Source organism: Protopterus annectens, chromosome 5.part0 (genome assembly GCF_019279795.1).
Source record: "Protopterus annectens isolate FY-2018-M chromosome 5.part0, PAN1.0, whole genome shotgun sequence".
NCBI classification, from domain to species: domain Eukaryota; kingdom Metazoa; phylum Chordata; order Ceratodontiformes; family Protopteridae; genus Protopterus; species Protopterus annectens.
In genome coordinates this window covers 960,167,906-960,239,994 of record NC_056735.1, presented here as the reverse complement: position 1 = coordinate 960,239,994, position 72,089 = coordinate 960,167,906, and positions in this window count along the sequence as shown.

The following is a 72,089-nucleotide window of genomic DNA, read 5'->3' as shown; positions in this document are numbered from 1 at the left end:
GTATGGGACATAGAGTGGGGAATGGTAAGATCAGGCCAGAACCTGCCATAGTGGAAGCCATTTGGATGTGGCCTGCCCCAGTTACCAAAAAGCAGGTGAGGGCATTATTAGGGACAGAGGTGTACTATAGAAATGTTGTCCTCAGTTATAGTACAATAGCTGCTCCCCCTACAGACCTGACAAGGAAAAGAGACCAGAGAAGGTATTGTGGACCCCAGTATGTGAGCAGGCATTCCAGAAGCTTAAAGGAGCTTTGGAAGGACCCCCGTGTTAGCCAGTCCAGATTACAGCAAATAATTTGCTGTGCAGGTGGATGCTTCAAACCATGGGATGGGGGCTGTACTTAGCCATGTTTCCTAAGAGGGAGAAGAGCACTCAGTGGTATATCTCAACCGTAGACTCCAACCCATGGAGGAATGTTGTGCCGCTGTAGAAAAGGAATGTCTAGCCATAGTTTGCGCACTGCAGAAACTTCAGCCTTATCTGTATGGAAGAAAATTAATTGTAGTTACAGACCACAATGCCTTAACATGGGTACATAGAGCCAGCCAGCAAAATGCCAAGTTATTAAGGTGGAGCTTAGAATTGCAGGCATACGATGTGACAGTACAACATCATAGTGGGGTCGGTAATGCCGATCTAGATGGGCTCTCAAGACAAGGAATAGGGAAACATATTTCCAGATAGGCTTATTTCTCTCAAGCCACATTTCTCAAGGGTCATTTGAAAAACTAGATTGAGTCTTCGAAGGGGGGAGAAATATGATGATATGGGTTAGTGGCAGCATAGCCAGCTGGAGTTCTATAAGGAGTGATATGTCCTTTGAATATCAAACTAATTTATACAAGATGGTTGTGTTACAAATGTATTAGAACTGTATGTATATATGTTAGCAAAGGACTGGAGGAGAAGTGGTTAAACTCAGTCCAGTTAGTTTTGGAAAATCCTTGCAATTAAATTAGCTGTTAAGCCATACACACTGCACCCCACTGTGCTGAATAGGAATAGAGGCAGTAGGTCTGGAAGAATCTATTGTTCATTAGCTCAGTAAAAAGAGATGAAGCCCCAGAGACTGCCATAAACATTTAGATGTGATGTTCGTCATGTTTCACTGTTGCAGTCATTACATTTGGGTTATCTGCCTGCAGGTAGCCCTCAGCGGGCATGAATACCAGAGTCTTGGATTCCTGCGTCGGATGCTGTCTCTTCTTCCATGACATAAGGTCATCAGGGGTATAAAACATGCAGCCGACGCCATTACATCAGTCTTTCTTGCCGTGTGGTGCCTAAAGCAAAAGCAGTTCGCAAGTGCCGGTCGGCCGACTCCTGAAATTTTCATTTTCAAGTTTCAGAACCGAAGTCTTCAAAAAAGCTATGTACCCCATTGGGGATCCTTTTTCTTGCTCTTAACCGGTCATTAAAAGTTAACAATTGTCTTACCTGTGGAAAGCAAATACCTCATAAAGATTTTCATTTGTACTGCATTCCTTGCTTAGGCCCAGACCACGATGTCCCTCGCTGTCGGTTTTGTGCCTTATTCAACCCCCGAGCTATTTGTCATCGGTCTATTTTTGCAGCAAATTATTTTGATACTCAGTATAACTATCCAGAAATGGCTTCGGGAAGCCATCTGACTACCGATATTCCAAAAAAAAAAAACGTAAGGATAAAGACAGAGACAGACCGCATAGGTCCAAAACTCCCGATGATGCTTCCGTTAAGCTAAGTCGCCAGTTCACCGGTACTCATTGAGGCACTTTCACAGCCCCTGATACCCGCTACTTCAGATTCACAGGCCTCTACTGAGACTCATTCAGAGATTCAGAGTATGTCACGAGATGCTTCTTCGCCTATGGAACCTGTGGATGTCTCTACCTTGGATGGGTCTGGAGCCACTGTGCAGGCACCAGCTTCTGAGGGTGTATTCAGGCCTACAGACATGCATTTTAAACCGATGTCATCTTCTTCATCCAGGCGTAAAACTCGACCCATGCCTAGAAAACCAACATCCAAACCACATGGTCAGGCCCATATGCCTAAAAACAAATGCTTAGAATGGCTAAAGACCTTATTACTTTAATTAGGGGAAGCCAGCCTTCCCCGTCTGAGACCTAGAACTGATTTTCCTTCTGATTCTTCTGATCAGGATTCTGATATTTCTGCTTCTTCTGATTACCAGGATTTGCCCTTATCTACCTATGATGATTCTGATGCAGAGGATTCCATTCCCTCTGCTTCCCCTCCAGAAGATTTTTCTTTTGGTGAAACCTTGCACAGTCTTGGGGAGCATTTCCACTGGGAAAGCCAGGATTACTCTGACTCCAAAAAGAGGCTTAGGGAATTCTTACTCCTTCCTCAACACAGGCCTTTAGCTATCCCTCCTGTTCTGGACATTGTAGATGATGCTTTCTTGAAATCTAGCCTGTCCCCAGACACTTTACCTCCATCTCCCAGAAAACCTGACAGGTATTACAGAGTACCGGACTCTAACAAGTTCCTTTTCAAGAATCCTACTGTGGATCCAGAGACCATTTCCCAAGGTCCAAAGGGCATTAAGGCTACTGCTGCCAAAAATCCTACCCCTTCTGATAGAGATTCTAGAGCCTTGGACAGATGGGGTAAGAAGGTATACACTTCTGCTACTTTGGCCATTAGGGCTTTAAATTGCCAGTTTCATATGGTAAAGTACCAGCAGCATATTATTGGGACTACTTAAACAGAAAATGATGTTGATTCCTGACTGTGCTGAACACAAAGAATTACAGGATTTAATGCATTCTGCTGAACAAGTTGGTAAACATACTTTGCAATGTGGTTTTGATTCTTTAGAAGCATCTTGCAGGGCTGCTGTCATTGGGTCTGTACTTAGAAGGCATGCTTGGCTTAAGGAGCAAAACTTGCCAGATCATGTTAAAGCTAAATTACTTGATGCTCTCTTAAACCAAGACCACATGTTTGGCAATAAAGTAGAAGAAGTCCTCAAAAAGATGGAGGAAAAAGCTAAATCTATGCAAACTGTTAAAGATTTCCTGCAAGTACAGCCTACCAGATTTAGTAGGCATCGGCCTTCAGAGAATTGGTCCTTTCCAGTCTCTTCCAGGCCTTCTCAGTCCAAACCCAGGAACAGCAGACCACCTAGGTTACAGTCTCAGGCTACACACAGGCCTAAGCAGTGGGGAGCTCCCACTTACAAAGCAGGAAGCAGTAAGACACCCCCCTACGGAAGAATGTCACAATGACTTAACCTTAACCCTTTCAAGTCTTGCTCAACTGCCTGCTCCCTTAGGAGGAAAGCTCGCCCTGCATGCAGTAAACTGGAAACTCATAACTCAGGGCAAATGGGTTTTAATTATAGCTTTCCAAGGATACAGATTCCACTTCCACACCCTACCAACCCTAAACAGTTGGCCGGACCTAACCCCAAATCAGTGGGCAGAGGCTCAACAGCAGGTTATCTCTCTTCTAAGTATCAGGGCTATTCAACCTGTCCCAGCAGAAGAAAGGGGACAAGGTTTTTATTCAAGACTTTTCCTGGTACACAGAAAAGACAACTCCTCGCATCCTATCCTGGACCTCTCTATTCAAAATACCTTTTTGGTAATCCCAAAATTCAAAATGCTAACACTTTAACAGCTGCTTTCTATGCTAGGAAAAGATGCCTGGTTGGCAACCTTAGACTTAAAGGAAGCTTACCTGCACATTCCATTAAGGTAATCTTGCAGAAAATACCTATGTTTCAGGGCAGGCTCCATGCATCAGTTCTCTGCACTTCCCTTTGTCTTATCTACTGCGCCCAGGGTATTCACAATGTGTCTAGCTCCAGCCATTGCATTTTGCAGTCAGAGAAATATTCAAATATACCCATACCAGGATGATTGTCTGATTCAGGCAGAAAGCCAGGACTTGCTATTAAAACATCTGGCATTTGTAAAGAAGCTTCTAACCTCACTGGGGTACACCATAAATGAAAATAAATCTCACCTAGTACCCTGCCAACAGATTGTATTCCTGGGAACAAGCTTGAACACAACTTTCCAGATGGCTTTCCTCACTCCAGAGAAACAAGTTTATTTGACAGCCTACTTCAAACTACTGGCTACAAAGACCCAGCTATCTACTAGGAAAATTCTGCAAGCCCTTGGGTTCATGACCTCTTGCATTCTACTAATTTCATATGCAAGACTGCATATGAGGAAACTACAATGGTATCTAAAAAGCCTATGGTGTCAACATTCTCAGGACCTGGAATAAATGATTTCTATCATTCATTGTATAAAGACAGAGTTCCTTTGGTGGGCAGAGGCCTGCTACCACAACAAGGGGCTCCCTTTCACTCTACCCCCTGCCACCCAAACCCTAACAACAGATGCATCAGGCTATGCATGGGGGGCTCACTTGGCAGGGCAGTGCATTCAGGGCAAATGGAACCCGAGTCAGACGCACCTGCATATCAACCAAAAAGAAATGTTAGCTGTACAGAATTCCCTGACAGCCTTCAAAGACCATATCCTTCCAGGACAATTATTGGTAAAGACAGACAACACCACAGTTATGTGGTACATAAACAAGCAGGGGGGAACTTACTCATACCCCCTCTGCACACTAGTCGTGGCTCTGTGGAATACAGCCTTGAGCTACCAAGTGCAGCTACAAGCTCATTTCCTGCCAGGCAAGCTAAATTCACTGGCAGACGACTTAAGCAAAAATCTCATGGACCCACATGAATGGAAACGGGAATCAAAAATATTCAACCTCTTGAGGAACAAACTGGGGATTCCAGAGATAGACCTGTTTGCCTCACCTCAAAACTACCAATTGAACAAATTCTGCACAAGGACTCCCCCCAGTCAAGCTTGGAAAGGGGATGTTCTGTCCTTTACCTGGGAGAGCCTCTCCATTTATGCCTTTCCTCCTCTGCCTCTCCTCTCGAAGGTTCTGCTAAAGATCAAACCGGACAAGCCAAGGACAATACTGATTGCACCAGACTGGCCACGCCAGCATTGGAACTCCCTCTTGCACAGTATGATACTGCTGGAACCATGGCACCTACCTCAGACAACTTCCCTGCTGTCCCAGCAGGTGGGCCAGATTCTGCACCCTCAGCTTCAAACCCTGAACCTTGCAGCCTGGCTAATTCCTTGAGCTCCCCAATAGCATTCCTCAGTAAGCAGGTGCTAGATGTCATTCTGGAAGCAAGGAGGCCTAGTACTAGAAAATATTATACTGGAAAGTGGAAAAGATACTGTTCCTGGAGCCAGACTCAGGGGATGGGCACAGCAATGCCCAGCTTACCTCATATTATTCAGTACTTAACAGAAATTCTCCACAAGGGCCTATACTTCTCATCAATTAAAATTCATGCCTCTGCCATTTCAGCACATTATAATACTGAACCACCCCTCTTCTCTCACCCCCTGCTAAAGCAATTCCTCAGAGGGGCTAAAGCTGCAACTGCAGAGTTTAATTTCCTTTCTTGGAAAATAGCCTTCCATCTAGCCATCACTTCAGCAAGAAAAGTGTCTGAATTACAGGCCCTCATGGCAGTGGAGCCCTTCATTATCTTCCATGCAGACAGGGTGTCCCTCAGGACCAATCCTTCCTTTATGCCCAAGGTGGTGTCTAGTATGGCCCTAAATCAGTCCATTCATTTGCCTACCTTTTTCCTGAATCCACAAAACAAAGGTGAATGAATACTGCACTCTTTGGACGTGCACAGACAACTTAGATTTTATTTGGACAGGACTAAGCCTGTCAGAAAATCTGAACAGCTGCTAGTTGGCTTTGCTGCAGGGGCAGAGGGGAAGGCCATTTCAAAGCAAACCATTTCTAAATGGATAGCCCATTGCATTCATTTCTGCTATAAGCACCATGGAAACATTAACCGACAGGGGATAAGATCACATTCCACCAGGGCTGCATCTACCTCTACAGCCTTCCTCAGAGGGGTCCCTACCAGGGACATCCTAGAAGCTGCTACCTGGAGCTCTGTACATATCTTCACCAAGCATTACCACATGCCTATTTTTTTCTAAATCCAGAGCTGGTTTTGCCTCTGCAGTCTTGCAGGGCTTATTAGCTGGTCCTAATGCTCTCTGACTTCCTCCTCCCTCCCTTAGCTTTGGGAATCAACCCAAATGTAATGACTGCAACAGTGAAACATGAAGAACATAGTACAATTGTGTACACTTACCATAAATGCAGCTGTTCGAGTGTATTCACTGTTGCAGTCCTGGTTACCCTCCCTCCAGCTCCCTAACTTCTCTTGGCTCTACCTTTCTTTCTTGTTTGGTGTATTTAAGCTTTCTAGTGTATTTGCTTTTTGATGGAGGTGTAACATAACATATAATTGCTTCCCATTATGGGGGCACCTGACATCTGGGGCAAGAAAAACTGATGTAATGACATCGGCTGCATGTTTTATACCCCTGACGACCTGACATCATGGAAGAAGAGACAGCATCTGATGCAGGAATCCAAGACTCTGGTATTCAGGCCAGCTGAGGACTACCTGCAGGCAGATAACCCAAATGTAATGACTGCAACAGTGAATACACTCGAACATCTACATTTATGGTAAGTGTACACAACTGTACTTTTTGTCACTGTCTATGCTAAATCCCTGTCTCAGCTTCAAAGGGGGATACTGTGAGAACCTAGAGTCAGGTGACCAGATGAGCTCATTCTGCCAGACTTCTTGGAAATTATGTTTTAGATATTACAGTGGGAAATCTCTCAGTACTGAGCATTCTGTCTTGGGACTGACAAGAAGGACTATTCAATATATCATTTGCCTTGCTGTATTAAGTAGTGGATAGTAGTTCTCCTAGATTCAGTCATGAAAATATAGTGAAGCTTTGTTTAGATATTGATTTTCTTTATTTGTATGAGTCTGTCCATCAATGTTATTTTTAATATTTCCTGTGATTTGAACTCTGTGGTTTACTGTAAATATATAGTCAGTATTTTCGTGTTCTTTTATTATTTATTATTAAATATATTTAAAACTTTTATTGTGGCTGGTCCCTTTTAAAAAATATTTAACCTTTGAGAGTTTGTTTGTCTTGTTCGGCTTTTCCTGGTTAGGGGTCGCCACAGCAGACCTCCGGTCTGCTAATGATTGGCAGTAGATTTTTATGGTGGCGAGTTGCCAGCCCAATGCCCAACCTTCAGCGAAGGCATGCCCATTCACGCATGTCCGGAGGCCACTTGACCGCAGGGAGGACATGCAGACTCCACACAGAAGGTGATCCAGCCGAGAATCAAACAGGAGAACCTCTTGCTGTGAGGCAACAACACTACCACTGTACCACCACGGCTTGATTTTAACCTTTGAGAGTGCTTATATTTATTTGACGACACTGTGTTGGTCACTACAGAAGGTCTAGCTGTTTTGTTCAACTACTACCATTTGTATTGGCATTAATATTACACAGCATAATTGGATACCCTTTATTAAGGGCCTTAGAGTAGCTGTTTGTCGAGTGTCTGGTGGCAGTGATAACTTCCTTATACTCTGAACAGGAGGAAGCACAGCAGGTAAATCTGTGCCAGCCTTTCCCAAGTATGTGTGTGTATGTGAAAATTTAAATCTCAGAGTGTGTGTCAGCTACTTTGAGCAGGCAAACAAAGCACTGGTTTTACAGAGAGGATGCTGGAGGACTTGGCTTGGACACTCTGACTGAGGACCTAACCCTACACTAGTGGGGAATTTTATTGGGGACTTGGAGGGAGACAGAGAGATCCAGACTCTGGACTGAATGTGTTCCCTGTGTGCTCTTAAGAGAAATTGTGCTTGATGCAGAGAAGTCTGCATCTGGAAATACTGAGTGTATCCATTTGTATTCCAAGGGAACATCCCTCTCCAGTGTTAGTGGTGAGGAATCAGGCTCATTAATACTGGCCCAGAGAGGGGTCATCGCATATTGGTTGGCAGTGGTGGGACCATCACATATTGGTTGGCAGAGGTGGGACCATCATATGTCACAGTAAGTACCACAGCCTTTTTGGCATTGAAATAAATCAGTACCAGATGCCCTTTGCTACAAAAGCCCCATTTCAGAGTTGAGCCTTTTTTCAGCTTTCTTCTATCCCAACAATTACTAAAGTTGACTGCTGGCTTTGATTGCTTTCTTATTATGAGCTTTGTACCCAGCTGGTTCTATACCAACTCCCCCTCCCCTCCCTCTTCACAGGATAGAGCATGTGTTCTACATCCTAAACGTCAACTTGTTTCTGCACTGATTTCCTACAAAGGATGCTGATGATCCATCCTTCATTCATTTCTGTCCTGTGATCAAATGTCCATACTTAGGTTTTCCAAGGGCCTTCAGCATGGTGTGCTTTACAGTTATCAAATCTTTATCTCCCTCCCTCTCCTGTTCATATGAATCTGATTTATAGATGGATCAAAACTTGTTGCAGTTGCCTCATGTCCATTTTATGTCATGTTATTTGGGGGTGCTACTGTACTTGTCACCTCTGACCCTTCATTGCTATTGGGTAGGCAGAGATTCCTACCAAGGCTTTTCCCAGAATCTGTAACATGACATACTCCATAGCTTTCCAAATTCTCTTACCCTCCTCCTCCTCCTTGTCCTGTTTGAAGGATGGATCTGCTCTGCAAGCACATGGATTCTATTATCAATCTCTCATCACTCTTCTGATGTATTCTACAGTTTGTCCTGTGCTAGATGGAGAGATTCCAGCTGTGTGGCTACATTTATGATTATTATTCTTGCAACGTATACTTGTATATTTATTCACATATTTGCAACTGTTTGTTGTGAATATAGAAGTTCAGCAGGGTGGCAGCTACCAGTGCTGTCAGTTATTCACAGTGGTAATGAACGTTTCTGCTTTTGGTTATTTGATTATTCATGGCTTATCAGTTTATTTCTTTTTGGTTAATGTATGGACACACCAACAGGCATTTCTGTATGGACACACTAATGGGCATTCTTCATAGTCAGACTGGTGCTTAGTTTTATTTTGCTGCATTTGGGTATGAGACGTCTTGCCTAAACTGTTTTTACTTCGGCTTCTCAGCAACAACTACAGAGTCAGTTGCCAGTGTCCCTTTACTAAGATATCTGAGATTACTTCCTTGTCCTTTTATTGTTTTGATCCTTCAAGTACAGCTACAGATTCAGTTGCCATGGTCCCTATACTAAGGTGGTCAATCTAATTCTCTGCCTGTAACATCTGTTATTATCCTTACAGTCCATTCCTTTCAGCCTCAGAATCTGGTTCTATTCCTTTCATGACATACTTTGCAAAACCTGTCTTCCTTCATGCTTCAACAAGACCTCATGATTTGGTCTTCTTTCCTTTCTAAAGAGGGCTAGGCTTATAGTTACTCAGGTCTGGTGTTGTTCGCTCACAATACAGTGCAAGCCTACAGTGCCTTCTATGCATTTAGACCATCAGCCACAGACAGTACTAAAGGTGGAGATGTCTCAATCTACATTAACCACAAGTATAACCTCAAGGTTCATTAAACAGGATGATACCTTAGAGATCCGATGTTGTCTTTTATTGTCTGAATCAATGAGTGGGTTGTCAGATCTAGTATGATCTAACCTTGGCATCTTGTACCAAAACTTTGGATCTCAGAGCTGTAACTCCTCCCTTACCTCCAATTCCCCTGTCCTGTTTGAAATACTTTAGATCTTGTTTGCAACCTGTGTAAACCAGATGCATGGACCGATAGCGTCATAATTATTCATAATAAGAGAATGCTTTTCTTCCTCCTCCTCTGAAATTGTTTTGACATTTGTCATATTAAATGGGGTTAGGACATTTTAGACATATTTTAGTATGTTATTATAGCTTTTCTGATAGTTGTTTGTAGGTGTGTTTGTGAGTGTTTATATAAATCTTGAGTAGTAATGTTTTTTCTTCTTAGAAAAGTTGTTATACTGTTAAATTATCTTCTTTCTGATCTCAACAGCTTTGAAAAAGTGCTCTTTCTATGGACATAAAATACCACTCTGTGACCCACACTCAGTGTGTTTTCTGCTTGGGTCTTCTAATCTACACATCTTGTGCTCTGTCTGTGTTGCTTTTGGCTCCAGAGCTATTCAAGGGCATAAAGAGAATTTAATTTTAAAAGGTCTTCTTCCACCACAGACAGGGTCCTTATTCTGAAAAGAAGAGAGACAAAGAGAGGGAGAAATCCAAAGACAGAGAGAGAGAGAAAGAAAAGGGAAAAGACAAAGAAAAATTGAAAGATAAGCGATCCAAGGATCATTCAGAGATGACTAAGAAAAAGTCTCCTAATCCCACAGTTATAGCGGGTCCAGCATCTAAAGTATCCAGACAATCACGCAAATGTTGCCCGGATCCAGTCTCCAAAGTTTTCCTTTACTCTAGTACAGATAATTCCCAGGCTTCATTCTCCTGTATTACAAAAGGTGCCTTCAAAGCCTGCATCAGTCGTCTCATCCTCTAGAACTGACCGATCAGGTCTATATTAGAACATTGAATGTTTAATAGTTCAAATCACTAAAGTTGACCCCTAATGATCGAACTATTAAAACATCAAATGTTCGTAAAAAAATATTCAAAAAAAAAAAGAAAAAAAGAAAAACTAAACGATGTAGGCAGGGGGGCAAGCACCCCTGCACCCCCCCCACACCTCCTGCTACTTAAATATACCAACTCCGAGACTGCACTACATTGAAGTAAATGGAAATCTCCCCTTATGGAAATTTCCGTTTACACATTCGGTATTCTAAGCGCTCGCTATTGTTGTGTTGACAATATCAGATTTGGTATTGTTGGCTTTCGACAATTAAATATAGACCCGACCGATCTATGAGGAGCCTCACAGAATTTGACATTGACCGAATGGTGATGTGGTTTCAGAAGACACAGATTCAGCTGGGAGTCTTCCCAGCGCCATCCCTGAGGAAAGGTCCAGGTGACCCCCTTCCACCCCGACAGCTCAGTCTTCTCAGCTTCTTATACCTTCTTCATTCCTTGAACTGGTGTATGTCAGATGCAATGTTCCTGCAGTACAAGCTCTGGAGTCAACAGCACTGGAGACTTTGGCTTCAGTATCTTCCCTCACTTACTTGACTCTGAGGTATTCAGGTTGAGTAGAGTCCTGGAGCCAGAGCATCAGTGTGGGAGCTCCAGCAGTGGAGTCGACTCAGAGAATTTTGGAGCTATCACTGCCAATTGGGGCTTCGGCATTCGATAGCTCAGTTCTGAGATCCTCCTCAGAGTCGTCAGCCAGTGGAATTTAGAGGGCTTCTGACATAACTAATATAGGTGGTTCTACAGCTCCAGTGGCTGAGTCAGCTTCTGAGCCTGTGGAGAATAGGACTTGACTGGAGCAACATGACTGGTATGCTCCCAGAGTTGGGATCCACCCAGACTCCCTCCAAAGACTGTAACTTCCTCCTCTCTTTCTGGTAGTCAAAGACAGATGGATCCCTTAGGCTTTGAGATTATTCAGCATTCAAGTTCTATGTCTTATTCCAATGTGTCCCTCCCAGGAGTCGCAAGGCATATTCCCTGGAAGAGGACTTATAAAAGGAAGCATATTGACTCCTTTCTTGAGTATGTCACCAAAGACACCAACTTTGATATGGCAGAAGATTCTTCTGAATTGATGAAACAGTGTGTTTCTCAAAGCCTTTGGTTCTGATCTTTCAACATCCTGGGTGGTTCCCCCTCCTGATGCCTTGATAAACTTTATCACTCCAAAAGCCTCAAAGGAACCTGATGTGGCAGAGCCCTTTCCAAAGAAGCCAGACAGATGTGTAGTTGCCCCTAAAGAAAGGAAGTTCTGGGCCAAGGGTCCCCCTGTAGATGCCATGGTGGTAGCAGCAGCCACCAAAAAAGAACTATCTGTGGAGAGTTTCTCTGTCCTTCTCCCTAAAAGGGAGGCTAGGGCATTAGATAGATTGGGGAAATAGGCATCTGCTTCAACCACTTTCTTTCTCTGTGCACTGAACTATATGGCTCAATTGACGAGCATCCAGAAGGATTTGATAAAGAAACTTTCAAATTCACTGGCAGGTAACTTACTGGTGGATATCCAAAACATGTGGATTCCTAGTTTTCTACCCTACAGTCTTTTGTGAATGTAGCCATGAGACTGCTTTCTAATGCAGCAGATGGTGCAGCCCAAGCAGCCAGTACAGGCATTACGATGCACTGTCATACCTGGATGCAGTTCTATGACTTTGTAGAAAGGTTTAAAACGTACTTCATAAATGCCCCATATGATAACTCCACATTGTTTGGGCTGAAAGTCAAAGACACTCTTACCAGAAGTGAACAGGATAGTAAGACCTTGTCTGTTGTTGGAATCCATTTTTTCAATCTCTCAGAGAACATTCTCCAGGAATGAAAGAGGGGGAAGAAAAATGTGGTTCAAAAAATCTCAAGGTTTTCACCAGGACACTTTGGGGGATAGGCTTCTTAGAGGCAGAGGTGGAGGCAATTCCACTGGCTGTTGCTCAAGAGGCAGAGGTAGAGGCAGTCTGCAAAATCAAGGTTTTCATGGACCTTTCTCAGTGAAACTTTATCAGTGTCCCTAAATACTTCCCTGACTTCTGCACTCTGGAGGCAGCCTGAGGATGCTTCTCCTAGCATCTTCATACCTGGCAAAATATAACACCCAATGCGTGGGTGCTAAGGATCATAAGCAGAAGTTGTGCTATACTCTTTTTTTAACCCCCAACAATAAAACAAAAGATTCCCAACACTCCACCAAATCAGTTGGAATCTGCAGCAACATAGGTTTAAAAATTGCTGGACAAAAGAGTCATCCAACCAGTCCCTGAAGACCAATTAGAATCCTGAGTCCATTCAAGGTTTGTTTTAGTAACAAAAAGATAGAGGACATGAGACTAATTTTAGATCTCAGCAATTTGAATCAATTTGTAAAACAGACAACATTCCGGATGTTCACATACACTCCATTCTACCTGTGCTCAGAAAGGATGACTAGATGTGCTCTGTAGATCTACAGGACATTTAATATTACATAAAGATCCACTGGCAGTCCAGGAGATTCATCCATTTCTCACTGAGAGCCAATCACTATCAATTTAGAGTGCTGCTTTTCAGTCTCACTACAACCCTGATAATGGTAGCTGTGACAGCCTATCTCAGGCTTCAAGGGATCCAAGTATTCCCATATCTCAATGATTGGTTTCCAAATACTACCTGTAGGAATCTGCTTCTAGCATATCACTCATTCTTGTTGCAGCTATCAAACCGCCTGGGCATCTTTATAAGCACCAGCAAGTGCAAACTACAGCCTGCCCAGTCCATAGAGTTCATAGGCTGCCACACAGACACTACATCAGACAGTAAAACTACCCTTGGCACAAGTCAAATAGATCAGATCTGTTGGTCTTGGGTAGTAAATCATCCCAACCCCCATGCTTGACTGATATTATGTCTCCTAGGTCTAATGGCTTCTTCCATTGTGATGGTCCTTTGAGCATTCTACAGTGGACATCAGCAGTACAATGGTTTCAGAAAATTCATCCTCTTCACTACAGATTACATGTCACACAGGTCTGCAGGGACCACATTCAGTGGTGGATTCATCTGACTCAGTTACCCAGGGTGGGCTCTTCCATTCACCGATACCCAAAGCGACAATGACCATGGATGTATACCTTCTTGTGTGAGTGGGGCATTTTGAAAACAGTCCAAAGAATGGGGTCTTTAATACAGGCCAACCTTCATATTAATGTTTTGGAGATGAATGATCCTACTTATGTTGCAAGCATTTCATGACCATCTTCGCAAGGATGTGATTGCCATACATTCAGACCGTATGTCATTGGTATGGTATGGTATGTCAATAAATAAGGCAGAACCCAATCATGTCCTCTTTGTTGAGAAGCCAAGAGAATCTGGCAATGGGAAATGTCTTCCAATCCCTGTCTAATAGCAATGCACATACCTGGGACATCCAACATGCTAATGTACAAACTGAGAACTATACTATTGTCTCATGAGTGGTCTCACAACAAAACAGTGGTAACAGAAATCCACAGCTACTGGCACCAACCCTTCTGTGACCTATTTGGGTCTTATCTAAACAACAACTGCAGATGTTACTTTACCCTCATCCTCCCGTTCCGCTTATCACAAAGTTCATTCAGAAAACAATGGAGTGCAAGACCAGGGTAATTCTCATTGTCCCATTCTGGCTTCGGCATGTATGATTCCCCTATCTTTGGCCTAACTAGTTCAATCACCATGGGTGCTGGATCCATTCCCAGACATCCTCACACCCCCCTCTTGGCTGCCTCCTGGACCTCAAGACCCTAAAAATAACTGCATGATTTCTCCAATTCTAACAATTGCCGGATATTCCAGGCTTTCCTCCCTAATAGTTCAAATCTTGTCTTCCTCACAAGCAACTTCTACAAGACTAAATTTTCAATTTTCAGCACCCCTTCCAAATATTTTAGAATCTCTTTCAGAACTTTTCATGGCTGGGTCAAGTTATTCAACAATTAAAGTACAATTGGCCACCATTTCAACCTCCCACATAGGATTCAACAACACTTCTACTGCTTCCCTTAAAATTTCCCAGTTTTTTCTAAGAGGTACTTTTTTATTGAACCCCCCCCCCCCCCCCTCCCCATTCATGAACCAATTCCTCCATGGGAGGCACCATTTTGCTTCAGTCTTTAACCCAGAAACACTTTGAGCCAGCAACATGCACAAATATTAAATTTCTCTCTCAGAAGACTATATTATATTTCTGCTTGCCATTATTTCTGCCATACGATTATCAGAACTTCATGCACTCTCATGCAAGTCCCCCATCTGTTTTTTTCATAAAGATAAGAGTGTCTGAGAACAAATCCTTCCTTCCTCCCAAAAGTGGCTTCTGAAACAAATTTGAACCAACAAATTGACTTGCCAGTTTTCTTCCCCAACTTTTCCAATAAAGGAGAACATATGTTACATACATTAGATGTGCACAAGCAACTCGTATTCTACCTTCACCACACCAAGACTATCAGAGAATTGAATCAATTCTTGTCCTTTTCCCAAAAAAAGTTGACGCAATCAGCTTCCAAAATAACCTTCTCAAGATGGTTAGCTAATTGCATTTCTTCGGTTATGATTCACTAAGTATGTCTCTACAATCAAAGCCAAAAGAACATTCTACAAGAGCAATGGCAACCTCAACAGCCTTTGCTAAGCAAGTTCCTATAAGTGACATATGTGCAGCAGCAACTTGGTCCTCAAGCCATATTTTTGTGGATCACTACAAATTACATGTGCAGTCCACGATGTGCACACCTTTCAATTCTGCCGCACTCAAGAATATCCTTCCTTGAGTCTCCCCAGGTACATGTTAGGTAGCTTGGGATAATGTCTCACGTGTTGAATCAGACGAAAAAAGACAACATCTGATATGAAAGTTATGAATTTCCTGTTGTCTTCTTTTCTTCTGCTTCAACTCCCCTCCCTCCCTCCTACCCCTCCTTCCAAATTATCATTCTGTCTCTAGGTATTGGCCTGATCTTTTGATCTTTTTGGACCCTGTCTGATCCATTCTAATCATAACACTTACATATATATATATATATATATATATATATATATATATATATATATATATACACACACACACACACACACACACACACACACACACACACACACACACACACACACACACACAGTGACTTTTATGGTCAGTCAGTAAATTTGATCTGATGTAGTTCAGGCAGAAGAGGGGAATTGTGGATAGAGAAGTCAGAGCTCTTGGATCCAAAGCTTTCATACAAGATGCTGAGGTTTGATCTGGCCAGATATGACAACCCACACATTGATCCAGATGAAAAGAAGACAACAAAGATCTATTGTTATGGTAAGTTCATAACTTTAGTTTCATCCATGTGCACATCACCTTTGATAGAAGTCCCTTACTACACCTTAGCAAGCTATAGGTAACCATCTATGTCTCAAGAATCCCACAGCTCTTATCTAGACCCACTAGAGGCACTCTCCATCCAATCTCTCTTTTCACAGGAGACTTTACCCCTCTATAGACTGGGAAATATATACTGTCACCAACTTGGCAGGCATGTTTCCTGGAATTTTTTTAACACAAATGCCCTTGATCAGTCCGTGCTTGTTTCATTCTTAGGTTTAAACATACTAGATCTTTTTCTCACCAATATTGGAGAGCACTGCACCTCCTTCTGTATCACATCCTCACTGGTGAGGTCAGATCACAAAGCTGTCTCATTTGAAATAAAAATCGGCTTGGAAAACCCAGTAAAACCTGTTACAGTTAGTTATTATTCTGAATCAAACTACATCCTATTAAGTGACAGTTTTCCAAAATTCAATCCCCTGTCCACCCCACAGTGTAGAACAGCCTATGCAGAATTATTTACAAAAATACTTCACAAACATATTAGTGGCTGCATAAAGGCTGCTCTACCTACCAGAAGTAAGCTCAAAACAAACCCCCAAAATGAACTACACTGGTGGAATCCTAATCTTAACAGGGTATGTAACTAAAGGAAAAAAGTCATGGACAAAGTCAGAAAGAGCAACTCTCATGATGACAAAAGCTCATTAATGCAACTAAACAGGAAACTAAGAGGACTAATTTGCTCGCTGATAAATTCTGATAAAATATTACCCCTCACCCCCCTGCCACCCCTTGTGAAATCCCTATCAGCATACCCCCCCCCCCCAGCTTTCAGCAGGGAGCAGATCATAGCGTCACTCACCAAAGCTAAAAACACAGCTTCAGTGGGGCCTGACAATGTACCAGGTTACCTCCTAAATAGCCTGAAACTTAACCTGTCAGGGCCGCTTGATCACTTTTCAACTATAACTTAAAAAGTCTACTTACCAAGCAAATGGAGTATGGCAATGGTTACTCCCTCCACAAGGGTGGACCATCAACCAATCCTATAAACTACAGACCCATTAGTCTGACTGGTATAATATGCAAAGCCATGGAATGAGTTATCATGGAGATGATCAACAAAAATATTGACAAACTACAGACACTGGTCCATCTCAGTTTGGTTTTATTAAAGAAAGGTTTTTCCTACTTAATGTAGTAGACATCTTTGAGATGGTAACCAAGGCAATGGATGAAGGGGAAATGGTGTATACCACCTAATCTGGCTAAGGCATTCAACACAATACCCCACTCAGGTATTGTGAATAAATTTACTGAACTAGGCATAAATCCCTGCACAACTCGCTGGATTGCCATCTGGCTCACAGATAGGATCCAAGGAGTCAGGATTGGTGAGAACAACTCTAACAAGAGGCAGGTCACCAGTGGAGTATCACAAACTCTGTGCTGGGCTCACTCTTGTTTGGCATCTAGTTCTTGGAGGTCAAGGCTATTGACTACTACAAATTGGGAGCTGTCATAAATACACTAACATCCTGTGAGAGGGTCTAACACAGACAGATGACTGCTGCCAAAGCCAAGGATTAAACCTCAGTGCAATGCAGTGCATTATAGTGCCTTTTGGAAAAATGACTAGCCTGGCAAATTACTCCATTGATAAGAGACCCCAAAGAGGTGACCCAGTAGTTAGGGATCTAGGAAGATAAGTAGACAGTAATCTGACCTTTGACCAATAATGTAGCCAAGGTAGGAAGAAGATCATTCTATGTCATCTAACTTATAGGTACGTGCATGGCATTCAGGCCCATGGAAGTCATAGTACCACTGTACTCATCCGTTTTCAGACCCATCATTGAGTGCAATGCCCCCTTCAGCATGTACCTGACTAGGCACATGCAGCAGCTGGAATGCTTACAGAGGCTCCTCACCAAGAGAATCCAGGGTATTAACATACTATCCTGTACAGATTGCCTTGAGCCCTGTTTCTATATTCAGTCTCCTACAGGTTATTGAGAGGTGATCTGTATAAAGCAGCCTTAGATCAAGCCCTGATGAAGCATTTGCGCATCCACAAAACGACAAGTACCAGAAACACTACATCCAGGGATTTGAACTTTGCTTGTGACATAAATAGAACATTCAGGTGAGCCAGGTATGTAACTCAAAGGATCCCCATGCGTTACATCCATGAGAAACAGAGTCCACCCCTAACCCTATTCAAATGTAACCTTAACCTTGACCATTGAATTGGAAATTGCATATTTATCCCTGGGCTGGTCCCCATGTCTCTTATAAACAGAGGTTGACAGTAAACATCACCTAACATACCTCCCCCACATAACCTTTTAGCAAACTCCTGACATTCCCCTCCTAACAAACATACCCCGCCCCCTAATTAAGGTGACTAGGCTTCTAAGGTCCCTGGTAGTTATTAGCCTAGTCTTTACCTATGAATACTTTTCCTGGTTCCTTTTTTCTTGGGAGTTTGAACTTATCTCCTCTGAAGTATTTCCCTTTTTAGAGATTGTGGTATCATGGGCGTCCATGATTAAGTCTGATATATACTTTCCTTTCTTCGGTTCTACTTGAGAATGTACACAAGGGATAACTAATTGTTAGATTCTACCTTACTTTGTTATTCCATAGTTGATCCCTGGTCAGGTTCAAACTGTGCTTTATCCTTAGCAGTTTTACTCTTTTGTTCACAACAGCTTGAACTCTGTTATCCTTTTGCAGCATAGCGCTTTTGATGCTTGTAACATCCAGTTCAAAGATATCATCCACTGTATCAGGAATTTCAGTCATATCTGACTAGTTCCTTCCCATAAGTTTTGTATCGAGCTGTGAAGGGGGAATGAGGCTCATTACCAGCAGCTAGGATCCAGCCATGCATTCTTTCCTAATTCCCCATTCTCTAGGCAATACCACCTTTTCCATAAATGTTTACCCTTGTTCTGCTTTGTGGACTATTGTCAGTTATAGACTCTTTCCATATTCTTACCCTTGTTTCTGTTGAGTTTCCCTGGTCTCTGAGTTATATGATGCATCACACCTCTCAGCTGTACAGATATTTGCAGAATGACTAGATTTTTGACTCATATTTTTGCTCCATTTCTCATAAAAGTGTGTTTTTTCTGGCAAATTATTGAGGGTTGAACTCAGAAAATAATGACAGACATTTGAGTTTCAGACTTCATACCCTTCAGAAAATTCATGCTAAAGCAAAACCCATTATTCTATCGTCTGTTTATAAGAGCAATATTTAAAATGTATCCCTATGTTTTGTGCCTTTGTCCCCCCATTATTGATGGCTTTATCCAGATTTCTTGCTCTAAGAGATTGAGAGTTATGTGATTCATTCAGGTGTAGGATACATTTTTTTAAAAATTATTTTACTTCTTTGCTAGTTTTTGGAATGTGTCCTATGCTTGCCCTGCCTTCACCATATTCTCTCTATGGTGTAGCTCTTTTGCTATGGCCATTTCTTTGAAATCATTTTCAAAGAATAATTTGGGGATAACTGCCTGCAGTATGTTTTTTGGAAGCTTTCAGCTGAACAGCAGTCCATTTGATCCCTATTTACACAGGTTTCCATTGATGAATGTCTCAGCTCTTCCTTTGTAGACAACTTAATTTTGTCCTCCTTTTGGGATAATTTACTTCCTTTGCAGTTCTTTCAAACTTTAGATATTGCGTTTATGTTACAAATGTGTCTCTGGCACCTGTCTTCTTCTGGGATTAGGATGATCATCCCTTTACTGACCTTGCTTCTGTCAGGCTGCTAGATCAACTATTGCCCAGTGCTTTTCAGATGTCTTATTCCAAGCTTACAATATTTTATTTAACTAAAGAGTTTTTCTGTTATTAACCTTGCACTTTATTTTGCATTCTGGTTTAGACTGTCTTTGATATCTTCTCTCTAATGCAGTGTTTGTAGCCTAAGGCCTCTTAGCATTCTCTGCTTGATGCCAAGAGTCCCCTTTGTTATTGATGACTCCTGCCACAGGACTAATTATTAGATCACTGATGTAGTAACATAAAACTGTATGGGAAGTCCCCTGCCAAGGATATTGGATTTTCGGCCAGTATACTAAAGCTTTTAGGTGCCTTTCTTATGCACTGTGTGTCTACTGAAGCATGAGAGCATGCAAGAATAAAAAGGACATATAGCTACCAAAATTCAGAACTTTCTTGCCATTGATATGCTTAATCAGACAGTCCATCTTCTCAGCATTTTTAATGTTGACAGTTGGCTTGCATCTAAAGTTTTGTGGGTAGATTAATACCCCCATTGGAGACTGTCCTTACTTTTTTTCTGTGAAATTGTTTTTCGAACAGTAGTTTATGTCTATCAGGAAAGAGAAATGCATGTGTGGTAGGCAGACACCATATAAAAATGTCTGCACACCCTGCATTTTAAGAAGATGAGAACATTTTCAAAAGAGGTTTCTGAAGAGACTCATTTGTCCACCTCTTTTCAATGGTCTGTGACAAATTGTTCTGCTTTGGTAGTTTTGGAGCCTTTTGACCTTCAGTCTGATCTCTGTTGAGATTCCATAGGAGGATGTAAAGGCCCAGTAAATTCATATGTCCTGTCTTACTAAGAAGAGCTTGCACTGTGTTGCTTTGACCAAAGGATAGAAAAGTAGTAACTGGGTTGCTTATGGAAGTCTGGATGTATGATTCTCTTTCAAGACTATCAGACTAAAGACCCCTAAGAAAATGGCTCAAAAGTCTAAGCATTTGCCCCCCAATTCTTCAACTCCTTCCAGTTTGAAAGGATTTCAGGAAGACTGGTACAACTTTGCCTAAGATCTGTTCAAGGTTTTGCAGTCTTTTCAGTTTTCAACCGCTGTGTTTTCCAAGACTACGGAAAAGTTATTTCCATCTTCCTCTGAAGAGGAGGTATCCTCTGACTCGGAGGAGAAAGGTTTTGATTATGCTTCCCAACTCTCTACCCCATTCCCTACAAATCTGAATCGGACCATAATCTATCCTCAGTTGAAGAATTGTTTTTTTTCTAATACTGTAATAACATCTAGGATTGTAGAATACTGGAAATAACTGAGAGGAACTGGAATGAGACTGGAATTAATGTATTTTTTTAATTACAAAGAACTGTGGTAAACAGGTGCTAGTCTCCCCTTTATGTGCCAAATCTTCTTGTATCTTGGAGAATAAAAGTCTGCATACACTAGTATGGTTAAGAATGTTTAATTATGTACAGTGGAGGTAGATGTCAACAATATCCAAATCAAATCGTACTGTCTCTTGTAATGGTACTGATAAACTTAAATGGACTGAATTATTATGTCTGTAGCTTCTGCACTCATATTACTTTCCTCCTGAATAATATTCTGGAATGCTGGATATTTGATCTGACTTCTACACTCACTGTCAGGTATCTGCACCAAACTTCTGAAGACTGCACTACAATCACTTCCTGCATTTCATTCCAAACTAACACTGTCTGAAGTATCTCCTAATAGCATCAAAATACTGTCAATTTCTACATGTCTCTTTAACTCATTCACTCCAATGGAGGTCAGAAAGTTTACACTGTAACTTCCAGTGGGTGGAGCCTAAACTTTTGACAGAATCCCATTATGCCATCACATTTCAAACAAATGGTGATATCATTGGAATGATAGGGTTTATGAAAGAAGTATAAATGGCAAACTCTTCAGTACAAACTATTTTTATAGTGGTATTGTTCTTTAGGTTCTTGGTCACAGTAAACACGGTAACTGTTACATTTGTAATATTTTGTAAAGAAGTTACAATATCTCAGCAACCACTTAAGTTACACACATACTGCCACAACAGCATTTAATTCAAATAGCTGAGAGCATTCATATAAAGCTAAGGAGTTCTATCTGTGTTCCTTGGTTGTTGGGTTATTTAAAAAATGTGAAAATGATATCTGTCGCTCGTTCGTCTCTAGTACATATAATAAGAAGGCTTGGGGTTTCGTTCAGATGCTTTAATACATACAAACACATCAGGATGGATAGCAGCATCATTAAATATGAATGAATAAGTTAAACAGAGATTACATATGTACATGTTCAAATCTCAACAGCTAACTACAAAATGGCAGTCAAACTTGCACGTGTCAGTATTTATACTCTTGTGCAAGCCCTTGGATAGCTTCTTAAAGCTATATACACACATATTGATCTACATCCTACCTCTTAAAAAGATTGCCCTTTATGCAACACAATATGAGAGTTAGGCATACATTACTATGTAAATTAAGAAACAAAACACGGTGTTCATGCCCAAGTTGCTTCATATCTGCTACAGGGTTTGGAAATTCGACCATATCTCGTAACATAACAGTTGGGACCAAATTTAGCAACAGGGATAGTCTGCAGTGCACAACTCATATCAGGATCATCACAGGAACAGGAATGTCCTCTGGAACTTTTTCTGGAATTGAAACACTAGACAACTCACTCTGAGATAGAGTCTTTCTCACAGGCAATCTGATGTGGTATAGGCTTGAACACCAGTCTCAAATGTTTCCAATTCTGCCTAAAAGTTGCTCCTTCTGATTCTATAATGTACAGTCTCGGCTCTGGACAAATATTCTTCACAACACCAATCTGATCATAACCTCTGGACATTTGCATCCTTACTACTTCTCCCTCTCGTAATGTATTAAGCGATTTACTGGTCTTATCATAGTAGGACTTCTGGGATAGGCACTTCTTCAAAAGATTGGCTTTCATTGATCTGTTGTTCTTGACACATGGAACCAACAAGTGACTACTAATTGGTAATGTGGTTCTGGTTTGTCTTGCCAGAAGTTTCTGAGCAGGTGAACCAAGATGTTTATCATGAGAAACATTTCTGAGATTCAAGAGATTTAGGAAAATATCACTATTGTCTCATTTAGACCTCAAATAACTGCTTTGCACTTTGTTCTGCCAAACCATTTGACTGCTGGTACACCAGACTACTTGTGACATGAATAAAATCCCATTCTTCAGCAAATCTTTTGAACTGTTGGCTTGTAGACCGCGTGCCATTGTCAGAAATAACTGTGTGGACTCCCATGAACAGCAAAATGACACTTCATCTTAGTAATGACTGTAATGGATGCTAGGTTGGGAAGCAGGTCAATATCGAACCAATTGGAGTAAGAGTCTACTAACACCAAATAATGCTGAGCATTCCACTCAAAGATGTCAGTGGCTACTGTCGACCAAGGTAGTTCCTGAATCTGGTTAAGGTGAAGTGGATCCTCCTGTTAATGTGGCTTTGTACTATTACACACTGAACAAAATAAAAGTGCTCTCTCAATGTCTTGTGACATAGAAGGCCAAAATACTAGGTCTCTCACCCTTCTCTTGGTAGATTCAGTTAATGGGCGACCACAGTGCAAGATAGTAATGTACTCTGATTGCAAGGACTTTGGAACAATTACTTTTGGAAGTTTTATTATGATACCCTTGTCAGACAACATCTGTGTATGGAAAATAAGGTTGCACTTTTTGAGGTAAACTAGATTGCTTTGACGGCCATCCTTGATTGATAAAGTGGTTGAGCCTCAGTAAAACTGGGTCTGTGGCTGTGTGATTTCTCAGCTCATCATGATGTGTGGACGAAAAAATCCTCACTTCCATGACTTCAAAATTAAGGTTCTCATTCTCATGCTGTTCTGTGGTATTTCTGGGTGATCTGGACAATGTATCAGCAAGATAAAAAAGTTTGCCTTTCTTGTAGACAAGATTGAAGTTGTACTTTTGCAATCTCAGCATCATGCATTGCAGTCTGGCTGGGGTTGAAGGCATAGGCTTTCTCAAGATAATGACTAATGCTTGGTGGTCTGTTTTGATCTGGATATGTCTACCATAAACATAATCATGGAACTTTGAGCATGCAAACACAATTGCCAAAAGCTCTTTCTCAATCTGGGCATACTGCATTTCAGTTTGGGTAAGAGTTCTCGACGTATAGGCAACAGGTTAATCCTCTTGTGAAATGACTGCACCAAGTCCAAATTTTGAAGCATCCCGCAAAGTGTAACTGGTTTGTGAACATCATAGTATCTGAGAGCAGGTGGACTAGTAATTCTCTGTTTCAGAACATCAAATACTCTTTGGTGTTGCTCTAACCAAGACCAGGATACATTTTTACATGTCAGCTCTCTGAGTGGCGCTGAAAGGTGACTAAAGTCTGGAATGAACTTGTCTAGGTAGTTAACCATGCCAAGAAAACTTTGCAGGGCTTCAACATTGTCTGGAACTGGCATCTCGAGAATGGCTGTTTGTTTTGCAGGGTCTGGTCATAAGCCTGTACCTGTAAATAAGTGACCAACATAAGTAACTTCTTGTAGCCTGAATTTTCATTTGTGTGGGTTGAACTTAAGATTCACTTGATGTGCCCTTTCTAGAACTTTTATGAGGTTTCTGTCGTGATGTTCTTTGTGTTTCACTGTTGCAGTCATCACATTTGGGTTATCCCTGCCAGGGTAGCCCTCGGCCAGCCCAAATACCAGAGAATTAGTATTTCTGTGGCGGTTGCTGTTGCTTGAGGACTGACATCAGGTCATCAGTAGTATAACGTAAGGCAGCCGACGCCATTGCATCAGTCTTTCTTGCTGTGGAGCCTGAAGGAGAAGCAGTTTGCATGAGTTTTCATTTCCAAATTGAAGCTGAAGTCTTCTAAAGCTAAGTACCCCATTGGGGATCCTTTTTTCTTGCACTAACCAATGTCAGAAAAAGTTAATAATTGTCTCGCCTGTGGAAAGCAAATACCACACAGAGACTTCCACTCACTGCATCACTTGTCTAGGCCCAGACCATGACGTCCCCTGTTGTCGCTTCTGTGCTTTGTTCAACGCCAGAACTATCCATTGTCGGGCCCTTATTGTATTTATTTTTGTTTACAGTCCTTGAATTCTGATATGGCTTCGGTAAGCCATCCGACAGCAGATCTTCTGAAAAAACATAAATACAAAGACAGACCACACAGGTCCAAACCTACCTTTGATGCTTCTGTTAAGCTACTCGTCAGTTCTCCGGTACTCAGTGAGGCACTTTTGCTGCCCCTGATGCCCGCTTCAGTTGATTTGCAGGTCGCTACCGAGAACCTTTTGGAGTCCGGTATGCCACAAAACTCTTCTTTGTCTAAGGATCCTGTGGTTGTCAATACCTTGGATGGGTCCGGAGCCACTGAGCAGGCACCCGCTTCTGAGGAAGTCCTTCACACCAATAGCACAAGGATACCCTGAAAATATTTGCTCGATTGCACATTGAAAGACTTCATTTGCAGAATTTATCCCAATTGGCATAGTGAAAAATCTGTACCTGCCAAACGGAGTACTGAAAGTAGTGAGCAATGATGATTGTTTTTGTCATGGTGAATTTGCTAAAATAAACTCATTGCATCTAAGACAGAAAAAATAGTGGCATTTGTCATTAAGGCTGTGATTTTTTCAACTGTGCGCATTGGATGATGAGGTCTTTTTAGTGCTTTGTTCAAGTCTTGTGGATCAATACATATTCTGATGTCATCTGACATTTTCTTATCAGCTACCACATGGAAGATACCCATTCAGTTGGAGTTTCAACTGGACAAGTCACATCTTGTCGCACCTTTTTACCTAGCTGGGCTTTGACTCTGTCCTGCATGGCTATTAGAACTTTACATGCTGACCTGACAACTGGACTGACTTCTGGGACTAACTTCATTGAGTACACAACTGGAAGTTTGCCTAGTTTGTCTTGGAACAGGTCAGCATAGGTAGAAGAAAATGTATGGGGCAAAATTAGAGTAGTGGTGTTTATGCTAACATGGTGGACTTCCTTGTTAAATGAAAGCTATCCCATTTTCAAACCATCTCTGAGCCCTAATGGGGTTGGGAGGGTGGCCTAATAGGTTCATAGGCAGGTACTAGGCTATCTGACCTAGGGCATTTATAAGCCTAGCCAGAATGTGTTTTTGCTTTCGCCACCCTTTTAGACTAGATTCCTGAGCCTCTGTCCAGCAGGGCCATAGAAGTGATCCCAGGAGTAAATTTATGATTTCCCATCCACTCATCAAGATTTCTCTTGAAGAGGGTCAGCAAGGGGCTCTGCCTAACATGAACCTGGATTCTATTCCAGAGCGAGGGAAGCCTCTGGGATATGAATCTATCCTTCCAGCATGTCCTATTTATTGTTGTGCTGAGGTTTAAATCCATGGAGCATGTAGCTCTAATGGAGTTGGCTTTCTTGAGGTGGAGCATGTCCATCAATTCCGGGTTAGACATGGCCTTGTATGTCAGGCAGAGATCACCTCTGAGTAGGCAGTAAGCAACTGAGTAGAGCTGGAGTTTCTTTAGTCGAGTAGCATAGGGCATCTGTTTGAGGCCCATGATCCTCTTGGTGAGGTACTTTTGAGGTCTCTCCAGCTGTTGCAGGTGTTGGGTAAGATGCATCCCAAATGGGGCATTGTACTCAATTAATGGCCTGATGAGTGACGAGTAGAGGGGCACAATGACCTCTCTTGATCTAGATGTGAACCCTTTTTTGATTAGGTGAGCTATATAGAAGGTTTTTCTAACCACTTTGGCAATGTGATTGTCAAAGGAGAGGCTACTATCTACTTGGGTCCCCAGATCCCTAATTACTTCTTCCATACTTAGTGGATTACCTTCTATGTGGTAGTTTGTGGGCACTTTGTTTTTCCCAAAAGGGATGACTGTGCACTTCTTGGCATTTAGCTTAAGGCCATGGTTTTGACACCAGGTATCTATCTCTGTAAGACCCTTCTGGAGGATGCTTGTGTCAGCTGGAGAGTTGATTATGGCTCCCAGCTTGCAATCATCTGCGAACTTGGTCAGCCACAGTCCTCCCGTGCTTGCCTGTACCTCAGAGAAGTATATACCAAACAAGAGGGGTCCCAGGACTGAGCCCTGTGGGACGCCACTTGTAACCAGTTTAGAGTCGGACATGGCACCCGCAGCTCTGACCATGTGAGTTCTATCCCTGAGCCAGTTTGCAACCCATCTTGTGACATATGGGTTGATATTTAAGCTGGTAAGCTTATTTATGATGCCAGAATGGGGTATTGTGTCGAAGGCCTTTGCGAGGTCCAGGTAGACTGTGTGGACTACCTTTCCCTCATCTATGGCATTGGTAGCTATTTCAAAAAAGTCAACTAGGTTTAGGAAGCAAGATCTGCCTTTAACAAAGTCGAATTTGGAAGGGTCCAGTGTCTGGAGGTTCCCAATGTCTTTGTTTATGAGATCCATGATGATGCGCTCCATAGCCTTGCAGACCAGGCTAGTCAGGTTTATGGGGTGATAGTTCCTGGGATCCATTGTGGCGCCACCTTTGTTGAGCGGGATAACTGTTGCTGTACACCATTCTTTGGGTACATAACCTGTGGTAAGGCTGAGTTGGAACAGTGAGTTTATGTGAGGGTTTAGTTCTTTTTGGAGCTCGTGTAAGACGCAGCCCAGGATAACATCCAGTCCCATTGATGCTGAGTTTTTTACTTTGGAAAGAACTGCTTTCACCTGTGTGTCTGTGATGACTGGGGGGCTGCATTCTTCTGGGATAGACACAGGCCCTTTTGGAGGGGAAGGGGGGTAAAGTTTGCACTGAACCTGTCTGCCAGGATGTTGGCAATGTCCGTGAGTTCAGTGTATTTTGTGCCATTTTGCACCAGCTCAGATCAGATCTGAGAGTTGCAACCCAGATTCTTGATGTAGCTAAAGAACGCCTTGTGATTATCTTTAGAGTCTTTGGCGATTTTTCTTTCGAAGTTGGCCTTCGATGATTTTATGATTTTATGAAGTTTCTTGCTAATATTGATCAGGGATGCCTTCCCTTTTTGGGATTTTGCCCTATCATGTATGTAATAGTTTCCTCCTTCTGTTGTATAGCTTATTTATGGCTGGGGTCCACCAGACTGGTCTCCTGTTTTTGGAGGAGTGAGTCTTGGTTTTACTTGGGATGGCACGATCCATGCATTCCTGTAGGTGCTCATAGAGTGCATTTGTAAAGGATTTTGCGGTTTGGATAGCATTTTCCATTTGCCCTGGGGCTTTGAAACTTTCCACCTCAATCTTAAGAAATGTGAAGTTTGCTTTTGAGAGATTTTTCACAGTGGTTTCCTTGGCTGGGGGTGGGGTCGGGATGTGGGTGTCCATTGTGATTAGTTTGTGGTCTGATCTTACCAACGAGGGCTTTACCTCTGGTGTGGAACAATGATTCCCCCATGTTGGTAATCACGAGGTCCAATATGTTGTCCCCTCTCGTGGGAGTGGTGACCAGTTGTTCCATGGCGTTTGAGTTTATGAACTCCAGGAACCATTGGGCAAAGGAGTTGGGACTTGAGTAGTTTTCTCAGTCAGTGTTCGGGTAGTTGAAATCCCCCAATATCATGGTGTTTGGTGAGACCTTCATATTCTCAAATGTTCTCAGGAATGCCGAGTGGGGGTCCTGAGACAAGGTGGGTGATCTGTAGCAGGCTACAAACTGAAAAGCAGTTTTGCCCATTGTTAGTTGCACCTGGAGGGTCTCCGATGCCTCCTGCAGTGCCACTAACCTGGAGATGTGGGTATCCTTGATGAAGATGGATACTCCCCCGCCTTTAGTATTTCAGTCCGAGTTCTGGGGCTGAAAAGTATGGTATGAGTTGAATCCTGGTAGTGCTGGGGTGCTCTCTGGAGCCTTGAACCAGGTTTCTGTTACTGCACAGATATTGATTTTCTCCATACTGAGGAGTGCCTTGAGTGCGTGCATCTTGAGGTTTAGACTTCTGGCGTTGAGTAGCATTACCCTTATTTTTTTGTTTCTGGTATTGTCTATGGAGGTGGATTTGTCTTTTGAGCCTTGCCTAAAAAAGGCACTATGGGGGTGGCAAGAGCCTTAGCCAGTATTTGAAAACCCAAGGGTGACAGGTGCAAGCCATCCCTGGTGAAGCAACGTGACTTGTCAAGCATGTCATCCCAGGGTGACAGACACTGGATCCCCTTTAAATGACACCAATAGCTTAGCCAATTGTTAAAATTGATCATTTTGTCTTTGTACTGTGGCATCATTCTTGGTGAGGGCAAGATGCTACTCAGGGTCAGGGTCATACCGGCCTGGGCTACATGATCAGAGAGCTCCTCTATGTCTCTTTTCATGTAGTCCAGGGAGGTATGTCTCAGATCATTCATGCCTACATGGACAATGACAGAGTCATATTTGTACCTGCTGTGGAGTGACCTGAGGGCTTGTGTTATGTGGTGGATCCTGGCACCTGAACAGGCAGTTTACAGTGACCTTCTCCTTGTTCAGACTGGTGAGCGGGACGTCAGTGTGCCTGACAATAGAGTCTCCTATTACTAGTGTATTAGGTGCATTATTTAGCCTTAAGGGCTGCTTCTGTGTAGCACACTGACTTTGTGAAGTATGTGATACGTGAAAGTTGTTGTGGGGTAGTGGTTGCTTGGGTGTCTGCTTTGGGGGTCTCTGCTGCATTGGCAGATTTTTATTTAGAGCCTCCGTGTATGTTTTTGTGAGTTTATGTGTCATGTTTGCTGATGCAATTGATCTATGTGAGACTGGTTGTGTGGTGTGAGTGGTTACTTTCTCCTCCTGACTGACTGTGCCAGTCTTGGTTTGAGAGAGCTCGGCCTCCAGTTTGGCTGTATAGTTGCATCTCTCACATACATTTGAGTTTGTTGGAAGGAGGAGAGGGTTGTCTGTGTACATAAGGCAATTGTAACATTGCCTCAAGATTCCCAAATTCACCAATTGGACTGGAGAGTATACCTGAAACTGCACTTTGGACATACCTGGATAGTGAAAAAACTGATTTATTGATTGTCCAGAATGCACGAACAGGGAGCCTTGTACTTCTGGGTAGTAAAAGGGGATGTAGTGCTATAGTTTGTTAGTGCTTAGTGAGGTATTTGAGCAAGTGCTGGGCTGTGGAAGGGAGGTAGAGTGCTTACTTTAAGAGTTAGACTAGTTCTAAGGGAAAAATTGAAGAGCAGACTTTGTGGAGCCTTGAATAATTTAAAACAGTTTAAACGGCACTGCGTGATATTGCGCGATGCTGCACGGTGCGCATAATCGCGCAAAACCACGCAAATGCGGGTTTTAAGGCAGGGAGATGAAAGAGCTAAGAATTAGCCCACAACGGCCAATAAATAACAAGTTGCTGGGCTGTGACCACTCCTCCAGGGACAGATAGGCTGCTCAAAACTCCCCACTCTCACTGGTGAACAGAGAAACTTCCTCCTATCCAAGTAAGGATATGGGCAACACAGGAACTTATACCACAGTCCTGAATTCAGCTAAACCTGAAAACTGGACTAGACTAGCTTAGGAAAGGCTGGAAACAAGAGTATTTTTTTGTTTTTTTTCTTTTTTGGCAGACAAACAAGGAAATTCAAAAAAACACTTTAAATGCATATATCAGGCTAGTGCACTTTAGTGTGTAGCCTACAGCAGTTAAACAGCACAAAAATGACATTAAAATGATGTATAAAGTGCTAACAGTAACAAAAGAGTTCTTAGTATGCAGCAAGGAGGTTTTAAAGCTCATAGTATCTAGAAATCATTTTTGCCGAGCCAGCAGTCGCAGGAGAAAATGCAGAGAAAAATATACTTAAATCTGTTGAAAGTCACTCTTTTTCCACTCTGCTGCTTGGAGTACTCTGCAGGACAGCACGAGGAGCTTGGCTGAGTATTATACAATCAAAAAAATGCGCAAATGCGGGTTTTAAGGCACGGAGATGAAAGAGCTAAGAATTAGCCCAAACGGCCAATAAATAACAAGTTGCTGGGCTGTGATGACTTCTCCAGGGACAGATAGGCTGCTCAAAGCTCCCCACTCTCACTGGTGAACAGAGAAACTTCCTCCCATCCAAGTAAGGATATGGGCAACACAGGAACTTATACCACAGTCCTGAATTCAGCAAAACCTGAAAACTGGACTAGACTAGCTTAGGAAAGATGGGAAACAAGAGTATTGTTTTTCTTTTTTGGCAGATAAACAAGGAAATTCACAAAAACACTTTAAATGCTTATATCAGGCTAGCGCACTTTAGTGTGTAGCCTACAACAGATAAACAGCACAAAAAATGGCTTTAAAACGACTTATAAATTGATAACAGAAACAAAACAGTTCTTAGTATGCAGCAAGGAGTTTTTAAAGCTCAGAGTAGCTAGAAATCGCTTTTCGGCGAGCCTAGCAGTCGCAGGAGAAAATGCAGAGAAAAATATACTTAAATCTGTTGAAAGTCACTCTTTTTCCACTCTGCTGCTTGTAGTACTCTGCAGGACAGCACGAGGAGCTTGGCTGAGTATTATACAAGCAAAAAAATGCGCAAATGCGGGTTTTAAGGCAGGGAGATGAAAGAGCTAAGAATTAGCCCTAAACAGCCAGTAAATAACAAGTTGCTGGGCTGTGACCACTCCTCCAGGGACAGATAGGCTGCTCAAAGCTCCCCACTCTCACTGGTGAACAGAGAAACTTCCTCCTATCCAAGTAAGGATATGGGCAACACAGGAACTTATACCACAGTCCTGAATTCAGCAAAACCTGAAAACTGGACTAGACTAGCTTAAGAAAGGCAGCAAACGAGTTTTTTTTTTTTTTTGGCAGATAAACAAGGAAATTCAGAAAAACACTTTAAATGCTTATATCAGGCTAGCACACTTTAGTGTGTAGCCTACAACAGTATAACAGCACAAAAAATGACTTTAAAATTACTTATAAAGTGCTAACAGTAAAACAAACAGTTCTTAGTATGCAGCAAGGAGTTTTTAAAGCTCAGAGTAGCTAGAAATCGCTTTTCGATGAGCCTAGCAGTCGCAGGAGAAAATGCATAGAAAATTATACTTAAATCTGTTGAAAGTCACTCTTTTTCTGCTCTGCTGGTTGTAGTACTCTGCAGGACACCACAAGGAGCTTGGCTGAGTATTATACAAGCAACAAACCGCACAAATGCGGGTTTTACGACAGGGAGATGAAAGAGCTAAGAATTAGCTCAAAACGGCCAATAAATAACAAGTTGCTTGGCTGTGACCACTCCTCCAGGGACAGATAGGCTGCTCAAAGCTCCCCACTTTCACTGGTGAACAGAGAAACTTCCTCCTATCCAAGTAAGGGTATGAGCAGCACAGGAACTTATACCACAGTCCTGAATTCAGCAAAACCTGAAAACTGGACTAGACTAGCTTAAGAAAGGTGGGAAACAAGAGTATTTTTTTTTTCTTTTTTGGCAGATAAACAAGGAAATTCACAAAAACACTTTAAATGCTTATATCAGGCTAGTGCACTTTAGTGTGTAGCCTACAACAGTTAAACAGCACAAACACGACTTTAAAACGACTTATAAAGTGCTAACAATAAAAAATCAGTTCTTAGTATGCAGCAAGGAGTTTTTAAAGCTCAGAGTAGCTAGAAATCGCTTTTCAGCAAGCCTAGCAGTCACAGGAGAAAATGCAGAGAAAAATATACTTAAATGATTCATAGGATTCATCTGTTGAAAGTCACTCTTTTTCCACTCTGCTGCTTGTAGTACTCTGCAGGACAGCACGAGGAGCTTGGCTGAGTATTATACAAGCAAAAAAACATGCAAATGCGGGTTTTAAGGCAGGGAGATGAAAGAGTTAAGAATTAGCCCAAAATGGCCAATAAATAAGTTGCTGGGCTGTGACCACTCCTCCAGGGACAGATAGGCTGCTCAAAGCTCCCCACTCTCACTGGTGAACAGAGAAACTTCCTCCTATCCAAGTAAGGATATGGGCAACACAGGAACTTATACCACAGTCCTGAATTCAGCAAAACCTGAAAACTGAACTAGACCAGCTTAGGAAAGGTGGGAAACAAGAGTATTTTTTTCTTTTTTGGCAGATAAACAAGGAAATTCACAAAAACACTTTAAATGCTTATATCAGGCTAGTGCACTTTAGTGTGTAGCCTACAATGATTAAACAGCACAAAACAACTGTAAAATGACTTATAAAGTGCTAACAGTAGAAAAACAGTTCTTAGTATGCAGCAAGGAGTTTTTAAAGCTCAGAGTAGCTAGAAATCGCTTTTTAGTGAGCCTAGCAGTCGCAGGAGAAAATGCAGAGAAAAATACACTTAAATCTATTGAAAGTCACTCGTTTTCTGCTCTGCTGCTTGTAGTACTCTGCAGGACACCACAAGGAGCTTGGCTGAGTATTATATAAGGAAAAAACCACGCAAATGTGGGTTTTAAGGCAGGGAGATGAAAGAGCTAAGAATTAGCCCAAAACGGACAATAAATAACAAGTTGCTTGGCTGTGACCACTCCTCCAGGGACAGATTGGCTGCTCAAAGCTCCCCACTCTCACTGGTGAACAGAGAAACTTCCTCCTATCCAAGTGAGGATATGGCAACACAGGAACTTATACCACAGTCCTGAATTCAGCAAAACCTGAAAACTGGACTAGACTAGCTTAGGAAAGGCGGGAAACAAGAGTATTTTTTTTTCTTTTTTGGCAGATAAACAAGGAAATTCACAAAAACACTTTAAATGCTTATATCAGGCTAGCACACTTTAGTGTGTAGCCTACAACAGTTAAACAGCACAAAAATGGCTTTAAAATGACTTATAAAGTGCTAACAGTAGAAAAAAACAGTTCTTAGTATGCAGCAAGGAGTTTTTAAATCTCAGAGTAGCTAGAAATTGCTTTTCGGCGAGCCTAGCAGTTGCAGGAGAAAATGCAGAGAAAAATATACTTAAATCTGTTGAAAGTCACTCATTTTCCACTCTGCTGCTTATAGTACTCTGCAGTATAGCACGAGGAGTTTGGCTGAGTATTATACAAGCAAAAAACCACGCAATTGCAGGTTTTAAGGCAGGGAGATGAAAGAGCTAAGAATTAGCCCAAAATGGCCAATAAATAACAAGTTGCTGGGCTGTGACCACTCCTCCAGGGACACTAGGCTGCTCAAAGCTCCCCACTCTCACTGGTGAACAGAGAAACTTCCTCCTATCCAAGTAAGGATATGGGCAACACAGGAACTTATACCACAGTCCTCTATTCAGCAAATCCTGAAAACTGGAGTAGGCTAGTTTAGGAAAGGCGGGAAACAAGAGTATTTTTTTTTCTTTTTTGGCAGATAAGGAAATTCACAAAAACATTTTCAATGCTTATATCAGGCTAGTGCACTTTAGTGTGTAGCCTACAACAGTTAAACAGCACAAAAAATGACTTAAAAATGACTTATAAAGTGCTAACAGTAAAAAAAGTTCTTAGTATGCAGCAAGGAGTTTTTAAAGCTCAGAGTAGCTAGAAATCGCTTTTCGGCAAGCCTAGCAGTAGCAGGAGAAAATGCAGAGAAAAATATACTTAAATCTGTTGAAAGTCACTCTTTTTCCGCTCTGCTGCTTGTAGTACTCTGCAGGACACCACGAGGAGCTTGGCTGAGTATGGTTAAGGTGTTTGTCTTACAAACACAAGGTGCAGGGTTTGAGTCTCACAAGGGATAATTAGCTAAGCATAAAATGGCTCGCAAGGGCAGCTAGCTTAGTACTAACCTATGAACCTAATAATGATTGTATATGTCTCTGGACCACATAAAATAACAAGTCGTAGCTTCTTCCAGCAGAGTAACATGAAAGCACTACTGAGCCTTCAGTTTGAATTTCTTCACCTCCTTAAGCAAAAAAGTTTCCCACATATTGCCAAATCAAGCCTTTCACCTTTACATACTCTAGAAAATATCCCAAACAAGACAGCTCATGGATATAGAGCCTCTGCAGAGCACAAAAATATATCCAAAATGAACTGAATAAGGCTCACCACAGCAATAAGAATAAAACCAACGATTGATTAATCTTACAAAATCACAAACTGCAGTAATAAAATAAGTAAGCGCTTTCACGTTACTAGAACGCTTCTTCAGACTTAAAACCACTGCTAACTAAACTCTCATTTTATAATGCAATCCATTCAATTAATTACAAATCAATTAAATCATTAATCAATTTGTTGAAAAAAATAAAAAAAAAAAATTTTTTTAAAAAAGCTTAAAGCAACAACCTCATTTATAACTTAATGTACATTGTATATATATATATATATATATATATATATATATATATTGCAATAAAAACATCAAAAGTCAAATAAATATATATACACATATATAATAAACAATATAATAAATAAAAAATAACAAATATATAAAATATCTATATATGTATATAAATAAATAGATACTAACAAAATATATACTAACAAAATATAAATACTGACAAAATATACATATGTCATAATCTAGTGTGCATAGGGGCTCGCTGCTAAAAATGGTTTAAGAGAAACCTTCTCATTCAAACCATGTCCCCTATGACTCTGCAACCTAATTATCCATCTGTTCTCACGTTCTTCAGTAAAATTCCTTATATCCCCCAATCTATTTGTCTCTTTTATCAACTCAATAACATTAAAATTTAATTTATGTGTTATACCCTTTTCTATTGTATGTTGTGCTAAAGCGTTATGTTCATCTTCCTTACTAATAGCATACAAATGTTCCCTAATACGTTCCTTGAGGCTCCTATTAGTTTTTCCTACATAAAAACTTGTACAAATTTGGCAGACAGCTAAATATATTAAATTCCTAGACTTGCAATCAGCATAAAAATCAAATTTATATTCACGTCCTGTAACAGGATGGATGAAAAGCTTTTTTCCTGACAACTGTATGCAATAGTTACAACTTCTGCATGGAAGTGTGCCCTGTCTATTAGTCTCCAAATCCCTTCTATCACTGTTATTTTCATAACACAATAACCTCTTTAAAGATTTCATATTCTTATAAGAAAAACTGGGTTTATCACCCACTACTTGAGCTATTTTTAAATAACAAGGATAGAAGGTATTTGGAGACTAATAGACAGGGCACACTTCCATGCAGAAGTTGTAACTATTGCATACATTTGTCAGGAAAAAAGCTTTTCATCCATCCTGATACAGGACGTGAATATAAATTTGATTTTTATGCTGATTGCAAGTCTAGGAATTTAATATATTTAGCTGTCTGCCAAATTTGTACAAGTTTTTATGTAGGAAAAACTAATAGGAGCCTCAAGGAACGTATTAGGGAACATTTGTATGCTATTAGTAAGGAAGATGAACATAACGCTTTAGCACGACACAATAGAAAAGGGTATAACACATAAATTCAATTTTAATGTTATTGAGTTGATAAAAGAGACAAATAGATTGGGGAATATAAGGAATTTTACTGAAGAACATGAGAACAGATGGATAATTAGGTTGCAGAGTCATAGGGGACATGGTTTGAATGAGAAGGTTTCTCTTAAACCATTTTTAGCAGCACGCCCCTATGCACACTAGATTATGACATATGTATATTTTGTCAGTATTTATATTTTGTTAGTATATATTTTGTTAGTATCTATTTATTTATATACATATATAGATATTTTATATATTTTTTATTTTTTATTTATTATATTTTTATTATATATGTGTATATATATTTATTTGACTTTTGATGTTTTTATTGCAATATATATATATATATATATATATATATATATACAATGTACATGAAGTTATAAATGAAGTTGTTGCTTTAAGCTTTTTTAAAAAAAATTTAAAAAAAAAATTTTTTCAACAAATTGATTAATGATTTAATTGGTTTGTAATTAATTGAATGGATTGCATTATAAAATGAGAGTTTAGTTAGCAGTGGTTTTAAGTCTGAAGAAGCGTTCTAGTAACATGAAAGTGCTTACTTATTTTATTACTGCAGTTTGTGATTTTGTAAGATTAATAAATCGTTGGTTTTATTCTTATTGCTGTGGTGAGCCTTATTCAGTTCGTTTTGGATATACTCTAGAAAATGTTTCTGCAGACATAGCATTGCCCTTGGAACCTGTATCATCCTTGAGCTCTATGGGTTTGCCATTTATCCAAACAGTGCAAAATACTTAATTTTTTGCCCTTAAATCTACTGCATTGATCGTTTCATGAAGCACTGACACACCATCAACATAAAGAGTAGAACTGCCACTGTCTAAATGATTCAATTCATTTTTTTAAATGTTCCCTTTTAATAAAAGAATGTGGGCCTTTTGATTTACAAAATCTTTTGAAATGATTCCATTTGTGGCATTGTTGGCCAAAAGCTAAACATTTCTCCCTTTTAAGTACATGACTTCCACCACAATTATGTCAGTTGGCAATGAAACTGGGTTGGGGCCCATGCTTTGAGTTTGCTGACTCACTCATATGTCACTGAGACTGTGTAAAGTCTGGAATTTGCTAGAAAGTTCTGGGATTTACCAGTGAGTGCTGCAGGGGTTACAGTTACTGCTATGTGCTTGGACCAGTTTCTTTTAATAATGTGCTGTATACTATCAACATGAGCTTTATCACTGTGCCTTCTACAGCTGTTCTTATTTGTAAGCATATTTGTGTGCTTTTCTGTGACCTCATATATCTGACAAATCTCATTGGCCTTATTCAAAGTTAAATCACTGTCACAAAGTAAAATGTTTCTCAGAACATCATCTTTTATGCCACACACAAGACTGTCTTTTATCAACTCATACCTTAAGTCAACAAACTTACGCGTTTTAGCTTTATTTCTCAGGTCAGTTATATATGCTGCAAAAGTATCACCAGGCTTTTGATCCATTGTGTAAAATAAGTGCCTTTCCATTGTAACATTTGTCTGTGGATTGCACATTTCTCTAAATTTACAGTTTAAGTACAATGGGGCCTCCCTTGACTCAGCCAGGACAAAAATATGACATTTTCCCCTCTCCAGTGTATATATAGCATGTGCATATACAAATGAACACTCCCTTTCTATAGCTTCTGACTCAGCTAAATTAAGCAGAATAAATGCCTTTGTATGGTCATCTTCATCAGAAAATGCAGCCTGTATGTTAATGTTGTACTCTTGCTCAAACACTCTCCAATTCTCAGCAATATTACTGTCAAACACAAGTGCACTGGGTTTTCGAAATCCATCTGCCATGCCCACAAAGTATGCACAAACACACAAAATATGGCCCTTGTAATTATGTATGAACAAACAGTTCTATGAGCTTGTAACAACATTCAAATGCACAATACATTTTTTGAAATACTGCACCTTATGAAATATGCTCTGTAATGGCTGTACTCAGAGAAATGTGCCTTGTAATGGCTGTACTCTGCGAAATAGCTTTACTGTAACACAGCTCAAACATACGAACACTTTGCACACTTCCGATAACTCGAATATCTTTCCTTAATATGAAAATACATGCTTTGCAAAAATGAGGTTGTTACCCCTTATTTTATTCATTTTATACAATTTGGACTTTTATAAGCCGCGGTGGTACAGCGGTAGCATTGTTGCCTCACAGCAAGTAAGTTCTCCTGTTTGATTCTCAGCTGGTTTGCCTTCTGTGTGGAGTCTGCATGTCCTCCCCGTGGTCGAGTGGCCTCCGAAAGACATGTGTGAATGGGTGTGCCTTCACTGAAGGTTGGGCATCGGGCTGGCAACTCGGCACCATAAAAATCTGCTGCCAGTCATTAACGGACCGGAGTTCCGCTGTGGCGACCCCTAACCGGGAAAAGCCGAAAAGTCAAAGAAGATGCAATTCAGACTTTATTTCAAACATTTTCTGCAGTAATTTGAATACTTTTATCAATATTATACATATCAGTTTATGCAAATATTATTCAGAATGTTCTGTTTGCCTTGTTTCATATTATGCAAAAAGAAATAGCGCTGAGCAAGTTTTAATACCTGACATTCGTTTCTGACCTGTTTTGCGAAGTTTGCACATTTTTGGGATGATCCACTCCTGTATATTCCTCCATCATCTAAACAAGTGCCTTAAGTCATTTTAACCAAGCAGTTTCTAACTCCATGCCCCTTTGGTATGCTTCTTCTAACTCCACGTCCTTTTAGACATGCCGCTTCTGACACCATGTCACTCATTCATCTCTAATACACATAACAAGAAGGCTTGGGGTTTCGTTCAGATGCTTTAATACATATAAACACATCAGGATAGATAGTAGCATCATTAAATACAAACAAACTAGTTAACAAACAGAGCTTACATACATACATGCTTGCATCTCAACAGCTAACTACAAAATGGCAGTCAGACTTGCATGTGCTCAGTATTTATACACTTGTGCAAGCTCTTGGATAGCTTCTTAAAGGTATACACACACACAAACACACACACATTGATCTACAATATCTATATAAATTAATATCATAAAAGCAGCTAATATCTATTTACATGCACTAGACAGAGGTAAATTATTAATGCAGTTGAGTTGCCATTGTGTAATCTTTAAGATGAAATATTTTAAAACCTTGTGCATAGCATGCTTTTGGAATTACTGATTCAAATATGAACAAGCAATATTTGACACCTAGAGGCATCAGTAGGAGTTAACTGCAAATGCACCTGGAGGTGTCACCCAGATGTTATTAGTTAACCTTGGTTCCCAAGCCTGTTTGTACTTAACTAACATTCTGTTAGCACATTTTATTCTTATCAGTATACTTGACTGAAGGTTGCCAGAACATTCCTTTATTAGTGAATCTGCATGTAAAATAAAGATATATGTATGTTTTAATATGGCTGTATTTCTAGACTTATGCAAAGAGAATACTGTATTTTTGTCTAATAAACTACATTTAATTGAAACCTGATCTTTCATCATTGGGAAAATTAAAGAGTTCTTCAAATGAGAAGGAAGAGAGGTTTCAGAGGCACAAAAACAATGACTAAACTAGTCCCTGCTATGACAGAAGCTTTTTAATTCAGCTTCTGCTTCCACATATTCACAAACCCCTGTACCTTGGATACCTGGCAGGTTATATAAGTTACCAGATTGCCATGAGTTTTATTTGGGAATCCCATTACAGAAGCAGATTTCTATGGACAAGGATTCAGAATCTAAACCTTTGGTTTCTAACCCTTTTCCCAGTGAGAAAGATAGTAGGGATTTTTGACAGCTATGAGAAGGTGTATGCTTTTTCGACTTTAGCTTTAAGAGAAATAAGCTGCTAGACCCAAATGGTAAAGTATCTACTTTATATATTTTCTTACATGAAGCAGTCTGTAGCTAACCTTCCTGATTCAAGTATAAAAACCTGCTTAGCAAGTCATGAAACACTCAGTTAAATGATTGTGTGATGCAGGAGGTGCTATGTCACAGTCACATGCTGCTGCCCCAGATTCTGGGATGCACAGGAATACCTGGGCTAGACTCTCAAGTTTTCTAAAAGATGTCAACAGACACATTTTAAACCCCCCAGAAGGATTTTGGAATTCCTCAAAAAGTTAGTTGAAGTAGGGAAATAAACCAAGGTGTGAAACAACCTTTTATTTCACCTGTACAAAGAAAACGAAGAAATTACTCTTCAAGTCTGATAACCACCTTTTTGAAACCTTTCAAACCGACTCAAGAAAAATAAATCCACTAAGCAGTAATTACAAATAAAAGTGACAAGAGGGGACAAGAAGGGGAATGGACCCCAAGGGCCATCACTGCAAAACAAAAATGCATACCTGCCTTGGAGCTCATCCTCCCGAACTTGGCCATCTTAACAAACTAGCAGGCAACGTTATTCCTTACATCTGTGGAGACAACAGATTCTCATCAGGACTACAGATTGCAATGGGCACTTTCCTTTACAATCATTAATCCTTCATCCAGCAAAGAAGCAGATTCATTTTCCCCAAATTCTAATCAGAAATGGTTTCACCTTTACAACCGGGTAAATTATTGTTTTCCAATAGGGTAAGGGATTATTTTCAACAATATTTTTAGTACCTAAGAAAGAAGGCACCTGGAGACCAATCTTGGATTTGTCAATTCTGAATGCATTCCTTTTTGTTCCAAAATTCAAAATGTTAATTTTGCAGTCCCCTTTTTCTAAGCATCCACACAACATTTTCTTGGTCACTCTAACCTCAAGGCTGCATATTACCACATCCCCATTCACAAAGATCACAGGTATTTTTTAAGAAGCTGGGATTGCACTTTCAGTTTACATGTTAGACAGTTGGTCTCTCTCTCTCTCTCTCTCTCTCTTCAGCTGTAATAGTATAGAAAAATGTCTAACTACAGTCATTATCTTCTGCAAACTTCAGGGAAGTCACATGTACTCCTTCCTGGATAATTGCCTGATTTTAGCAGAATCTGCCCAAGACACTCTACAATTCCTTAATTTTTCCAGGAATCTATTCCACAGTCTAGGTTTCCAGTTCAACCTGGAAAATGTCTTTGCTGCTCCTGCCTCACAGCATAATCTTTCTAAGATACTTTTAAGACACTTCCTTGATGTTAGCCTTCTCCCCACCAGAGAAGGTTTCCTTCTACCAACAGCTGCTCAGAAATCTTGCTCACCAGACCAGTTTCACCAGAAGGAATTTTTTTCTGAATTTTAGGTAATGTAGCTTAAGCTATTATCATGGTTCCTTTAGACATACTTCACATGAAGAAATTTCAGTGGTTCCAAAATTGGACTGGATGCAGCACCAACATCCCTTATTCATAGGAAAAAACTAGGCAATCAGTCTAAGTATTATTACATACGTATACAACAACCAGACAGTGACCACAAGTGAGAGTGAATCCCTGTATCTCATGTACATGAGGTAAACACCTTGATCATTAAACTGACCCCCAATTCCCCTCTTTATTTCAGAGGGACTAACTGAATAAACAAATAATTATTTACTTACATGTGTTAACAAGGAAAGTCCAACTGGGAATTAAAACCCTTTTTCAGTGGAGGCCCCAGAAAAAAAGCCTCCATGCTTAAATATGCAACTTTATTATGACAATGTGCAAAAAAATTATTAAAGCAAGAGCATTTATAAGGTTATAATAGAGACATACATAGAGTTCAACAATGCATTAATTGCACTGTGCAATACACATACATTAAGCTGAAAGTTTTATAAAAATGTACAAAAGTTTTAGCGGTAGCACTTTAGTACATATTAAATTGAATCATTTATACAAAATTAATAGCAAGACAGTTTTGTTGGTTGAACTGTATAGTACACACACTTTAAAGGAAATTCTTATACTTTTATACAAAGAAAAAAATGGAGGTAGTTAGGCACTCAAGTAGTGAGGGGACAATGATAACTGGGTGCCCAGATTGGACTAATACAAGCGTGAAACAATGCAGGGAGATATATTGTATAGTGGAAAGAGAACCTTAGATAGTAATAATAGTGTGTGATGAGATAAAGATGAAGGTCTGTGTTAATTAATTAGTCAAGAAGGTGTAACAGAAGATATACAGGGGAGGAATGTGGTGGCCAGAGAGATGTGTTTGGGAGTTGAAGTAGATGAGTGCCTTAAAAAGGTCAGCAATACATTAGGGGAGCGTTTTGATGGTTAGTTTAGAAGAAGAAGTGAGGCTGCAGAAGAGATGTGCTGTAGTTGGTTGTAGCAGTATGGTGTTGTACAGGGAGAGATGGAAATGGAGGAGCTAATCAGGTTGTTTGGAACAGTGATATTGCCATGTTCCAAGTAGGAATAATTTTTGAATACTGTTTAAAGGTTTTTGGCATATTCATTTAGTGCAGAAGTTCCGCTTTTTTGCCACATGGCAAGCATACAGCGAGTCCCCATGAGAATTGTGTGAAAGAGTTACATTTGCCAGACATTTTTTTAAAAGAGCAGAGTACAAGAAGGGATATACCAAATGCAGTAGACTACTGAGAGAGGGACAGGATTCTGGAGGAATTTATACGCTAATTTTTGTTGGTTGTTTGAGAAAGTTTGAGAAGTTGAACTAGTTAAGCCACTTGAAGGGCTACTCAGTGGTGTTCGTGTATGATTGCTCAAATTTTGTCTGTTGTGTTGATTGTAGAGTGGTAAAGATTGCTGATAGATATGTCAGGGGAGGGATAAGGCAGGCAGCAGCAGCAGTGACCTTCCATGCTTGATCACACAAAAATGTTTTCGATCTACAAAGCATATCTAATTTTTGGTTGGTGCAGAGCTTTACTTGAATGTATAGATCAAACTTTAGGTGTTCATTAGTAGTGGTTTGCAGTAGTTTAGTGTGTTGAACTAGTTGAATTAATGTGTCATGAAATAATTGAACTGTAAGTGGGACGAGTAGTGTTGGTACTGGTTTAAGTGTGAAGAGCATAAGTTTTTTTTTTTGGGGGGGGGGGTAGGAATAGGTTAGATTCCAGAAGACAGGTTTCCACTGATGTGAAATAATGTTGAGTGACTTTCTGAAGTCCAGAAATAGAGGGAGCTGAACAGGTGATGGTGGAGTCATCTCTGTACTAGTTCAAAGTAAAACATGCTAGTGCATTCAGCAAATTGTTGATGAATATATTGAAGAGAAGTGGGCATAGACAAAGTCATGGGGGACACAGACTGTGATGGGGAGGAATGTGGAGGAGGCTTATAGCTGTTTTACACTTTGAGATCTATGGTGAAGATAAGATTGGAATAACATAATGAGTTGGTAAACCTATCTTGCAGAGTCTGTGAAGGAGAAGGAGGTATGATATAGTATGATAGGCTTTAGAGAGGTTGAAGAATACAGAGGAAATTTCTTTTCCTAAGACTGTTTACAGTGTTGAGAAATAAGAGGACAGGATAGCTGCATCTGTGTTGTGATTGGGTGTGAAGACTACAAGTTGTGAGTGGATATAGTTCTCTTAATATTTTTAAGAGGTGTGATAGATTATCTATGGTTCTGTAGTAAGAAATATCAGAGGGTGGGCCACCTTTGTTTAAAAGAAGAGTGGATATTTTTTTTTCCAAATGGAGGGGAAGTATGCTTCCTGTATTGATGTGTTAATTTTGATAGAGAGGGTAAGCTAAGCTTTTAGCTGATAGTTTTAAACATTTTGTGGGACAGGGTTATCTGTAGCTGTGGTGGTGAATTTTAGTTTTTTGAGATACTGTTTGATGGTATTAGTGGATAATGGTGTGAAGTCAAGAGTATTTTCAATATGTCATGTTTGTGCTGCAACTGAGTCTTTATTGTGGTTTGAGAGAGAGGCAGCAGTATTGATGAAGTGTCTGTTGAAGGAACAAGCTACATTGAAGTCAGATTCAGTAGGTAGAATGTTAGGTTGTGATGGTTTGTGTTGGTTTAAAAGTTTTGAAATGTTAAATCAGAACAGTTTGGTAGATTTTGTGTTCTAGTTCTGCTGCGAGAGGATGTACGTCTGAATTTATTTGGACTTTGGTTTTATCAATAAGCTGACAGTAATCCTGGTAGCTGGCTGTAACTTTATCCTTTTGCCACGTGTTCCATACTTTATCTCATAGGTGTATGAGTTGTTTGTTAGGTAGAGTAAGTGCGGAGATGGGTAGAGTTTACTCCTTTGTGCCTGAGTGTGGCATGAAGATTTAGGATCTTAAAAAAAAAAGTATTGTTAAAGTAGTGGAACAGTTTCATCTAATGGTATGAAGGTTGGGGCTAGCAGAATGGGTAAGCTGTTTACCTTACATGCAAGCGGTACAGGGTTTAGCTCGCACCAAGAGCAATTGGCTAGGTTTAAAATGGCCCAAAAGGGCAACTAGCCTACTACTTACCTATGAACAATTATAAACAAATTAGTTGTAAGCCTGGACAGATGCTAGGAATGAATCCTTGTTAGAAAGATTCCTGACAGGCTGGTAGAGTGTAGACTTGTTAAGTTTAGATTGGAGAGCAGAGAGCAAATAATGGATGGTGGTCACTTAGGGCATAAAAAGTGTATAAAAACTGATATGTTTAATATTGTAAAGTATTTCTGATTATTTTGTTACTGAGGGTAACTTGTTTGTAATGAATAAAGGCTTTTTGCTTTGGAACACTACCTGGCTTTCATGATTTTTGGAAATTACTGTGACTGAGATCATCAACAAAGTTTTTAGATTACTAGTTTTTCTGTTTTTTGTAATTGTATCTTTATCGCTTTGGGTTATTATGACCTTGAAGAAGACCAGTATGCCTGATTAAAATACAAGTACATTTGTTTATTAACATGAATATTGAAAACATCAGTATCCTTGATTTGGGGTATATAAAACAATGTGTTGGAAAGGGTGTGCATTTGGGAGTGTTAAGTGCTGTGAAATGAAACTGAGATAACTTTTGAAAGTTAAACTCCGCAAAGTACAAATACAAAACAAAAAAATAACTTTATTATGTAGTAAAGTATAACTTATATAATATATCCAGTTGCAGCTGCTGGTTAGTGTTAGTCAACTGTAGTTGTTAATAAGCTATTGTGTTTGCCTGCAGACATACTAGTTAGCTCTTTTCATTTGTTAGTACTTCCAGCTAGCAGACAGCCAAGCATCAGATGTAGGAAGGGGGTGAAAGGAAGATATTTACTAAGGAATGTCTAGACTGCCCCCTCAGTGATTGTATTTATTTATTCATTCATTTTGTTTGCTAACCAGGAACATGCACTAGTCCAACAATCATTTTTAGGCAGTGTTTTCTACTCATCTTTTTGAGTGTAACATAGTAGAAGGATCCTCAAAGGGGCTGTGTCCTGAATCACAGGGAATAATCCAGTGTTAACCAGTCATGCAACTGCAACATTATGATGTGCAAAGCAAAAAAAGAAAAGCAAGGAGTCTAAAAATGTAAAAAATGGTCAGGGGTCTGTTGGGAAAAAGTAGTTAGAAAGTGAGAAAAATACAGTTTGTTTTTCCTGCTGAAAATGGATAGAGGTTGAACAGGTTTAGATAGAAAGCAGGCAAGAATATGCAAATTATCTGAGCTAACCTAACATTTAGGCTAGTTAATATATGCTTTTAGGTTAGTTGATACATGTTTTTATAGCCATCTAACATGGGTATCTGCCCTGATATAGGACGTGTTTTTTTTTTTCTTACAAGTAAATGTGCATAGCTATTTTGTTTGTGTGTGTGTGTGTGTGTGTGTGTGTGTGTGTGTGTGTGTGTCTTGAGAGGTGGGAAGGGTGTTATAATATTATGAAATGTATTACAATGTGTAATAGGAGTCCAGTAAAAAAGGTTACAATATTTTTACATGGAGTAATGAACTGAATGAGTTGGGAATGCAAATGCAGTGTAGGAAGGGTTGTGCATTAGTCAAAGGTCATGCAGTGACAAAGATAAAGCGGAATATATTTGGAGATGACTGCACGTCCTCTATTAACCTGGATTGTGAAGAGTCTTGTAGGACTAGAAAAAAGGCAAATAGGTAGAGCAATAGTGTCCAAATAACAATTTTGCAAGAGATGCATTTAGATAGGGATAAACATGTGAGCTTGATAACAAAAATAATTCAAGGGTATTATTCAGATGAATATTAGTAGCAGAGGGAGACAAGTTATTTTAGTAATGAAAATAAAAAAGGATAGACATGGAAGGTTTGTGGCAGCCAGCGGCGACTGGTCTGTAAACTGAATTACCATGGTGAGCATATGGTTTTGTACCAAAGGCTACAATTTTAAAACTAAGGAGAATTCCAAGGGAACAAAGTTTTCAAAAAGTGACTGTACTTATACAGGAGATTGGGATATGGTCTAATAATGAAGATGTGTCAGGAGAGTCCATTTCTGGAGAGGATAGATCCTTAAGGAAATATATGAAAAAATTCAGTATGGAAATGTAACATTAGCCTTAGGAGCTCAAGTTAAATTTATGAATCATTCTCACACTTATAAGCGTTGGGCTGAACTGGAAAGCTGGGTTCCATGGATTTAGTTGAGTCAGGTTACATTGAAGGTAAGTTGATCCGCTTTTTTTTTAACTATTTTCTTTCAAATTCTGCTTCATTGGTGGTCAGTTGGTGTTAGAGAAGTTGTGGCTGTTAGCAATAACTGTATAAGTGAATGGGTATGTGTCATTCACTCTGTTAGCAGTTAACTATATAAGTGAATGGATATGTGTCATTCACTCTGTTAGCAGTTAACTATATAAGTGAATGGGTATGTGTCATTCGCTCTGTTAGCAGTTAACTATATAAGTGAATGTGTATGTGTCATTCGCTCTGTTAGCAGTTAACTATATAAGTGAATGAGTATGTGTCATTCGCTCTGTTAGCAGTTAACTATATAAGTGAGTGGATATGTGTCATTTACTTGCACTGCTGTCTTGGTAAATATGGGATTTAAGCTTAGTGTCAGGGAGTGTAAGGGAGCAGGAATGACATCAGCATTAAGGAGTGATTGAAAGAATTTATGTTTCAGAGCAGGTAGGGATGCTTAGAGGTAGGGAGCAGCTGGGGAATTCAGGTTTAAGGAGCAGGAGGAGAGTTTTATGGTTAGAGTCTAGCTCCTGGCAGGGTTATCTAGTTTAGTAAGACTGGATTGTGGGAGGGTTCTGCATGTTAGCAGGATTGGTTAGTTAGTAGTAGGGAGCTTGGGAAATGTTCAAAAGTGTAAGGTAACTGTTGTTCATACATAAGGTTCATTGTACTAATAGAGATCCAGATGGATGCTATGTAATCAACAGCATGCCCATGTACATGAGGAATAGAAATAAATCTAATTACAGTATCTGATCATGTACTTATAAAGGTTTGGATAAGGACATAAGGTAGTAAGTAAAAGAGAGATATTGAGTCTTCCATACTTATTTATTAAAAAGGCAGGCATTAAAGAGGGGGTGCAGTTAAGATTCAGGAAGCATTAGGAAAGATAGAGAATAGTTCAGAAGAGATAGCTGATGGTTGTGAGGCATTAAAAGGAGACTTTAGAGTTGTGGTTGAAATAAAGGAAAGAGAAATATGGGGAATCGTAATAGAAAATACCATGAAGGTTTGGCAAGACTTGAAGCACTGCAGAATAATCTGGAGAACCTCACTGATGAGGAAAGGGAGCAACTGAGAGTTGCCATAAAGGGTGTTAATGAATATTTGTGTTACTATGCATGAGGGTGGAAAAGTGGCTCTTGGGCCCTTAAGTACAAACATTTTTAATGCATGGGTCAAGGAAGCAGAAAGTGGAAGGAGAAGTAGTACGTCCAGGAAAAAGATGAAACACCCTGAAGGAATTAGTGAAATATTCAGCTATTGTGTGAAAGTCTTTATAAGGCAGATTCATGGGAAGATCAGGATAGGATTTTGTTGCAAGTCATGGTAAGCCTAGACTTAACCAAAAATGCCAGTCTTAGAAGAGCAACAGTTAATTGTAAATAAAAAGGATGAGGAAAATGGTGATGAGCAGTCAAGCCACAGATACGTCATCCAAATCATGTGATGTGCACATAGAAATCTCGAAGATGGGGAGAAAACCTAATAAGGATATTAAGAAATTGTTTAATTGTGCCTTGAAAAGAGGGGGTGAACATACCTGCATCCTAGAATAAAGTGGTGGTGGTGGTTTTATCTAAGGAATGGAAGATCCTGCAGATCCTACCTGGTATAGACTAATTTCATATTAAACCATGACTACAAAGTACTTACATTTATATTAGCAAAAAGGTTAGCAAGAATGTTGCTGAAATTGATAGATCCAGATCAGTGTAGATTTATAGAGGAGAGGAAGACCTTTATCAATATTAATAGAACGCTGGTGTTTAAGAAGGGTACTGAGGACAGCAAGTTATCATTGCTACTAGTAAGCCTGAATGCAGGCAACTCTTTTAATAGAGCAAGTCGGGACTTTATGCATATGGTAATGTCTGAATTTGTAATTCCTACTGAAATAATTGAATTAATAAGGAAGATATATTTACAGGGTCAGAAGCACTCCATGTGGGGCGGTTGTCTAATAAATTTAGTTTGTCTGGGAGAACAAGGTAGGGATGGCTTATTTTCCCATTGTTTTTCACACTATAGAGAGGGCCATTATTAATGAAAATAGGAGGTGCAAACAACAAATGGTATGAGTATGAGAGAAAACGGGAAAGAATAACGCTGTTGTGGATAACAATAATATATGCAAAATTCCAGAAAAATGTGTCCCTGCGTTGTGGAATATTTTGAGACCATTCCAGATGTTTTCAGGTTATAAAGTTAATTAAGAGAAAGCAAAAGTTATATCTGTAAGGTGTGCCTGTTAAGAATTACTGCAGCAATCCCAATGTCTGGAGACAAAACAAAGGAAGTACACATGAGTACGGTTTAGGAAAGTATCAGGACTGGCAAAACAGATGTGTACAGGAGCTTATCAACTAGTACTACAAACAGAAAGGGAGTGGAAGTTCTTGGTTATGGAACTGTACAGAAAGATAATGACAGTTTTGGCCCCCTTTATTCTAAATGTCAGCCACAGTGGTGTAGCTAGAGTTTGTGCTGCCCATTGCTGACTTTGAGATTGCAGCCCCCTCCTCACAAAATAAAACATAATACACATCATAGTCATACAAAAAGTGAAAATGATGGTACTCACATCCATTGTTAAAAGCAATGCCTCACTTTTAGTATCGGAGTTGCAATCCACAAACTTGTTTCTCCAGTTATGCAAAAGCATTTCCCTGACACACTACTGAATTATTTTCCCCAGTAACCCCTTTATTAGTTTGTATTGTGTATGCACAAGCACTAAAATGACACAATAAATAATTTTGCCCAGAGGTCACTTCAGCAGTCTGACCATGTATGCACAAGCACTTCCCTAATACACAATGAATTATATCCCAAAGCAACATCTTCATTAGCATGTCCAGGTATGCACAAGCAGCAAAATTACACATTTCCCAAAGAGATCACTTCAATAAAATGTCCAGATATGTACAAGCACCAAAATAAAACATTCACCAAAGCAACCCCTTTAGTAAAATGTTGAGGTATGCACAAGCACCTAGGGTTGCCACCCCTCCATTTTTTTCCGGACTATCAAACTGATTCTCTAGTAGTCTGAAAAACACTGTACAAACTCCTCTGGTATTCTGTTTCAAAAAAGGAAACAGACTATCGGAGTTTGTAAATCAGCTGATTTACTATGCTTTTCTGTAAAAAAGCATAGTTAATCAGCCAAAACAGGCAGTGGGAACGGCAAAAGAGGGCATTCCCCATAAAGTGGTGTCACCATGATGCCACATAATGGGCGGAATATGGTCAGGAGAGCGAGTGGGGTGGGCGGGGTCACTGGTGATGTGAGGGGTGTGTCTTTACTCTGGTTTTAGCCACAACGAAAGGTGGCAACCCTACAAGCACCAAAATGAAACATTTCACCAAACAACCCTTCATTAATATTTCCTAGTATGTACAAGCACCAAAATGAAACATTTCCCCAAATGACCTTTCAGTAACATTTCCTAGTGTATACAAGCACCAGAATAAAATATTCACCCAAGCAACCCCTTCAGTAAAATGTTGAGGTATGCACAAGCGAATGCACACACATGCATGCACACACACACATACACGCACACTGCAGAAGTTAGAGTAAAAATCCATCTGTACATATGTATATTACAAAACTCAACATATGCATATATAAATGATAATTGTAATAGTACTATGTACTGAAATATTAGCATGCAAATAAAAATGAATTGTTTTAGCAGTGATTAAATTTATAAATTGTGAACAAACTTGAATGCCCTCATATACCTCTCAACTGCATCTCCTTTAGAGAAATCTCATTTTGCTTCATAAAACTGTTTGGTCTATGATGATGGGTTTGTCACATATTTAGTGGTAACACTTTAAGCAAAAAAGACTTGATAAATTAAAAAAAGAGCAGTTGAAATACTAACGCCCTTTTCTGATAACCTTGAAGTTTCTTCCACAGCTACAGTAATACCATCCTTTATTGTTATTTAACAATGCAGAATCACTATTTTTACATGTTAATACTAATATCTATCAGTTTTTTTGTGCATAAGTTACCATTTACATCCATCAAAACCATTAAAAAAACAGGCACATTGGAAGACATCCTCTCCTAAATTACCTCAGCTATAAAACATATAATAATTCAATAATTCTAGGGGATTTTTATTCATTGAAAAGGCCAACAATTAATACTAGTAAGCCATCAGTGAGTATTTAGTTAATAACAGAACTTACTACACTAGATAAAGCTACAAATAAAAACAGATTGCTCAGCTAGCTAGTAACATCAAACAACCTTAACACCGAGCATAAAGTAATACTCCCAGACACACCAGTGATCATAACTTCGCCTTTTTAACTGTGCTCAAGAGAAACCACCTAAAACCATTACATTTACATGGACAAGACAAACCAAATGCTTCTCAGAAACATATTTTAATTCCCTACTTCAACAATGTGACTGGAATCCCCTTCAGAACTTAAAACAGTGATTAACACAAACATTTTCCTAGCAAACTTAAAAAAAAAACTTCACCCACATGGGACTTTCTCACACAAACACACACACACACACACACACACACACACACACACACACACACACACACACACACACACACACACACACACCTCTCTCTCACTTGTTTGACCATTCGTGGTGGTCCACTACACAGTCCAAACGTCTTCGGGAATTCAAATTCCACCTGCATGGAAGATGACTATGTAAACAATCTTGACTTCTATGTCTGTGTGACTGGACACAAAGGGTGTTCTTATAAAAGAAAGCCCTTAAAAAAAAAAAAAAGTACTTTTTTTTTAGTTATAAGGAAAGATTTTATATTTTTCTAGACAATATGCTTTCTGGAAAAGGCAAAAGGCAGTCTCTATTTTCTGGACAGTGTCCCTTAATTCCGGACAGTCCACAAAAAAAAAAACCCGCAAAGCAACAGCTTCTTGTTTATTAAAAAGTGGCACCTAGGGCGAACTGCCCCTCTCACCCCCCTCTAGCTATGCCACTAGTCAGCCAGACATATTTCTATGAACCAAATGATAAATTAAGTCAAGGAATAAATAAGGACCTGAAGAATGACGATCTTTATTTGGAAAGGAAAGAGTCTAGGGTTAAGTAGGACACGGTAATCCTAGTGACTGAGGAAGAGATCATGGAATTGCCTGATCTAAAGGCTATGCTGTTAAAGCTATTATGTATGCTACAAATAGAAGGGTATAAACTAAAATGTAAAGACATGATGATGAGGTAAGGAGATGCTACCAAAGATAGTGAGAGATGGCCTTATTTAAATCAGGTGGGAGAAAAAGAATAACCAGGTGAAACATGAGTATAATGTGTGAGATACTATAGTGAAAATAAGCTAGTGAAGAAATGAAAAAAAATTTGGCTGACTGAGTTCCCACATAAAGAAATAGAGAGCAGGCAAGAGACAGCAGGAAGTAAATGGAATGCAAAACCCAAAGGGACATACAGAGATGTGACAGAATTTTACATACATGTGACAAATGCAAGTAAAACTCTGGTTCTGAGTAAAATCCTTCCTTCACTGAAATTATGCCTAGGTACAAAAAAGGGGAATTGGCTGAATAGTTGAAGTCATTCAATGGGATTCCAGTATGTGTAAGCATAGGATAATATGACTGCCAGCCAAATTTGTTTCACAAGGGATAACCTGCACCTCTCATTCATAGGCTTCTACATACTGGCTTAAACCTTTGTTGCCCCTATAGTGCCTTTTTAAGTCCATTTAATAGATATTACAGTGAAGTAAATTCTTGTACCAAATTAAGCTTGCTGTTCTCAAGTGAGAAGTCTCAACAACAAATTGCTAGATTGAGAAGCTTTCCATCCATCTGGAATGTGTCTGTTTGTATAATTACGGAGACCTGATTTAAATGGAAAGAATGCACTCCCTTTGTATATGCGTTTTCTGCACACCATGCCTTCAGGCCTGATGGTAACTGCAGTAGTGTCTCCATATTTGTCAAGGATCACATCACCACCAGGCAGAGTACTGTACCCACAAACAGTATTCATAGAACTTTAGATCATACAAAAATGGCAAAATACCAGCTTAAAGCCCGCTACAGGACACCCTGCATATCCCTAGACAGTCATAATAGATTTATGAAAATATTAGAAGAACACCCTCTTGAAAAGAACTCCATTATTTTGGGAGACTTTAACTACTCCATAATTAACTAGAGCACCTCTCTGCCCAGCATACGGTATGCCCAGAATTTCTTGGACCTTAAAACAATTCTCAGGAACAAATAATAAATCCACCAGAGGATATAATATTCCAGATGTGGTCATGATTAATATAGCCTCTATATGTAATATTCACTTGGTCTGTCCTTCCCCAGTTAAGTCAGAACATAAACTTGTGACATTTGCCTTCAGAATCTCCAAAGTCCTTGAAACCAACATCTCTGTATTTAAGGACTTCAAACAGACAAACCTTTTAAAATTATATGATGAAATCCCAAAATTCACCTGTAATGGTTCCAGCTTGCATGTTGGCACAGCAGCCAGGTTCACAAAGGGGTTCTTTGCCCACTTCAACAAATATGTAGAATTAGGACTCCAAAGTAAAGTAAAATGCAATGGTAATTTCAAAAAACAAGCCACCCTAGGGTCAACTAACATAAATAAAATTTACAAAAAAGGAAAAAAACAAATTATGCAGCAGATACAAAACTCCGCAGAACAGGGATAGTATAAAAAGTATTGTCAGGGAACTGAAAAATGTCATCAGGAATAGTAAAACAACTTATGAACTTCAGCTAACTTCTGAAAGTAAGGATAAATGCATTTCCTTTTCTAGCTAAGTTAAGAACTAAGGAACAAAACCCGGCAATGCTAAATGGGGCCACTCACAATGACCCACTCTGACATAATAGATATTGTCAATATACTTAATTTCACCACAAAACATTTTTTCAAACTGCATATCCCATGATCTCTTTCAGTCCCTAATGTTATCACCAAAGAGTGTGCACTGAAGGTGCTATCACCTCCATGGCAACTGACAACATGTGTAGATATTTAATACATAGCTTCAGGCATGTCTTCAGCAAACCTCTCCTCAGATTGTTTAATCTAAGCTTAGCTAAAGGATGTGCTCCTAAACTATGGCACACCACAGCAGTGATGATGTCCCTCTACATGGGTGACCCTACCATGGACCCTGTTGTGGTGCAGTTAAAACATGCATAAATAAGAAAGACTTACCTGTTAGTCTTGAGTCAAGAATAACACTTTAGGATGTGCAAACATTTCTCCCTTTATTTCAGTCAAACAAATCACAGCGCTGGGAAACTGCCTTTACAAAGTTTTCAAAGCAGTCTCCCAAAGCAGCAAAAACATGCAGTTTATATACTAGTTTTTATTAGTAACATGCATGCAGAATTTTGATGTTTCATATTAGTTAACGAATAGGGTTACTGCAAACCTTCGTGCCTCTTGCTTAGCATTGCACGTGAACACTTAACAACTATGTTTTAGTAACAATAATGTTTTAGAAACACAAACTATCTGGCCTAACATTCTGTTTTGTTTTTTGACCTTTTATGTTTCAGTACCAGTACATGCTATCTCCCCAACATTTCTTGTAACTACTCATCCCCCCAGCCTGAGGAGGCCAGAGCTCACATAACACAAAATCTCTTTCACATTGTTTCTTTTCTCCATTCATGAACATTTCAGAACCAGACTCTGTTGATCATAGTAACATCCCTTAACCCCTTCAGTACTTTCTTCACCCTCAGTTATTTGTTAATACATGTATAGCTTGATATTAGAACGCAGTTGTAAAGCACTTGAAATACTACAACTTAGATAACTGTGGTTTGCATAATCATGCATCTATACTACATATTATTTTTAACAAACAATTTATATACTTTATTTGACTCATTCATGAATATACTGTATATTAATATGCATTTTGTGAAGAATAATAATGAAAAATACATTTAACAACCTTGTTAATTACAAATTTGTCAATCTTACAAGCTTGGTGTGCAAAGCTATTGAACATATAATTGAATCTCTTCAATTATAATATCATTGCACTAGACCATGAACAATTCTGCTTTGTCAAAGAGAGTTCCTGCTATTAAATCTACTTTATTTATTCAAGGGGGTCACACAGGCTGTTGACAGTGGTTAGACTGTTTACCCAGTGTATCTTCACCACAGCAAAGGGTATGATACCATAACTCATTCAGGCATGGTAAGTAAACTAAATGCTTTAAATATAGACCCCTACATGATAAGATGGATAGCAAGTCAGATAAAATGTGGAACCCATGTAGCTCATGTGGTAGGTACCTCATTTGACAGTATGACGGTAAACAGCAGAGTCCCCAGGGCACTGTACAGGGACACCACTTTTCAGAATTTACTTTTCTGATATCCAAACTTGCCTCCCATTTTCAAAGTTACTTCTTCACTTAAATATCCAACTGTTTACTTTGGCTCAGTCTGTATTGGACAGTTCACAAGAGTTTCTGCTTGCTTTGGAATGCATGAGGGTGGAGTCAGTGGCTTTAGAACCTGGACAAGGCAGTGATGGTTGTACAATTGTTGAATTAAGGGGGAACATGGAACTGGACCTGAACTAGGTGAAGTATTTATTTATTTATTTGACATTTGTTAACCAGGTTGGTCCATCTGAGCCAAAGGCCCATTTTCAGTTGAGACCTGAGGAGAAAAACTCTATTCTATATAAAAACACACAATAAAATACAATAGACATAATGATACCAAGTACAAATCCCAAACCTGAGGAAAGTACGGTGTCTATGGCTTGCTTTTAGTGAGTATATAGTGAGAGATAATAATTGAAATGGCAGGGGAGAGAGCCCCTTGATCTAGAGTCATATAGACCTATTTCGATTATGAATCATGCTGAAAAGTGTTTATGATGATTTCAGACTAAATGTTGTCAAAAATATTGCTGACGAGAATAGACCTGGATTAGAATGGGTTTGTTGTATGCAGACAATGTGGCATTACAAACAGACTCTGGACTTCAGAAATTATAGTGAAATGGAATACAAAACTGAAGTCACAATGAAACTGAGTACAAACAAGACAGTTTTCATAGCAGCAAATAAGCAAAATCAGAAATAGTGGAATAAAGCTTCAAGTACTGGCGGGGGGGGGGTCATGAGAAGTGAAGTCTGAATGAGGAGATCTAAGCTAAAATCAGAGGGGATGCAGCCAAATGGCACAGAATGCCCATGGCTCTGTATGAGGGAAGAATTACAAAGTGTAAAGAGTACAAAACAGTACAGAAACATGGCCAGTGAAGGCAGAGCAGTTGAATAAGTTAGAGGTGCTAGAGATGAATTGCCTGAGATGGGTTTTAGGATGCACTCTGTGGGACAGATGAAGAAATGAAGCCATCAGAGCAGAAGACAAAGCATCTCCAATTAAAGAAAAGGTATGGTTCAGGGGTATGTACAGGAAAGCAAAAGTCTAGCTGATGAATAAGATTTAGAATAAATGAGAAGAAGACGAGGAACCCAGGGTACCAATGAAAGAGATGGATAGACTACATAAGAGAAGATTTGCAGTCAGGCATGACCATTGAAGAAGGTAGGCAAGGGACATTAAATCAAGAAAGATCATGACATTTACTTTGAAACCCTGGATCCATGTTTAAAATGGGAAAATGGATTTGATGGTGATGACGATCAGTATGGATTTCTGGAAGGTAGGCAAACATCTGACAATATGACCAGGACTCATGATTCAAAAGGATGCATTGGGCAGTAGTAGTATATTAATTTCAATAGGTTTGGATGCCAAAAACATTGACGATGTGAGTTAGGAATTTATGAAAAGATCATTTGAGGCATTTGAGTCTCTATAAACATGGATGATATTAATATTTAATATCTACAGAGGAGCTCAAGTTAGGGTGAAGAGTGGTGGTCAGCTGTCTAAAACATTTAGCCTTACAACAAGAATTAGGCAGGATTATCCACTTTGGCTATTAGGGATATAAGACAATTAAATGTAACCAGATATAAACAGAGATGTATTAATGAGAAGATAGCTCTTTTTGCAACAATATATGTAACCAATCGAGAGCATGATATAAAACTTATATTTGATAAATGGAAATATGTTTGCAGTATAGCAAAAGCAAAGGCTATAGTAATAAACTATGACCTAACCCATGACTTGGCATGACATTTCCCCTTTTTGTGGAGTCATGATAGAATGAGATATCATGACAGAATTAAATACTTGGTAACTTGGATTAAGTAGGATGTTGAACAATCAGAGAATGAAATGTGGAAAGAAATTACTCAGAATATTATAAGATAAGACTATGGAAACTAGTTTATGGAAATTGGTAATTAGATACAAGTGATTAAGATGTTTTTCATCCCACTAGTTCTTTATATGGGTCATATAAATATATATATATATACACACACACACACACACACACACACACACACACACACACACACACACACACATATCCATCAGATATGGAATAATATGAAAAAAGAAATTATGGAGTTTCTTTGCATAACAAAACAGAAAGAGTGCAATAGGATAAACTAATACTAATGAAAGAAAAGTATGGTTTGGGACGTCCAGATTTGGATACGTACTGTTAAGGCCACACAACATAGATTAATATATTTGAATCAGAATGCAGAATACAGTAGCATTGCTAGGGCAGGGCAAGACAGGCAACTGGCCGAGACGTGAAGTGCTGGGGGCATTATCAGACAATCCCAATCTTTCTTTGATGCAATACCAGCTTTTAAAACCCGATATTGCATTTGTGGTCAAACCTGAGCACTGTAGAGCTCCGTGTATGGTCTAAACTTTAACAACTGCTTGAGTTGCTACAGTATTTTAACTAAAAACTTAGAGATGTAGCACTCCATGCAGGCAGGGTACAAACTATTACAGCAGTTTACTATGTTTGTTGCAATCAGTTTACTACAGTTTAAAAGAAGACATTATTTATTTTTTAATAAAATAAGTTGAAGGAGGGTTTGGGGCAGGGCTAAGAAAAGGGACCTGAATTTCTGGGCAGGAGAGAGGAAGGGGTGTGTCATGCATCTGGCCAACTGATTACTGTGTCAGTCGAAAGAGCGTCCGTTTTTTTTTCTGTTTTTGGAAGAAATGGAGGGGGGGTGCATAGATCTTACTGCAATAAGCTGATCATTGCAATCAATTTATTAGAGTGAGGTGCTTTTTATTTTTTTCTCTTTTCACTTGAAGAGCTGACGTGGTGGGCACTAGTTCATAGTACTGGAATAGGGTGGTGGTTGAACCAACTATGCTTATGGTGGAATATATGCCCAAATGGAAGACCATGATAGGCATAGTGCCCAATGAGGTAATGACAGGATTAGACATGGGCATTTGATTAGTTCTAGGAAATGAATATAAAGAAATTATGTATAGCCTTATATACATAAAAACATTAAGCCTTTATGTTAAAAGAAGTTAGCTGCTGGAAAAAAAATAGAGTAATACCAATATATTATACTGTAATAACAAGGTATGTGGGTGGGAGGTTGGCATAATGGTTAAGGTATTTACCTTATAAACCAAAGGTGCAGGGCTTGATTCTCACATGGGGTAATTGGTTAGGCTTAAAAATGGCCCACAAAGGCAGTTAGCCTAGTACTAGTCTATGAACCTGTGAACCTAAGAAAGACACAGAAGAGAATGTTAGTAGCATTTGGAGAAGAGAGACCAAAGACGAAAGTTTTTGGAGCAAATAATAAAAGTAGATGAGCTAATACAATGGGATGAAGCTGGACAAATGCAGGTTGATTGAACTCAGATCTACTTGCATATATATATATATATATATATATACATTTAATATTGGAGCTCAAGAAAGATGGGCAGATGTTGGATAGTAATTTTGTTAAACCACAAATAACAAATTTTATAATTGAGGCCAGAAATGAAATAGCAGACTGGAAAAGTATAATAGTAGAACACGTGTGGGGATATGTGCAGGAAATCAGAAGACAATCTGGTGCAAACTGTTTGAAAGAGACAGCAGAAAGGTAAGAAGAGGAAACTAGGGCATCCAAGAAAGAGTTGGATATATTGTGTGAATGAAGACCTGCAAATGTCAGGCATGACCATCTAATAAGGTAGGAAAGTGTCACTGAATCAAAAAAGATTAGATTTTTGAAGACTAAAGGTTGAAGACAAAATAACATAAATGGAAACAGAACTCCATAGTAAAAAAAATGTTTGCATGAAATGCTGTAATGGAATTTGAGCTTAAAGAGGACATTAACATGGAATAAAGTCAACTCCAATACAAGGTGAGAAGTCACTGGTCCAGTTGTTATGATATAGAATATAGTGAAAATAAAATAAGATCATTAGTTGATACCTGATCTCAAATTAGGTTGTAAACAGTTGATTTGTTATGTTTAACTGTTTTTATTGAATGAGCAATGTTAAAGGAAAATACAATTAAAACTGGACAGAATAGATTGTGTTGATTTTTGGATATGCAGGCTTAAAACTGCAAGTTATTGATAACTGAATGTAAGGGGTAACTTTATGACATGAGACTGCTTTACTGGTGTTGTATAAACATATGATTATAAAATGGTTATATCAGCAAACAGTGCCAAAATAACAAGTGACCTATGCATGATGATTGCATATCATCATCGACCCCTTTTTTTCGATTTACTACATGGGGTCAGGGTGTCATGTCAACTGTCACCATCTCTCTTGATTCAGTGCCATTCTCTTACCTTCAACACTCATGCCTGACTGTGGCAGGTCTTCTCTTACACAATTCATCCACTTCTTTGCTGGACACTCATTTCCTCTTGCTTTCTTCCTGTCTATCTCAAATCTTCATCAAATTGTTTTCTGCCGTTTTACACATGTGCCCAAACCACCATACTCTGTTCTCTTTGATCTTCTCTGCAGTTGGAGCTACCTGGGCTTCAGCTCTGATATCCTCATTTCTTCATTTGCCCCATTGTCCATCCTTCCACCGGACTCAGGTGATTGCAGAGTATGTCAAAATGTAAAATGTTAAAATATTTACATTGCTTACAAAAAATGAATTAAAGTGGCATTTGTTAATAATGGCATTTCTATGCAGATGGTTCATAGGCAATTAGCAGTTACAAATATGTAATTTTTAAGGGCGAATCTGAGATGTAAAACTCAAAATGGAATATCATAATAATCTATGGTTATTTTCAGGTATTCGCTGCTGAAGTGTGAGAGGTAATTGATAATACTTGCATCAACTTGACCAGGAAGTCACTGGATTATCTATTGATCTTGTTGTTATGAAGGATTCTCCATTATATCTCAATTGTACTCTTATTACTAAGGGAGCAGTCATTGTAATGACTTCATTAAGGGTCACTGAATGTGAAGTTTATTTTTCTAAACATTTTTACATATTCACTTCACTTACCTGATTAACAAATGTAATAAATACAATTTAGTTAGCTGAAATTCTATGTTAACTCTGAATATTTAAACATGAGGCAAAGTTTCTAGCAGAGTTATTGTTTATTATCATACTACAGAGAGTTTTAATGTGTCTGTGATTTTCACAGTATGCAGTTTTGAATGACTATCCAGTCACTATATGTAAATGATTGTTGGCACTGAATGCGCAGTGTGCCATAAAGTTACAAGCTGACACCACACTGAAAAGCTTGGATAGCAATGGATTATTACATGTTTTTGATTTAACTCTTTGAGTCTGCACCCTTCAGTGATTTTAAGGTGAGGTTTCAATATGCACTGTGACAATAGATAGTCTGAAGTGTGAAAAAATAAGTTATTTAAGAGCCAATTTATAGAAAGTGTAGAAACACTGAAAACTGTAGACATTTAATAAGGATTTGATTATCATTTTAAGCTATATCTAAATGTTGAAATTTTGCATATTGCATCCTATAATGGGCTGCTCTTAAATCTATGAATGCCATTATATGTAAGAAATGTATCTGTGAATGCTGTGTGTTTTATATACTGTCAAAAAGCTATCACATCTGTATAATATCCAACATGCCTATAGGTTGCACAGGGACATATTTGTTCATGAAGGTAAAGATTGCTAGGATATGTCACTGTTACATGTATTAGGCTTTCACAATATGTATGGCTTCATTGTATTCACATGGAAAATGTTTCAGTAGAATGCACTGTTATAGTTTGTTAAAGTCTCATTTTCTGTACCATGTTATGTTTGCCTGCTCCTCTATTTATGTTTTTTTTTATTTGTAACACATTTATTAAATTATCCCTTAAGACATACGCAAACATACATTAACAGGGAAGAAAATAAACCGTATTAACATTTTTCCATTTACTTACATTAAACATCAGATACTTTTTTCTTTATAACTTTTATCAGTCCAACATCACATAATTTGCTCAATTCCTACCCGCCATTAAACTTCACTTTCTTGCTCCGTAACATAATTGTGCATGCATTGTTCCCATACTTTCCATTTCCATTTATTTATATGTAATTTCCAACTTCCTTTATCTGAAGATCCCTCTTCCAATTATTTATCTATTTTATAATATTCAGTACTTCAAATACAGTTGGTTTAGACTTTGATTTTCATTTTCTAGTAATTGTTTTTTAGCAGTTAACAGAATTAAACTTAAGACCTTACTATGTCTAGACAGTTTAGACAATATGTCCCAGCTCAAACAAATCATTTCCTTAGCTACAACCTTTTGCTTAGCCAGTATTTCTGACAGAGTACTCTGGAGGAAATGTTTTAAAATCTGCCAACTTATTACACTCCTAAAACATATGTTCACAGTTACCTCTTTCTTCCCATCACACCTCCAGCATTTGCTATCTTCCTGAAGAAAAAAATCCTTGTTGCTTGCCTGGGGTATAAAAATACCCATGCAAACACTTCCAAACAAAAATTCCAAACCCCTCCATTTGGGAGCCATAAAAATGCTTTCCCATTGTTTCCTTGTAAATTGCTTTTACATTCCGACCTCCCAATCCTTTCTAACCTCCTCTGATTGATTTTTATACTTATTGTGCAATATTTTATATGCTGTACTTAGTATCCCTTTTTAACAGCAGCTTCTTTTCTATATTAAATTAAATATTCTACCAGAGCAGGTCTTTCACTTAGGATTCCCCAATCTCTTTCTCTTTGCCTGTACTTTCATATCAATTACTTGTAGGGAAGGCAGTCTCTAGCCTGCAGTCCAGATGTCTTATTGGCCTCATCCCACTCTATTAACTTTCCCTCTCTATTTATTTGCTCCCAATTCCTTAGTTCCTTAGCCAGTTTTCACTAGTAAATTCCAGTCTCCTCTTACCTACTTGCAGTCATCACCACTAACAAAATTTCCTTTCTCCATTCTCATGTTGGCTTAGTTCTTTTTTTTTTACAAGAAACACCTTTATTAAATTATCATGTATGATATAGGCAATCATACATTTGTATAAAAGTAAAGAAAAGAAACCACATTGACGTAATTTTTGTTGCAAACATTATACATCACCAACCACATTGACTTAATTGTAGTTGCAAACATTATACATCACTTTTAATATATCCAGTCATTGTCAGTCAAACATTTCAGAACTTATTCAAATCCTTCATTCTTTTAAACCTTGTTCTTCCTCTGCATGTATTCTTCCCATTTCTTCTATGTAATTTCTTCCTACCCCTTTCTAAAGATCCAAATTCCAGTTGTTTTATCTCTGTTACTATGTTCACTAATTCTAGTAAAGCTGGTTTAGACTTTGATTTCCATTTTCTAGTGATTGCTTTTTTGGCAGCCACCATAATTAGACACAGCAATGCCATATAATGTCGCAATTCTGATTTTGTATCATAGCTCAAAAAATAATCTCCCTAGTCACACCAATCTGCTAACTCAGTATCTCTGACAGAGCAGTCTGCAGGGAATCTTTAAAGTTTGCCATCTCATTACACTCCCAGAAAATATGTTCGTCATTATCTCTTTTTTCCCATCATACCTCCAATATTTGCTGTCTACCTGAGGAAAAATTCTTTGGAGTCTTGGGGTACTTCAATATAAACACTTCCAAGCAAACATCCTAAATCTTCCAGACTTTGTTGCATATTTGGGACACACACACACACACACACACATACACACATCCATTATTTCTTTGTAAATTGCTTACCCAGTCTCTCTTCCTAGTCCTTTCTAATCTGTTCTGATTGATTCTTAACAGCTATTGTACAATATTTTGTATGCTGTACTAATTATTCCTTTTGTAATGGCAGCTGCTGTTCTAGATTCTACTAAAAACTCAACCAGTGCTGGCCTTTTCCTTAGGATCCCTCTGTTTCTTTCTCTTTGCCTATACTCAGATATCAGTCCTTGATAGGGAAGGCAATCTCTATCCTGCAATCCAAATAAATTCCTTGCCTCTTCCCATTCTATTACCCTTCCCTATCTAATTATTTGCTCCCAATACTTTGGTCCTTTTACTACTTTTCTCCAATAAATTCCAGCACGTCTTGCCTGTTGTCTGTTTCTGTAATTGCAGTCATCCCTATCACCAGAATCTCCTTTCTCCATTCCTGTGTTGGCTTAGTTTTTAGAATATGTTCTGCTACTTTATGAATATAATATTCTGCATGGTTTTTGTAATTTTTCCTTAAGGATCTGCATCCAAAATCCCAGTCTCTCCTTGTTTATTGCGCTTCTCCCATTTCATCATCATCCCTTTCCACTTTGAATTATAGGTTTCTGCTTGTGCTATGTATGGGAGCCTTAACTCTGTAGCTCTGGAATACCACTTCTGATCAGATAAGTCCAAACCACCTTGTTCAATTGGAAGAATCACCTTATCCCACTTGACTCTTGCCATCTTCCCCTGCCAGATAAAATCCTTCAGCTCTTTATTAATTGTTATTCACAACTTCTCCCCTGGTTGATAAAAATATGCCTGACCTATGTATTAAACTAAAGGGACAAGAAACATTTTAATTTCTTGCATCTTGCTATCTATATCCATATAACAGACCTTTCAATTTCTCAGTTTTTGTATTATATTTTGTATTATATTTTGTTTAGTCTCTTCCCACATATCCTTAGCTGCCACACCAGAATGTTTTTAATCCATACTCCTAGGTACTTCATTTTATCATGTACTTATAAATATGAATATCACTAAATCAATTTGTGTGTGAATACATAATTTACAGCTATTGCCTTTGTTTTAGCTTCATTAATTTTGTATCCCAAAAAGATCTGAAACTGCCTCAAAATGTTCCACAACTCTGAAATGTCCGCTTCTGATTTTATCAGGTATAAAATAATATCATCTGCAAATAGAGCAAGCTTTTCTTGACTACCACACCAATTATATCGTTGAATTTTTGAGTCTCTTATTTTCGTTGCCAATGGTTCTAAATATAATAAAAATAAAAAAGGAGAAAGAGGGCACTCCTGCCTGTTTCCTCTAGTCAGACAGAAATTATCAGAGAGGAACCCACCCACTTTAATTTTCACCTCTGATCCCTCATATACCCTAATCAACCTTATAATTTTATCATGGAATGCAAATGCTTCCATTGCTGCGCTCATAAAGTCCCAGCTTACTCTGTCACTTTCTCTACATCAAGACCCACCAACAGTGGTATTTTCTTACATTCAGCTTCCCCTGTGGATCATCATTGTTCTGTTAATGTTGTCAAATGTTTGCCTCCCCTCCACAAAACCACATTGATCTATGTCCATCAATTTTGGCATAACCTTTGCCATTTTTTTAACCATTATACATATAAACAATTTATAATCATGGTTTAGGATTGAAATGAACCTGTATGAAGCTGGATCTGATGGGTCTTTACCCTCTTTAGGTATTACAGCCACCACTGCTTTCTTCAAGGATGATGGTGCTTCTCCTCCACTTAAAATACTATTAAACAAAACCTTCCAGATCTTTAGCAGATTTTTCCCTCCTATCTTCCAAACTTCCATAGAAGTACCATCTATTCCTGGGGACTTTTCTGTTGATTGGTTATACATCACCATTTTTATCTCATCTCCTCCTATTCTAACTATTAATATTTGAGCCTCATCTACCTCTAACCCTGGCATATTTAATTCTTTCATAAACATTTCCATTTGTACCTTTTCTCAATCTCCATATCTCTGTGCTTTATACAGACTTTTATAAAACTTCTGAAATATTTCTAGTACCTCTACAGGATCTCTTGTTATTTTCCTTGTTATAGGCTGCCTAAGCTTGGCGACAACCCTTTCTACTTTTTGTTGCCTGAGTCGTTACGCTAAAAGTTTTTGTGCTTTATTATCAAAAAAAATTACTTAGCAGCAGTCTTTATAAACCCATGCATATTATCAAGGTAATTCTTTATTTTCTGCTTAGCATTCTGCAGTTGCTCCTCTTCTTGTTCTGTGAGATTCCAAATTTTCTGCAATACTTTAACATTTGTCATTCCCTCTAAATAATTCTTGCTGCTTCTTAACCATATCTCTTTTTCTTTGATTTCCACCATATTTTTAAACTCCACTTTAATTTTATCCCACTCCCTAACTAAATTTTCAGAAGAAATTTCTATCTTCTCTAATAGCTCCTGAATAATTTCCACTACACGTTCTTTAAATTCCATTGCTTTCAACAGATAGGTGGGAAAGCACCAATGTCTCATTTTTATTTCATTACCATGTGTTTTTATTTTAGTTATTAATGGTACATGATCTGAAATAGTTATTGGATACATATCCCAACTTTCAATTAAATGCACATGTTCCTGTGAAATATAAGCTCTGTCTAGCATAGTCCAGTTTTTGTATCTTGGGGAATAATATGTAAATACCCTCTGAACTCTTATTACAGAATTCACAACTACCATACCAAATATTTTCTTACATTTCTTCAAAAATCTACCCTCCTTTGTTATATTGTCCCTTCTGGGCCCCCCAGACACATCTTCCCTGCTTCAAACCAAATTTCAGTCCCCATGTACAAGTAATAATCCTTGATGAAAACTGATTATTTCTCCCAGAATTTTCTTAAGCTCCATTCTAGCAGTTTTAGGTGGAATACAAATACATGACAGTATAATTGTCCTCCCTTGCCAGTAGCCCCTTTGTACTACATATCTACCATTATTATCCTTCATGTCCTCTTCTATCACTATTGGAGCTCCTCTTGCAATTAATATAAGTGCTCCTCTTTTCCTTTGTCCCAGGTATTCCACTGAATAACCACCCTGAAAACCTTTCTTTATCAAATTTACATGTTCAGTTCTTTCCAAATATGTCTCCTGGACCATAGCTATTTGCACATTACATTTTAATATAGTTCACTACTCTTTCTTTTTTATTTATATCTGTGAGACCATTAATATTTAAAGATATTAGCAAAAGGGTCACCTTTTATTTGTAGCAGATTTTTTGTTAAGTATCTAGCTCCAGCTTTTGAGCAACGTGCACATACTAATGTTTGGCAATTTGAACTTCTATACAGTTGTTTCTTGTCATATCCATTTAAGCCTATGTCACTTCTTACAAATTTTTGTGTTTTATTGTAAGCCCTCAAACAGAAAAATAGACCCCCAGTTTACTCCCAAATCATATTAACTTAACATTAACACACAAAACTATGTATATCTTCAAATACTGAAGTTTTACCTTCCTAATGGGAACAATTGTCCCAAACTGACAGCCACACTCATAGACTTGGGTTAACCTAATATGAAGGTTATCCATGCTAAGTCACATGGTACAGCCTGTGCTTCTACTAAGTGTTGTCTTGTTTTGTCTTATCTTTATTGCTCTCCCAAAATTAGAAAACACTTAAATGCTTTCAGAAAACATTATCTCCTAGCCATTGAAAGAAAGCTATTAAGAGAGAGAAGTACTCTGTTTTTATTACTTTTTATCAGATACACAATTGCTTCACCTTTATTTATTTATTTTTTAATTATTCATTCCTTCATTCTCTAGAGGAGAGCTTTATTATATTAAATATTCTTCTTTATTTGCTTTCTCTTAAAACTTGTTACTAGATAAAGCCAAGGCCCTTAATCTAGCCATTCCCCTATACTAGAATGAGAAAAAGTACATAATTTTTCTTGTATCTTACTACCTTGAGCAGACCCTTTTTTCTATTTATGTTGCAGTGCCTACTGTGAAGATAGGTGAACACTGCCAGCCTAGCCTGATAGAATTTTGTAGACAATTCGGTCATTTGTAAATATTAATATAACCACAGGCTTGTTCTCAAAAACTGGAAAAATGGTGTTAAATGTGGAACTGCAAAAATGTAACAACAATGCACTCTGCTGTAACAAAGCTGATAAGTCAATTCTTTGATGTCAAAACTCGGAGCCGAGATGTCTAGATAAAGGTATTCTGCCTATTGTTTTGAGGCCAGAGTTAATGGCTAGAATTTCTATGTATAATTTCTTTTATTGTTCTGGCTTCCTGACCTGCTCCAAGATCAAAGGCTAGTAACCTCTGAGAGCCTGTTAACTTGGGAACCAGAAAGAAATGATGTCATCTGAAATGAATCAGTGGTACTGGGTTATCAATTTAAGGACAGAAAGAATGAGAGCATTTTGAGCATTTGTCTTGAGAACATCCAACTCACCACTCTGACTGTCTAGCCATAGCCCATGATATTCCCTTTGCACATCATATGGGCATAAAATGCACAAAGAGACATATTATGCAAAACTTCTATTGGCCTGGAATTTCCAGAGATGTAACAGGGTACTGCAGGACCTGTGAACCATGCCAAAAGGTAGGCAAGGCAGGAGACAAGGTGAAAGCTCCTTTGATACCTTTGCCTGTGATTGAGGAGCCATTTCAGAGGGTAGCTATGGATATTGTGGGGTGTCTGAGCACCCCAAGTTACACAGGTTAAAAGTATATCCTAGTGGTAGCAGATTATGCTACACAATACCCTGAGGCAGTGGCTCTGTCCTCCATTGAGGCAGGAAAAGGTGGCAAATGCTTTGTTGCAGATTTTCAGCAGGGTAGGTTTCCCAAAAGAAATACTGACTGACAGAGGTGCCAGTTTCATGTCAGACCTGATGGCTTGTCTGTGGAAGTACTGTGGGGTGAAACACATGAAGACCACCCCCTACCATCCCCAGACTAATGGTCTTGTTGAGAGGTTAAACTCAATAATCAAGTCCATGCTGTGGGCATTTGCAGACCAGTTTAAGAGGGAGTGGGATAAATATTTGCCCCATCTGTTGTTTGCTTGCAGAGAGGTTCCCCAGGAATCCACAGGTTTTTCACTCTTTGAGTTGGTGTATGGGCATAGGGTGAGGGGACCTCTAGATTTAATTTGAGATGAGTGGGAAGGTGAGTGTGAATCTCACAAGGAGTCTGTTGTGGCATATGTCCCAGACCTCAGGACAAGGCTCAGGGGACTCATAGGCTTGGCCCAGGAGAACCTGGCAGAAGCCCAACAACAGAAAAAGGTGTGGTGTGACAGGAATGCTCAAGCTAGAGAATATGCTGTGGGGCAGCAGGTAATGGTTCTCATTCCTGTCAGACACAACAAGCTGCAAGCAGCTTGGGAGGCAACCTACAAAGTGATAAGAAAGGTAAGTGATGTTATCTACATGGTGGAACTGCTAGGCAAGAGGCAGGGGCACAAATTGTACCATGTTAACCTGATGAAACCTTACCATGATAGGGAGGCTCTTGTGTTGAGCATTTGCAGTGGATTTCAGGAGGAGTCTGAGGGAGATCTGGTGACTGATCTCCTCAGTGAGGCTCAGACTGACATCTCAGTGGAAGGGGTAGCAATGTGCCAGCAGCTATCTCCTACCCAAGTTTGAGAAATCCAAGCAGTGTTACAGGAGTCTGGGGACCAGTTCACTGGGAAACCAGGGTGCACCTACCTGGTGCATCACCAGGTGGATACAGGACCCCAAAGCTCTATTAGGAAGGCCCCTTATAGGGTGCCTGAGAGAGTCAAACAGACTCTGAGGGAGGAGATACAGGAGATGTTGGAACTAGGGGTGATTCATGAGTCCAACTGTTCCTGGGCATCCCCAGTGGTGCTGGTGCCAAAGAAGGATGGCAGCACCAGGTTCTGTGTGGATTACAGGAAATTAAATAGTCACACAGAGTCAGATGCTTACCCTATGCCTAGGACAGATAAACCCTAGAGCAGCTGAGTGGGGCTAAGTATCTCAAAAATAATTGATCTTACCAAGGGTTACTGGCAGGTGCCCTTGACTCCGAGTGCTAAAGAGAAGTCAGCCTTTGTGACTCCTTTTGGCTTGTATGAGTTCACAAAGATGCCCTTTGGGATGAAAAATGCCCCAGTGACTTTCCAGTGGCTGGTAGATCATATCCTAGCAGGAGCAGGAGGGTTTGTTCTTGCTTACCTAGATGATATTGACATCTACAGCCATTTCTGGCAAGAGCACCTTCAGCATGTCAGGGAGGTGCTGGGCATACTACAGAGGGCAGGGTTGACCATTAAGCCCAGCAAATGTCAGGTAGGTATAGCAGAGGTCTCCTACCTGGGACATAGAGTGGGGAGTGGTAAGATCAGGCCAGAACCTGCCAATGTAGAAGCCATTCAGGCATGGCCTGCACCTCTTACAAAAAGCAGGTGAGGGCATTCATAGGGACAGCAGGATACTACAGAAAGTGTGTCCCCAGTTATAGTACCATAGCTGCTCCCCTCACAAATCTGATGAGGAAAACAGGCCAGATAAGGTAGTATGGACCCCAGGATGTGAGCAGGTATTCCAGGAGCTTAAGGAATCTTTGGGAAGACCCCCCATGTTAGCCAGTCCAGATTACAGCAAATAATTTGTTGTGCAGATGGATGCTTTGAACCATGGGCTGGGGGCTGTACTTAACTAGATTTCTTCAGAGGGAGAAGAGCACCCAGTGGTTTATCTCAGTCATAGACTCCAACCCAGGGAGGAATGCTATGCAGCTATAGAAAAGGAATGTCTAGCCATAGTGTGGGCACTGCAGAAATTTCAGCCTTATCTGTATGGAAGAAAATTCACTGTAGTAACAGATCACAACTCCCTAACATGGTTACACAGAGCCAGCCAGCAAAATCCAAGTTGCTACGATGGAGCCCAGGTTTGCAAGCATATATGTCAGTGCAGCATCGCAGTGGGATTAGCAAAGCCAATGCAGATGGGCTGTCAAGACAGGGAATGGGGTAAGGTATACTCAGATAGACCTAACCCTCTCAAGCAACATTACTCAAGGGTCACTTGAAAAACTAGCTTGAGTTCCCCGCAGGGGGAGATGTGTGAAGATAGACAAAGGCTGCCAGCCTAGCCAGATAGAATTTTGTAGATAATTCTGTCATGTGTAATTATTAATATAAGCCATAGGCTTGTTCTCTTAAATGGGAAAAATGGTGTTAAATGTGGAACTGCAAAAATGTAGCAACAGTGCACTCTGCTGTAACAAAGCTGATATGTCAATTCTTTGATGTCAAAACTCGGAGCTGAGATATCTAGATAAAGGCATTCTGCCTAGTGTTTTGAGGCCAGAGTTAATGGCTAGAATTTCCATGTATAATTTCTTTTATTGTTCTGGCTTTCTGATCATCTGCAAGATCAAAGGCTAGTAACTTCTGAGAGTCTGTTAGCCTAGGAACCAGAAAGAAATGATGTAATCTGAAATGAATCAGTGGTACTAGGTTATCAATTTAAGGACAGAAAGAATGAGCGCATTTTGAGCATTTGTCTTGAGAACATCCAACTTAACACTATGCCTGTGTCTATATGTAAGTAGGATTTTAGAGCTGTGTTTCTCTTAGATATAGCTAGGAAATAGGAAGATTAGACTAGTTTGTTTTTCCTGTGATGTCAGAACTTATCTACTGTATTATTTTAGGTATTTCTCTATGATCTCTGAACTCTTGACTAGCACTGTGTAGTAAGAAGTATTGTCTTGTGTTTTTTTTTTTTTTATTTATTATTAAATATTCTTAAACCTTTCAACTCTGGCTGTTTTATGTAGAGATAATTGAAGCTCTAAGGGTACATTGCATGTATATAAGCATACTATACCAAGTCACTCCAAATAAGTCTTGTCTGTTTGGTTGCACTTACCATTTGGATAATAGTATTGCACAGTATAATTGCACTTACCATTTGGATAATAGTATTGCACAGTATAATTGGACACCCTTTCATAAGGGCCTTTGAGTAGCTGATAAATATTAGGTGGGTGGTGGCAGTGATTTCTACTGTATAGTCTGGGTAAAAGGGGCATAACTGGAGACCCTGTGCCAGCCTTCACCAGAAATGTGTGTGTGGTTGTATAAACTCTTATCTCAAAGTGTGTGTGTGTCAGCTACTTGGGCAGGGACATGAAGCACTGGTTGGACAGTGAGGCTGCTGGATGTTTTAGCTTGCCCACTAGTCTGAGATCTGGACCCTATAGCTGTGCCAGTGGGGAGTCTTATTGGGGACCTGGAGAAAAAGGGAGAAACCAGCCCCAGACTGACTATGATCTCTGTGTGCTCTTAAGAGAAATTGTACTTTACTGTGTGTGTGTATTTATTATCCTTTTCCTATATGGATGCCCCTCACTGGTGTTAGTGGTGAGGATTGAGGCTCCTTGATTGCTGGGCCAGTGCACGGGCTTCACACTTACATTCCCCAAAACTTAGCAAGGAGAAAGAGAAACAAAGGGAAAAAAAAAAGGGGCATCTGTTTACTTTAGTATTCCCATTATATTGAGAAAACATTACTTTATCAAGCAGATATCATGCACTATACAAAGATTACTGTTAAGAACAAAAGTTTGTTTTACTTACAGTTAACTTTTTCTTTCCTCTTCCCCTCTCCTAAGTGTTCCTCCAAACATTAATGATATGAAATAGGGTGTATGCTTTAGAGTCCTGTACAAATTTAAAAAAAGTCATAAAAGTCCACTATTTCCAGGTTTTCTTGTTCTGTCATGTTTTATAAATATAATTAATGCTTTATAATACCCATTTATTTGTCAGTTTCCGAATTGCTGGTTTTATTCCTGTTTATCTCAATCTCCCAAATCCAGTCTCTACTTCTTTTCAAAATTCTCTCAGTTCTTCTAGTCAACTCTTGTATTTTTTTCTGTCTCTCAAGCATTTCCCATTGAAACACTGGAAAATATGTCACTGGCAGAGTCTCTCTGTGGTCTTTATTGCCAGATGAATAAGAAGCAGAATCTCCTGTTTCATAGCTCACTTTTTTTGTTGGACAAACTTTTGTATTTTCTCTTTAGCATGTTTTGCATAAAAAAATGATGTTGTCCCTAAAGGAAAGAATATTCTGAAGATAGCTGGATACAGTACCCCTTTGTAATGTACCTTTCTAAGCATACTAAGCAAATGGAAAGGCTCCAGAGGTTCCTAACTAAGAAGACTATGGACATAAAGTATCCTTGGTAACAGAAAAGCCTTCCAGTGCTATCCCGCCAGTCAACTTTTTTTTACAGGGTCTTGCACAGTAA